At 35.6% G+C, this 72,089-nt stretch overlaps 3 protein-coding genes across 3 annotated transcripts; 1 reads left to right on the top strand and 2 right to left on the bottom strand.

Moving 5' to 3' along the window:
• Window positions 1-23,398: 23,398 nt before the first annotated feature.
• LOC112691269 (neurogenic differentiation factor 4) lies at window positions 23,399-26,158 on the bottom strand. The gene is made up of 3 exons (XM_025565430.1): window positions 25,952-26,158; window positions 25,494-25,784; window positions 23,399-24,279 (listed from the first exon to the last, which is right to left on the bottom strand). The coding sequence occupies exons 1-3, from the start codon at window positions 26,156-26,158 to the stop codon at window positions 23,785-23,787; spliced, it is 993 nt and encodes a 330-aa protein (XP_025421215.1). The 3' UTR covers window positions 23,399-23,784.
• Window positions 26,159-33,734: 7,576 nt separating this feature from the next.
• LOC112691267 lies at window positions 33,735-50,601 on the bottom strand. Its single transcript, XM_025565428.1, has 3 exons — window positions 50,537-50,601; window positions 49,128-49,489; window positions 33,735-33,889 (listed from the first exon to the last, which is right to left on the bottom strand). The coding sequence occupies exons 1-3, from the start codon at window positions 50,599-50,601 to the stop codon at window positions 33,735-33,737; spliced, it is 582 nt and encodes a 193-aa protein (XP_025421213.1).
• A 4,940-nt stretch (window positions 50,602-55,541) lies between these two features.
• Window positions 55,542-70,967, top strand: LOC112691268 (cadherin-23). The gene is made up of 21 exons (XM_025565429.1): window positions 55,542-55,916; window positions 57,303-57,624; window positions 57,692-57,948; window positions 59,511-59,951; window positions 60,042-60,177; window positions 60,290-60,540; window positions 60,648-60,903; window positions 63,799-63,992; window positions 64,086-64,855; window positions 65,567-65,975; window positions 66,396-66,509; window positions 68,049-68,327; window positions 68,392-68,575; window positions 68,642-68,868; window positions 68,961-69,263; window positions 69,342-69,462; window positions 69,527-69,778; window positions 69,849-70,132; window positions 70,215-70,529; window positions 70,598-70,722; window positions 70,793-70,967. The coding sequence occupies exons 1-21, from the start codon at window positions 55,788-55,790 to the stop codon at window positions 70,809-70,811; spliced, it is 5,388 nt and encodes a 1,795-aa protein (XP_025421214.1). The 5' UTR covers window positions 55,542-55,787; the 3' UTR covers window positions 70,812-70,967.
• Window positions 70,968-72,089: the final 1,122 nt, after the last annotated feature.

Here is a 72,089-nt window from a genome sequence, read left to right as displayed (position 1 = left end):
TATTGTAACGTTTGCACTGGCACACGTAACACGCGCGTTTATCGATTCGCGTTGATGTATCGTTCGGGCGACCGCTGTCCAGACAAAATCAACCGTTCTCGCGTGCAGTAAATAACTCGCCGAGGTGAAACACAGCCCGTTTTGTAGTTGACGTGTTTATCCTCGGAGCAGTGTTTCGTTCCCTCCGGCTTGAAATCCACATCGGCGTCTTGAAAATGGATTTATAGCGTTGTGCGCGCCAGTAACATGTTCGCAGGTAAGTACACCGTTACGAATATTGTGTTATGAAAATGTAATACTTCTGAAGCGAACGGGCGGCGGACCGACCGTGGACAATACGAGTGGTATCGAAACGCTGCACATTAATATCGGATATCTTTTCTTCTTATTCGTTGAGTTTTTCTCTTTGGTATACGGAACAGCTGAAGCGGTAAACGTCGACCGCCGCTATCGAGACACGAGTCACATAAAAGGATTTTATGGTAAATCGTTTCGTGACGGTTAACGCAAACCGTTGATTTGGATTTAAATTAAATCGAATTCCATGGGATTATATTGATTATAGCTGACAACAGAGCCACACGTTTCTATAAAATCGTTGTTTCACGATGCAAATAAACAAAAACTTACGTCGTCCCGGTGGTTAGGTAAGTAAATGTACAATCTTTGCAAGTCTCCATCGAGGGTCAAAAAAAAAATGATAAACTGTGATTTATCGTAATAACGTTTGCTCTAGCATGGATATAATTTACCCCGAATTGCCGCGCTTGTCCGGGTTATATATTAACGTTGGAAAAAGTAGATCCCTTACTGCGCGACTATTATCTATACGGGGTATACGATCGTCAATTACTTTTCCTTTCGTACCCGTAATCGTTACGACATTTTTCATTAATATTATTATTATTATTATTATATATATTTTTTTCGCCAAGATAACCGAATGATATAAACGTAATATCAATGTAACGTATTCATTCTATTCGATCGACCGGGAATGTGAGAATTGATGTCGCGTGTTTTTTTACAACAGAAACATAACACGCGCGATCGCAATCGTTCGTGAGTATGATCTTTGTCATGCAGTAGCCCGGGCCGGAGATCTAAAGTCGGGTCCAAACTGCACCTTGCCGAATGGTTTCGTGTAAGACAATTGTCTCCGACCGGCCGAATCACGAGGTTACCACACGTAACCGAAGGAGTGACCGAGCGCCTACCGGAAAGTTGATTTTCGAACGTTCGAAAGTCTCTCCATGCCGGACAGATGTCTCGATTGAAACAGACTCTACGACAAAGCTGTACAATAGTTTGTAACCGAGATTCGACCTGCGGGCGAACAAAAAGACATCGGTGGGTAGTACACGACGCGGTGAAATGCCCGACACCGATGGCTTAGGTGCCGTTCGGCGGAGGACTTCACCATTTTGCGTACTTACGGGGATGCCTGGGGGTGCTAAGCAGTAGGGAGCTTGTGGGGGGCTTCAATCCCCATGGATCACCTTGGGGTGGATAATTGTAGCACTCAAAAGTTTCACACTGAATGTACGCCTACGGACGGGCGGGCGCGAGAGCACGAGGTCCGGCACGCGTTTTCCGCGGGTCGAGGACGCGCGAGCACTTGACGGACACACGCGGCTCGATGGCAGGGTCGCGAGGAAAACGGTAGGGAAAAAATGTAAAAAAAAAAGAAATTAAATTAAACGCTCAATCAGGAAACGGACGACCGGTGGCGTACAAAAAAAAAAAGAAAAAAAAAAGGCGTCTATTATACCGTTGTTACGGTATCGATATAAGGTTAAACGATTAAAGTCGGGACGAGCGATACGCGCGCCGCGTGCACGGTCGCCACTTGTTAACTTGTTTACGCGAACGGACGCACGTGACCGGCACGCGGCGCGCGCCACTTAATGTTGAATTAAAGGACCGTTCGCACGTGTCGACGGTTAAAAAACGCCTTGGGCACGGATCATCCGGTCGCGACGGCGTTTAGTACATTTTAATAATCTAATAACGGAACGGTGTCGGGGCTGTTACGTCGGTGGGCGCTGGGGGGGGGGAGGAATGAATAGAAAATAAAAAACCCGGACACCTCGCCCGAACACCGCAGTAGTATTATAGCGGCCGGCACGTGCGAGCAGCACTCGAGTCGGCCGAGTGTCACCCGCGGGGACGATAACATAATATGATGTTCGGTGCACCGGAGCGGATGTAAGGAACGCGAAACGTACGAGTCCACTTTGGTTTCTATTTTTTTTTTCCTCCCGCCCGATCTTCTTTTTGGTGTTCGCGTTTTTTAACATTCGTCCTCGCGCCTAATCCCCGACTCGGGCACTCGTAAGCATATTGCGCGCGCGTAGACACCTCGTCGCATCTGTTGTGGGAACCGCGAGTATCACGACCGAACGACCGTACGTCCATCGTCATAATAGAATATTAAAACGTGCGCGCGTTCGGGATAAGAAGGAAAAAAAAAACAGAACACCAATTTCAACGAACCTATTCAATACGTCGTTTATGGTGACATGTTTTTTTTCCCTCCATTTTTTTTTTTTCATGAAAATACCGTCCCTTCGTGTATCGATTTACAAAAGACCTAGTTACATATTATTCGGTGTCGTCCGTACACCCGAAGAATAAGAGACCGGAGCAGTTTAGTATTACGTGCGGACACCACCTATACTTTACTGTCTTTTTGTACGCGATTTTTTTTTTACCCTGCCCTATTCAATTTTTTTTTTATTTAACGTACGAAAAACATCCCCTTGTCAACGATCGGTACGGAAAATCGATCGGCGCGTGTGATTACGCGCGCGCAAACGCGTACACACAAGAATCGATGTACCGGAAGATTTTTACCGTTTTATGCATTTTTTTTTTTTATTTTTATTTTAGTAAAAAACTCATTGCGAGGGTGAACGGTATTTTTTTCACGTATTATTCCATTTTTTTTTTCTCGTGCATGACAGTATATAATAAAGGCGTTGAAACAGAAGAAATCGTTGAAAAACACATCTGGTGCTAGACCCATGAACACAATATCCGGCTACTACAACTAATTTATTTCCTATTACGCTACGTTATTACTTCCTTTAACTTTTGTAAACATCAATCGAATTCTTTCTTATTTTGGAAATATGCATTGTTTCGCTATATTTTAGACTTAGCGTTGTACGTGAACGCAGTTAGTGAACGACGGTATGATTATTCAGAGAACAAATGGGTTTTTGGACAATTTTTATATTCTAACCCATTGTTCAATATTTCTTTGATGCCATAAACATCGATTTCGAATGTAATAGTAATATGTCTAACACCTACTAGAGTCATTATAACCAAAAGACAAAACAGTATTTAGCGAGAATGAATAAACAATGCGTAAAAGGTTTTCGTTGTGTTCACTAACTAATTAACAAATATTATTGCAACATGTCTTAAAACATTTATTTTCTTACATTTTAATTAAATTTAAAAACGATTGGTTTATTCAAGTATAAATGTTGTTATACCTTGATTAAAATATTTTATTCAAAGTTTTCAATTTTACCACGGTCAAGTGTATTTAAATTAATAAGTCGATTAAGAGTTCAGTATTTTCATTTAGTCAAATATTGAAAATTGTTACAAAACTCAGTGCACCAAATAATGTGTAATGTGTACCTACTTTTTATTCCTAATATCCTTAACTCGTTCAAGCAAAAACACCGTAAAAATAAATTACTGATATTTAATTATTTTTCGAAATGTGTTTTTAGAAGAAAATTACGTTTTATGAAACTTCGTAATTCTTAAGTGGTACATAATCAAATGATTATTATAATAGTTTATTTTCGTTGACAACGTTTAAACATTCAATGGAATGACCTACAAGTTTTAACCATTAAATGGTTAAATAAACGCTAAATAAATAAAAAAAATTATAATTATAAATTTTATCGATTATAGTTTATTTAGTGACGTTTTTAACAAACATTTTTAATCGGTAACAATACACATTAAATAATATCCTCTTCAAACAAAAGGTTAATTTAATAAATCTACGGGTTATTGTTAATTAAACGAGGTACCGTATTCGGAACTTTAAAATGTTCTAAATTGTTTCTACGTTATGCGTTGCAAATGTTGTTACAGTAGTTATTTCGGTTGAAAGTTTCTCGTACTGCGTTGAACATGGCACCATTTTATTCGAATGATGCAGCACCACTGTGAGCTAATCGTGAACTTTACTAATACATTTATTGTTTTAATTAATTAAAGTAATCAAATGTATCGTTGAAAATATTGCTACCGATTAATATACGCTATGAAACATAGTACAACCGTACATTATGTCCATATAATTATAATATTTTTCGTTTATACTAAAAAACTGTTTCTCCAATACAAAAATGAAATCAATAAAACAAATATGAATAAGCAAATAAAATGTTTTACGCAGTCGACTGGACTTATTTTTCGATGTATAACTGACATTATTTTATTAGAAAACGAATTGTTCCGATAGTTCCGATTTATATGTCTATAATACCTCGAGGGTGATGCTTACGTTAATAAAAAATATCGACAGAAAAATAAATCATTGCCCTCGAAAAACGATTCTCAGCAGTTGACCTGCTAACAGCGCGGTCGTTGAAAATCGTGTTGTCCATCGCTCATTATTCGATCAGTAAATGTTCTCCAAAAAAAAAAAAAAAACCGTCGAGGATCGTGAAGTCCCGAGTAAATTATACGTTGTGTTGTCGATCAATTTCTACGGAAAAATCACTCGGACACTGCGTCTCGGCACTTAAAATGTCGTCGTACAAATCGTTATACCACGTTTAGTCGTGAACGTTTTGCACGCGTTGCGCTCCGAAGATGTAAACCGTAGGGTGGCGGAATTGATTCCCTTTTCGTGCGCATCGACAATTTAGAGGAAAAACGAAACCACGCCGCCGGCGTTATTATAATTACGGTCTACCATAGGATTTCTACGCCGTACCGCCCGAAAATGGAAATTAACCGGATTATCGCGGTCCGAGGGATTGGACGCGCACGCCAATCAAACGTCTAACTCGGGCGAGCGCGTGAAATGATCGACGGGGTCCTGCGCCCGGGTGCACCGAGGGCGCTAGTTATGGACAAGACGACGCGGGGCAGGAAAGCTGCGGACCGCGCGCGTTCGATGGTCCCCCAATATTATTAGGGATTACATTTGTCCTGCGGCCTTGTTTGACTGCTGTCCGGACTAGTAAACGCGCCGTTCACGGATCGGATTACCGTCGGTGTGCGCGCGGAGGGGGGGGGGAGGGGGGCGAGAAAGAAAGAAAAAAATAAATAGGCGAAAAAAGATAAATAAATATTGAAAAATATCGAATTATGCTTTGCGAACACGAAGGGCACGAGCTGTCCCGCGAATAAGTTGTTGTCGGAAAACGAAACACGAAAAAGTGTAGGATAGCAGTTTCATTATGTTGTACATCAATAATAGCGCCGGTTATTGTAACGTTGACCGAGTTTTACGGTCCGGATACGGCGTGTACCGCGGTGGACACGTGTAGAAAAGAAAACACTGTCGGATCCGAAATCGGTTCACACACCGATGAACTCGTTCGATCGTTGCCCGCGGAAATTGAGAAGAAAAAAAACCACGAAAATATCGAACTCGTCGTCTCGGATTTCCGTACGGTTGTCAATCAAACGGTAGACGCGCACACGTCAGCCGTACACGGTCGTGTTTCTGTTGTTATTGTTTATTATTACATCATACGGTCGGGTCGCGGGACAACTGTATAACGCACCACCGGACGGTGTTTCGGAACAGTCCGTATGTTTTCCGCGGACACGTTTAATCAGTGGCGTATACGGAAAATATTTCCGGGATGACCTACTATGGACAGTGTTAAATTACCACGGCTGTCTAAGAATTATTAACAAGCCACAGTGGGTACTTCATTTACAGAATGTCCCAAAACGATTTGACGTTGGACGCAAATTCTAAATAAGCATAAAGCGCCATTAAAATATAACAAACGTTTAAAATAATTTTTAATTTTTTAAAACATTTCGGGGTGGGGGGGCTGTAGCCCACTAGGCCTCCCCCCTATATACGCAACTGCGTTTAATATCCGACAAAATGTGTGCTGCTGTTTGTGCGCCGCGGTGGACCGTGTCTCAATTACCCGTGTTCGCCATTAACCGTGCTCACTCTTCCAAAATGATCGTCGTTTGACATTTTTCGGACGAACGTATTTTCATTTTACGTACGTAAACGACCTTTTATAAATCGACCCGATAAAAATATGGGCACACATATATCGCAGGTGGATAAGAATTATTCAAGATTAATAGAGAGACTTACTAGAGGTTCTTCAACAATCATATTTATCATGATCATCTTATAACATACGGTAAATTTTCAATTCTGTCGAATTTGTTCCATACTCACTACGAAGGTTATTGGCCTGTAAGGTTAACATTGTTGAAATTAAGAATAGTTTGGTTGCTTGGAGAGACTTAGAAATACTTATACATAATTATATACATGGGATAAGGAGTGACGTTTAAAAATTGTTTTATAATAAATAAGTTGATGGTATTAAAAAAATTGATGATTGCATCAGTGTTGGTCTTCCCAAACGCTTCTTTGATGTTGAAGGGGTGGTGTTTAAGATGTTTTATTCGTTGTAATGTTTGACACAGTGGAGTGTGAGATATTGAATTGTCAGTGGTGGCAGGTTGGTTGTACATCACTAGGGCTCGGATTTTAAAGCAAATACTTATTTTTATATATTTAAGATAGAAATCTAATTTTTATACATAAATACGTTTCATGTTAATCTGATTCGAAATAAACGAAGTTATTTTTGCTTTTTTTTGCTTTTTTTAGTATAAATGCTTTTTTTGCTTTTTTATTACTTTTTTCAGTTATTCTAGCTGTGGAATCTTTATTTGTTTGTTATGCTATTGTAATGAAAAAAATGTTTATATAATTTATAAAAAATGTGAAAACCCGCAATAATAATTATAAAATTAATATAAATATAGTTATTATATTTTACCCATCGCCGGACCATAACCGTACCATTAGTGTGGAACGATCTTAAACGTATAGATTATCGATCTACAAACACAGCTTAAAAGTCGATAGTTTATCGGCTATTGCATATAGCCTGTAGAAACTACTCTCAGTACTCACTAATCATATAACATGGATATCGAAGTATGCACCGATTACTTCGGTGGATATAGAGCGATCATTTTCTATGTATAAAAACATCCTATCAGACAATAGAGTCAGTTTAACTTCTGAAAATCTTGCCAAATACATGGTAGTAAATTCTTTTTTTAATTTAAATTAATTTTTCAATTTTTTTTACTCAGTTTTATAAAATTATAAATAATTTATGTTAACTTTTTGTGATGCTTTTTTTTTTGCATTTTTTAAAAATAAATATGCTTCATTTTTACTTTTTTTTTTAAACAATTTTGTGCTTTTTTTGATATTTATTATGCTTTAAAATCCGAGCCCTATTCATCACGATTGAAGAGGAAAGAATGGGTGAAATGTGTGTGGCCTATTCTAACTTTAGCGGTGACAATATTTACTATACTGTATTGATAAAGGTATCTGTCAGAGATAGAGTCCCATTGTGATTGCTGGATTGATATTTGGTTAATTATTCTTGATATATCTTTATTTCGTAATGATTTTATAGCAGTTGATTCAGCGGATGATATTGCTTGGTTTGCTAGTAGGTCGACTTCTTCGTCACCTTTGATCCCGGTATGTGAAGGTACTCTATAGTATTTTTTGAGTTAGATTATAATGTTAATTATTTGTTGAGAAATTTCATTTGATGGGTTGGGAAATAGTAATGAAGTTAAAGCACTGAAAGAGTCGCTTATGGTAAGAGCTTTTTTAATGTGGATAGCCTGCGCCACGACCGATAATCCCGTACATTGATTGATAATGAGATTGTGATAGACGAGTGACACGTCATATCAGTCCGACGCTGGCCGTGAGCTCACATCTATGAATATTTTCAGTTTTTAGCTTAATTTTGAATTCACAATGTAATCGATGCTTATCATGTAACACTGTAAAAGTTAGTGTAAAACAATTTATACAAAAAAATTAATATATCTACAGAAAATATGTCTTAACATATAAATCGATTTTCTATAATATGAAGTAACAATTAATTTGATGGCGTTAATTACCATTTTGGCAGAGTACATATTGTTGGACATGAAGCAAAAAATACATATAAAAATATATATAAAAAAAAAATAATATAATAATATATAAAAAAAAATAATATAATAATATACATATATATAAATACATATTGTGTAACTTTTAGTACTTGTTGGTGATGCAAACTACAATCGCCCCTCAAAGATCGCCATTCGAGTTATTGTTTTTGACAGATAAACATATTTATTAAACCGATATACCATTAGGAAAATGATTCGATTAATTCTAAGAGCAAGCGCGTGAAATCATAATGGAAAATGAGAATGAATAGACTTGATATTTTGTTATACTATAGTATTCTAATTCGAAGAATCGTACTGGCGTTATAATGAAGACACATAATTGTATTTTAAAATCGTTCCGATAGTATATAAGCAAACATAACACGCAATCGTATTGTAATAGTAGAGTGAAACCACCATTGTTTTGGTTATTATAGGGTAACATCGTACCTTTGTTAAGATCATCGAGGGCACCGATAATATCGTTGACAATAAAGTTATTTGTTTTTTTTTTTTTTTTTGTGCAGGGAAAAGTGATTTATCACATTGGTATTCTAAAGTCTTTTATAACGTAAATAATACTATTATGTTTAGTTATTCCAACAAAGAACTAAAAAGAACGTAAAGATTAATTCAACCGATTTCAACAAAAATTATAATGTTGAATTTTTACAAATTTTAATTCAGAATTTGTATTTAAAATATATTATGTGTTATGAAAAGCAAAGGTTACGTACATGAACGAGTAATAAAATATACGATGCGTGACGATACTATACAAAAATTTTTTCGATTTTGTTGTTATTCGATAATCATTCAATAGACTTGGCTACACACTATTATTTGTATAAGATTTTAGTTTTGATTTGAATACATTACTGATTTAAATTATTATTATTATTTTATATTTATGTTATTAAAATATTATTATTATTATGAAAAATATGCCGAACAAAAAGGCCTATTTTCAAAATTCCTTCTGCGTAACCATAATAATATTTTATTCAACGAATATCTATGTATTAAAAAGAAACAAACATGATTTATGTAGACTCAAACCTTTGTATTAAGTTTATGGAGATTTATCTTCCAATTATGATATAACATAAACTTACATATTATCGAAATATTACAGAAAAAACAAATTATACTATCAATGCAAATGATAAGTACTAACTTAAGAAAATCTGTTTTGAGCGAATTTTAGAGTGAAATAAGTGATCGACCAATGGTACGTGCTGAGCGTTTAGCTGACAGCAAACCGTGTCAGGTCGGTTATGTTTGTTATATGGTACATTATTTTAAAATAAGTTTATTTTTTTTAGATTTTCAAATACTTCAACCTTAACTTGTGGAAAGATGAATCCATACATGTAAATACTATGATATATCCGTGTTATTCACGCATACAATTGAAAATGGTTAAAAAAAAAACGTAGTCGATAATGATTGTAGACCAGCTGATTGAAAGAGAACTCTATACGCTATTTTCAAAGTTACGAGAACACGCGTCAACATATTTTGGTTGATTCGGAAAATCAATTAGAAGCTTCTTGCAAAAAATTACAATAGCTATAATACAATATAATTCTCATTATCAACGCAATAAAATAAAATGATAGTATTAATTCTGTGGACGAGCTTGATCGACGATCGAACATCGATTCCAGCCTTGGACATTTATGTAACTGATATTGTTAAACGCGAAAACTGGCGTAAAAAAAGAAAACTAATAGATTAATAGTCTAATAACATTCGTCGTAAACAGGAAATAAATTCCCGGACGTCACTCGGAAATTAAACGATTAGTTAAAACGAAAAGGATCTGTTTGGGCCGGGAGCTTATAATGTTAATACGCTCACCCGGTCACCGTTTTGCGTGTATAATATGGTGGTATAATAATAATGCGGCCTTTTATTAAAGTACGACCGATTAGCGGTGTATAATGAAATGTGATAGCTCAACCAGAATTGGTCGAGAACGCCGGGCAAGACTGGTGAGCTATGTAGTGCAGATGGTGTGTAATTGTGTATGTGTTAGTGTGTATGTACTTAAAACTAATAACAAATAGGTAATTCAATGATAAATAAAAATAGTTTAAAATAGTAATTATGTTGCTGTATTGTAAAATAATAAAATAAGAAATAAACAATAAATCACAGCAACATCAAGGTACAAAAAATATAGTGATAACACTATTACGGCCCTTTTGGCCCAATTATTAAAAATATATGTATGAATGCTCGACCCTTATGGCCAAACAGAAGGAAAGTATAAATGTATAATAATTTTATAGTAACAGCAATTGGAGCTGTAGCCGTATAGCTTTAATATTAATATAAAATGTGGCCCTTATGGCCATACAGAAGAAAAGTATAATATAAAAATACTGTGTGCAAAAAAAATGTGCGGCCCTTATGACCAAACAAATATAAATATAAACTAGTATGCGGTCCTTATGATTAGGTATAATAATAATAATAATACTATGCGGCCCTTCTGGCACAACAAAATGATAAATATACGGCTCTTTTGGTCTAAAAACTAAATAATTGTAAACAACGAAAAATTTAATATAACTCACGGCTTTGTCGGTGAACTGCTGGCCAGCCGCTACCTATGCCTATAATATACTATATAAAATGCACACAACAAATAAATTCACAAAGGTATAAATTAAAGCTAATATAAATAATATTGTAACAATAATATGGCGATTAGCGTCCACGCAATAAATATAAAAAGTGTAATTATCAATAACAAAAAAACAGCGATTCGTGCCTGTAGAATTTGTATAAAAAAGAAAAATTGTTCGCGACGACGCTATGTGCTATTTCACGATGACGTACGAAAAGTGACAAAAGTTGCGGCGGCCGTGTTAAAATGCCCGCACCGGCGAGCCGGCGACGGCAGATAACGATCCGATAACTGATTATCATATTATATAATTCACAAAACAATTATGGAACAGATATGGTGTTATGAGTATGTACGCTAATCGGTCGTTGACCGTAAGGATTTAAATTAAAAATATATTTCATACCACTTCGTTTTATGGCGTAAACAGGATCTTTCAGTACTAAGTTTAGAGTACCAAGTTGTGCTTGATGACACGTACTCGTTTTATAGCAATGTGAACTAAGACCCCGAGGAAGAAATACATATTAGTTCCTTAAAATAGCGTCCATTATCACGAACATTATCACATAAGTGCACGTGCACAAAAACTCGCACACGACGCACGCAAACCGTCAAACGCTCGAATTTGATCGTGTGCAATTTTTTTGAACGTTGAGCGAGCATATTATATTTTTCTAATATTTTATTTTTTTTTTCAAATCACCAAATATCTTTGGACTTGCGTAACCGGCTTCGGGTATTTTGATGCGAAACGTCCATTACTCCTTCAAACATGACCATCACAACGCGCATACGAATACCCGATGTTCAAAACAACTGAAAATCTATGCCAGGCGTTCCGTCCGGAAACGTCTGAAACCCTTCTGCGCATTCCGTAAAGATCGTCCCCGCCTATACCTACATTCGATAAAATTATGGTAATCGTAGACGCGTTAATTCGCGTAATCAATGTGAGTTCGCAGTGGTCGGGTTCAAGGACGACCACCTTCAGTATTTGATTTCATTCGACGAACGCAAATACTACGCTCAAGTCTACGATCGTAGATATACTGTTTCGCGTAACTCGTGTACACACATAAAATCGTGTTTTGAGTACAGATTACCGTGTAAAATCACAACGGCGAAAAATATCCTCTCGCAACCACCACAGACGAGAGTACTCCACCGATGGCTTTTGCTCATATTTTCGCCGTCGACCGTGTCTTCTTTGTTCAAACATTTCACGTGAAAGTTCAACTGAAAGCAATCTTACGAAAATATTTGCTGCTGTGAAATAATGCGGCACACGTTTTGCCTGAGATCAGAACATTTCAATGAGATGACGAAAAAAAAAAACAGATGTGTACTGCGTTACATTATCTTATATTCTGTTCAATTTTTGATGTGGGTCATACAGATTTCGCCGATAAAAAACTTAACTTTTTTTTGTAACCATCGTTTGGGTAAGCTTACACGTTATACATAATTTTTTCCGCCTTGATTACAAACTTGATTCAGATATTGAAAAACAATTAAGTATTAAGTACGTATTTAAGTATTTATTTTCATTGCAAAAAAGAATAATTCTTTACAATTATTGTAGTAAAATATAACAAAATTATAATTATTACTTGTATTTGTATTGCTTTAAACCTTAGTTTCTCAACCTTTTTCCGTCGCGACTTCCAAAACTGGTAAAAAATAAAATCCGTCAATTACCGGTGCAACTCGTTCGCGCACATTTGACATTTCTTACCTGAAAATTGATGACTCATTTGCGTACAACGAACCCCGTCGTTGAACTAAAAACGGCTAACTCGTTTGCACACAGCATAAACATAAATTTTGTATTTTTAAATTTGGATTTATCTATTTAAAAAAATTGGATTATTCAAACAAATTATCAATCTATATTCTACATCAGTATAAGTTTGTTTTATTTTACGATAAAAATATAACATTATCAGAAGATTACTACGTGTAAAAATTAATTTAATAAACAATAGAATCATAAACTTTTTTTTAAAAAAAAAAGAAAGAGATAATTAATTAGGAGGTACAATTAGAAAATATTTGGAATGAATATAAAAATAAATCAATTGATCCGATTGACATAAATGAAGAAATTTGGACTTAATGCCACAACTCAAAATTAATACAGTAAACATTTTTAATTTGTTTAACAATACCTATATAATATCAGAAGTACCAGACTACTATTAATACTATTATTAATAGGATAATATTACATAAATATACGGAACATACACAAAATACACATTTTTAATCACGTCTGTGCAAAACAGCTAGTCCTAAGTCTATAATAAAGTGAGAAGGGGAAAGTGTTGTTGCGCTCAAACAAAAGATTAAAAAGATACATGTGCGCAAATGAGTTGTATCTTTATCATTTAAACCTAAGATATTTGTGCGCCAACGAGTCGTAAAAAAGGTGTGCAAATAAGTCGTCTCTGTCGACTTCCAACCTATCTCCTTATAATAAAAACTCATTAAAATTTTTATCTGTTTTATCAATTACAAAATATATTACATCATTAAGCATTAACGAAACAAAAACAAGAGTTTTTGAATTGCGAGATTAATTGAAAGTAATTTTTTTAACGATCAAAACACCTTCTTTTCAGTAGTTTATTTTTCAATTTAAGGAATCGTTAATGCTCCAAGCTTACTTGAGTGATATATTTTCACGTTTAAATTATTTGAATATAAATTTGCAATGCTATAAAAAGAATATTCTACTAATAGCAGATAAATATGATGCTTTTATCAAAACACTAGGTATCTGAAACGAAATTTCAATGCATTCGATTTAACTTCAAATTACATTGATAAAAATGTAAACGTATTATGAACACCATGAAAATACTGACATATTTTGCAGAACAACGATAACTTCTCGAATAAATAGGTTTTTAATCTATTTGATGAAAACATCGTTCGTTTAATCATTAAACGAACGAATTAAAAAATAATCAATTTAGACGAAAAAATCACAATCATAAACTGTTGTCTACCTAAACAATATATAATATAAATATATTATATATATATTATATAAACAATATCTAAATTGTTTAAAATGTTTCCACATACTTGTAAACCATTGTAATTGGACCCGCCCGTATAATCAAAATAGATAAATTATAATTAATATTCAGAGATAGTTTTGATGAAATGAGAAAATATTGAATTTACAAACTATTTAATTACACACAGGGAAAATAATGTGTCATTCCATTATGGTCATCGGTAAGTAGTTAAGCACATAAAAATAAAATGTTTTATGAAAAGTTGCAATACTATTTTACAGATATTTTAAAAAATACATGCAAATTCATAAATTTAATAAAATCAATAAAAAATAATATAAATTAATAAATTTAATTTACGTAAACGTATGTAAAACAAAAAATCGTAAATTTTTGCAAGTTATTAGTTGTTAACATGGTTATTCTTATAAAAAAAAAAAACAATTAAATTCAGTAATAAGTCAACCGTTTCAGATCTTATTACAAACCGTTAGTATTATTATTATTATTTAAATATAGTAAATAGTGGTTCGTTGAATATTTATATTGGGTATCAGTTACACATACACATATATTCATTACACCTGACTTGGAAACAAACTAAACTCAATCAATATGAGCGTAATGATAATATACTACACACCTGTAAAAAAGGGGAGAAATCGATTTTTTTTTTTTTATATTTTTTTCCTTAAACGAATACTACTATTAACTTGTATCCGAGGTCGTTATTATAGCGTTATTGAGAATAGAATTACACGGAACCCAGCGTGAACGAAGTAATACGTGTGTGAATCGAGCTGAAAAAGAAAAAAATTGCCAATATTTTTCAACGGTGCTGTTGTCATGACAAAACAAACGTTAAAATATTACCTGCTGACCGGTGGAAGACGTAAATGCCAAAATGAGATAAGAAAAAAATAAAATAATCGTATCGTACGGAAACACCAAAATAATTTGTTTATTTATTTATTTTTTGTATACATTTCTTCCGTGCACAGGAGTATCTGATAGTTTAGTTGATTTAATATCCATCGCTCCTGAAGATCAAACAATTTTACAAAATGTACCGATTACTTTATAGAATAATACATTAATTATATTATATTTCGTTCTAAAGTATTGTTTAAAATTCCAAATAATTAGATTATACGGACTGCAAATGAAGCTGAATCACATCATAAACGATCAACTGGGTGCGGCTCAATGTTCCATTAATTTGGTGATCGACGTATAGTTAAAAAAATATTTATTTTTGAACTCTCGAAGACGTAATTGTAAAACGAAAAAAAATACCAGGATGGTGAAACGAGTCGTTTGGAGGATGCGAAAAAAATTGCGTTGAAAAAACTCAACAAATTTGATCGAATAATAACTCATTTGTTTTCATGTACGTCATTTTTTATCGGTTACCAACGGTTTTAAATATTTATTTATTTTTTTAATACTTTTAAAGAATATCGATTTCGGGGCAAACGATTTGTTATTTTTGCACCCTCGATGCTTTCGTCGTACGGACGTGACAGGCAAATATAATATCAGACGGTCGACGCCTGTGTCGTACAAAACGGTGGCGCGAACGATACGTTATTCTTGTACCTTCGTCTTGCACGTAGTACGCGCGTTCTCTCCGCTCGATCGATTCGACAACGTACCGAAGGGTATTGACGTCACCGTTGCGGTCCGACACTTACACGTGTTCACCCGGACCGATCAATTGGAAAACGACCGCGCGTCGCACCGACTTCGCCGTCGTACCGGGCCGCACGGGGTGAAATCGTTGTTGTTAACTCGTGTCGGACGTGTGCCTGGGGTTTGCGCTACGGTGTATCGTTAACATTATTATTATTGAACCGTTGTCGTGCGCGGCAACGGCACCGGATCGAAACGCGATAAAATTTAAAGGGCCGCGTCGCGTGCCGACTTCGATTCCACGACCGGCCGACTGCAACGCGAGCACAATGGGGTTATAATTACCGGGGCCGTGTCCTGCGGGTTGTCGCCCGACCGCTCTCGCCGCGCGTACGCGTATAGCGGACACCTGCTGTTGATAACGTTTCGCCAGGATTGGACTTTACGTCCTGCGCCCGCGCACCGCACCACGTCCGTCTAGTCGTTTCTATTTATGCGCGTATTACGCGTGTTACTGTTGTGCGCGCGTGCGTTTGGGCTGGTTTTAGAAAAACCGATTTTCGCCCTCCGGCCAAAACATCGGACGAGAGCTACCGCGCGCGATTATTGTTATTCAAACGCAGCGCCCCGGAACGGTTTCGTTTCAAGTGACGTGCCCCCGGACCGTGCGCTCTTTCCCTGCACCGCACCAGCAGCGCAAACACACAACGAATATAATGTACGCGCGCGCGTACACGTCCACCCGGAGGAAGACCACCCATTGTTAGCGTAGGAGTCCCCCAAGGCCCTCGATCACCAACTGTTGGCTAAAAGCCGATAGCTAACGGCAATTAACTAGTTCCACCCCTGTATTGACTGAACTACGGGGGAAAAAGAGAAAAGAATATCGTCTAAAAAAAAAATAATAATAATAAATATATGTATATAAATACGTAACGTGTTACGTTGTATACATATATATATATATATATATATATTCGCATCCGAAGGACGTCATCGTGTCTGCGAGAGGACTTGAAAAGTTTCGGGTCGGTGGTCAGCGCGCCAGGGGCTTTTCAGTACTGCAACGGACGATACTCGAATGTTGCGATGTCAGTTGTCGACGAAAAATCTAATGTTTCGCGTGTTTCAAGGATCTGTTCTCGCGTTGTGTACCGTCATCGTTCGAGTGCGCACGAGATAGTATGCGGTTTCCGTTTCGGCCGTAGCCTACGTGCGATATTGTACAACGGCGGACTCGGCGGACAACAATAATATCATATTATTCGCGTGCAATCCGCTAAATATGCGTTGTATGGTTAAATCTCGTATTCGGAGGGGGGGATTCCACCGCGCGCAAATTCGGGGAGACAGATGTTTTCCTAAATTTCCATTCCGTCCGCATTGTTTAGAAACTAGCCCTTGACTGCGGCTTGCGGTCTCGTCACCGAATAAATGATAAATGGAATCGGAGCAAAAACAAACGGTGCATTGCTTGCGCACCCCGCGAAAAAATATTAAACGACATAAGTGTTTTGATTTCAATTCGTTCTTTGCCGTGACACGGCAAATCAAATATTTATTCATACACTTCTCAATTTATTGTTGGTTGTTATTTTTTCCGATTACGATTCGTATATTTTGTGTTATTCCACGTCAATGTTTGTGTTTGCTAATATTTCGTCTATTTGTTCAGCTCTATTTCACCGAGTTCGCAACGCAATCCATTGAAATGCAGTAATTAATATGTACGCCTTACGAGAGTACTTTTACTATCAGATACAACATTTTTTTTTAAGTCATCGATATCCTTATATACCTGCATGATCGGTAATACGATATTATTCAACGTTGAACATACTATTGTAAGACACTGTACAACAATGTTAGACACTCACAAACCTTACTGGTTTGTATTCCACTAAGCGAAAATAGAAATTATCAATTGATACACCGGGTGAAATTATGAAAAAAGGGTTTTTTTTCCAATAACATTAGAATAGTTTTCGAAATTAAACAGGAATTTCAAACGACAGAATGCGTTTATGTCTACAGCGTATACCGGCATATATTATTTTCAAATACACATACTTTTCAAGCTTTGATTTTTAACAGTTTTAATCGACTTCCTGTCGTAACACTTGATAATATCAATTTAAAATTAATTTTCCAGTACTCTTGTAGTTTCCGGTAACCTGAACCTTATCCACTTCATAATTGCACGACATCAGGCATATTGCAACAATAAAAAGAGTTTTGTTTCCTCCGGGGATTCATAAAATGCATACGAGTATATACCTAACAACGGTTCCACAGATAATCCGACAAGTTCATAATCGATTGAACGTCTGCACTCGAACCCACATCGCACACGCACAATGGTAATTAACCATGCTCCGCGAGGCCGGGTCGGCAGACCGTGAAACCACCTTACCGTCTTGATCGTCCGAAAGGATACTTGTGTCTAACCCCCGACGAGAACTTTGATGCGAGTTTTCACAAGAGGAAACGCGTCGCGCACTTGTGATGGGTTGTTGCGCGGTCGGCGGATACGGTGACGTCGAGCGAGATCGCGGAAGAGCGCGGAAAGATCGCAAAAAACACGTACGCACAACAAACACTGACGAGGAGTCGGTATTATGTACCCTGCGCAGCCGTTCGAGGAGATCCGGCCCGCGGACCCAGGTAGACGCGCACGCACTTAAATACGCACAATGCGGCCGTCTAGTCGCCCCGCAAAACCGATACACATGTATAGGTGCACATTAAATAATAATAATACTGGTACAATAATGGTGCCGTACATCTGGCCCGGGAGCTGTATCCGAAAAACACACGAAAACACTTTAAATAATAATATTATATGCTTTTGGTTGGGTTATTATGCGTTGTTGCACCACGTACCCGGTTCCTCGCGGGTTCATGATTGTGCTGCGGTAAACGCACCGGAGCCGTGACAAACGGACCGTGACGTCGGTCGCGGATATACCGATTTTCGCCGAAGCGTAGTGGCACAATGCACGCGCGCATTGTTCGTAAACTGACAGTCCGTCTTCGGATCGCAAACATTTATACATCACGTTAATATTATTATTGTTGTTGTTGTTGTTGTTGTAGGTCCTTTGCCCGCGCGAGTTCCGTAAAGAGGACGACGACGACTGCTGCGCCGTGACAGCAGGTAAGAGTTACCGCGCGATCTCATGTACAACGGAGCCACGAACGATGTTAGGGTGCGACGGTAGTAGGTACGATCCGCGGTCGGGGTCGCGCGTACGTGTCGTCCGACCGGTGACGGGGACTCGTACGGGTGACGACGATATGTTTGTGTGCAAACACGCACTCGACTCCGCGCGCCCGACGACAATGGGACACGGCGGCGACATAATGCCTATCCGATGTTTGCTTTATTTATTTATTTTTTTTTTTTTCGCCCGCTTGCACAACAATGTCCTTCTCCTTCGTCTCCGACTGCTCGGTTTCCGATTTCGCGTCCCGGTCGCCACGACAAAAGATCGCGCGGAGTCGGGGATTATTTTAATGCGAAACGCGCGTTTTATACACGGGCAACGCGCGCGCGCACCACGCCGAGTGCACAGGTGCGACAGCCGGATCCGTCGCGCGAAACGCATCATCTCCCCAAACGTGAACGCGTACGCCGACGGCGACCGGCCGCGAACAATACGATAATGTGACCGTGCCACATGCCCCGTACGGAGCATTTACACCCGCCGGAGAACCGTTTCCGCGCGTGCGTTTCCTCGACGGCCGCACATTGTTGCCGTGCACGCGCCGGCGCTCGGTAAATATTTGCGCGACCGACGTACAGGACGTGCCTCTCGTGCACACTCCGGGACCAGAACGATTTCGCGTCGATTTATTTTATAATCGACCGAATACGCGGTTAAAAGTCCCTCCGCTCGTCCCTGCGCGTATTTTCTTTTCCCGCTAACGCAACGGTAACGACGTGGAACGTAACGCGTAGGAAGACCGGCCAGCGCCCCCGGGAAACTTGGAAAAAAACGCTTGTCGACCAATATTAAAATTTGATGTTACGATATTTTTTTTTAACCTTTAATTTTACTATTTTTTTTTTTTTTTTTGAATATTCAATTTCGGTGTTCATTTTAATCTTGGAAAATTTTTTTTTCTCGCTTTATGATTTTATTCCTTCGTAGGAAATTTTTTATTTAAACGCCCTTGTGCTGTTTTCATAATTTGATCATTGATTTCACGCGTACTTCAAAAAGTATAACGGAAAAATTTCGATTCGACTGTAAGATAAAAATACGACTTTTTCATACGAATTTTACGCCCCTTTGAAATTCGCGCTCCTGGCGCAGGCACAGTTCGCCATACCCTTGCGACGCCGCTGGGCGTAGGTAAGGAATATCAATCGGGGGAGGGCGTCGTTTAGATAATTCTAATTATATTTTTATTGACTATTTTTTTTACTAACCGAGATTTCGGCAACAACGGAGGGTTGACCTCTCATTCGCCTTTACTTACGAACGCGTGTGGAACCGGAGATCGCGTCTGGTCTGTGTTAACATTTTAAAATGTTCGACCCCGAGAACGGATTCCGGTCTAATGACAAGGCTTGTGTGCGGTGGATGTAGAGGTTATCGAAAGGAAGGCGAAACATCCCCGCGACGGTCGGGCCGTTTCTCCGATGCATCCCGATCCAATCACGATTTTTCCTCGAGAACAAATTAGTACCGTATGAAACGTGTGTCTCTCAGTGAACGTTGTGCCTATCCGAGTACAAGAATAATGTGCTGTTTACCGGTTTATGTAAACGAGTAACTTTGTACCGCCGCCGTTTCAACGCAATACCAAGTGTACAGCAGTCGGCGACCGCTTTAATCCGTTCCGCGCGCGTTCCAATAACGGTCGCCACTACCTATAATGCGTACAGTATGTTTTGCATCGTGCGTATGGTCCAAACATTAATCTAGGTAGATTTTTTTCTCGTACGTTCAAATGAAACGTTCATTTAAACGTTTATTTATTATTGTCGTTTGTTATTATTGTGCGCCATTCGAAAATTACTGCTAGTTCACAATGTTTTAGCTAAGCTCACAAACCGTATTACAGTTAGTCCGTAACAGAATAAATGATATCCACGGGTAACTCTATACAATGGATCGCGTATCTATCAGAATAATCGCATGCGTCACTGCAGTGTGTATGACCTGGACTACTTCGGGGTATTTTTTTTTCGCTAAGACTATAAAGAAATACTAGGACATGGGTTGATTTTATCATGTGTTCAGATTTATATACCATTGTTTATTTGACAAAAAAAATAAATAAATAAAATAATAAAAAGGAAATCGAAAGCAATTTTTATCAATTTTAAATGGAAAAATTTGTAATAAAAAAAGAAAACATTGATTTTATAATATTATTATTATTATTATAATATTTATATTCGATATCGCATAACAATTATTGTTAAATATCATAACAGCAGATTTATATTAGAATTAATATAATGCAACTTTAAAATATTAATTTCCTTTTTTTTATCTTATTCAATTGATGTAGGTCATTATCAAGTTACTGGACATTAATAAATACGATTATGCTACTGCTGTAAACGTTTTTTATTTGCTTTACTCATTTGTTGGTTTTTAAACCGTTTTACTCAAAATGCGTGAAAATATTTTCGAACGTGAGTATTAGCAGATTATTCTTACGTGTATATTTTATCCCGTAGACCTTGTTTTGTTTAAAAAAAAAAAAGAATTTAACTAGCGTATATAATAAATAATTTTCGAAAAATGATCGTAGATTTTGTTAGAAAAGAAAAAATATCACATATGGTACGTTTTACGGTCGCAGTAAAACGGAGCAAAACAGAGAAACCGTTGAAAACAACACCGAGCGAGACGAACCGTCTTCGATTTGAATCGTGCTCTATGAGATTTATTTGAAATTCGGTAATCGAGTGGTAACGTGTGATCGGGCTGTATTGGTGCACGGACGAAAACGTAAAAGACCCTGTGAAATCCCGTGCGTGGAAAACAAATAAATCCGAACGAACACGCCGACCATAGCCGTTTGCTGACCCGGCTCATGGAATAGGCGACATAGGCTTACGCGAAGGGTGGCATTTATTTTTTTTAAACTAAAGATGATTCTTAAAAAAAATATTACAATTCCTAGTAGCTAATCATATCAAATGATTTGTAGTAAAAAATTTGACTATAAATTGTTTTGTTTTATTAGTAGTGGTTTATTGGTCATTACAAATGTATTGAACTAATCGTAGTTGTCAATTTTACTTAAATAAAAAAAATTAATTCAGAATAAAGTCTGTTTCAGTGTTGCTTATACAAAACAAATATTTGACGCAGTGTTTACGTGTAAGGGGCGGCAAACTTAAGCTTGCCTAGGTGTGAGTAAACAATTGAGCCGGTCCTGGCCGTTTGTGGCGCGTCTCAATACAGTGGGCATGATTTCCGTGCCGTACATGCCGGAAGGATCGCGGTCGAACTGGGGATCCGATGGACGGTCACCGCAGCGATATTCGAATTATTCAAATTTCGACCACAGAATAATAGTACCTAATAATAATAATAATAATACGGTTTACTGTGCGTGCCTCTCACGACCACGTCCTGCGTCGACGGCTCTGGCGCGTCCTGCGTCCTGCGACGAGCGCACGTTGTCTGCGTCGTACAGTCTAACTGGAAGGCCATGCGCGATGGCAGGGTCGATCGCGTTAGGCCGAAACGAAATTCTTCACGGGGGGGAGCCGGTGACCGCCGCATAATCGGCTTATGGCGGATTACAAGTACTCCGAGGTGTTACACCGGAACGACACGGGCGCTTTTATGTATGTTATTATTATTATTCATTGTTGTCGTGTACGATAATGTACGCTAAGTATACGGCCTCACGGTTTTAGCCCCTACCGCAGTACACGAATCGTCTGCATGGGCATATTTTATTGCGGGGCGACGGAGCGGTCGCCCCCCTTAAATTCGTATTTAAGGAATTGATTTTTATGTGAGATACACATTTCAAATTTTTTTAATGTAGATCATTTTATAACGAAATCAAATTACGCGTAGCTGTGAATACTGAATTGGGCTTTTTTTCGGGTCCATACTTAGTGAAAAATCAAATAAAACACAAACGTAACTTTCAAAACACATACAGGTGTTAAAAAAGAACTACACAAAAGTCGATTTTAAGTGACGTAAGATTAAAAAAAAAATAAAATATGAAGAATTCACCTAATTTAAATATTACCAAAAATTTTACTTGTAAATTTTGAGCCCGAATTAAAGAAAAAAGTTGAGTCCCCCCACCCTAGAAGTAAGTCTAAATACGCCCCTGATCGTCCGTAACACCACGGGCTCGTTAATAACGGACCGCGACGGTCAGCGTGTACGAGTTTAGGCATACTTTTTTTATTTAATTTATTTATTTTTATTTTTATACAAATATACCGATAATTGAACAACGCGTTCGTGCGCGATTGTTTCTCCATCCCGTCGGAGTAGGATTTATTCCTCCTTCTCGGCGTGCTACTCGCAACCGTTATCGAAAGCAGTGAAAACATCGACTTGATATTCTAATCAAATTATAATAGCATACTACCAACACAATAGTCTTTATATTATTCCAATGAACGTTCGTCAGATTGTACGAAAAGAAATGAACCTCCTTAAGCTATAAAAAAAAAACACACACACCAAACTGCTTCAGGTAGCACGGTCATCTCCGCGTGGTCCATTATATTTCATCGGCTATGATTTATAACGGTATCGCGACCGGCCCAACAGTAATTATTATAAATTATCGTTACGATATTTCCGCTGAATTACCTTTGTCAAAATAACAAACAACTGGTGCAAATTATGTCTAGTATTACGTTTTTATTTTACACGTGTACAAAAATATTATTACAATATCAGAGTGTTCACAACAAGTGCATATTTTTCTAAGGAAAATAAAACCGATGGAAAAAGGTTAGATAATAATAATAATAATAATAATAATAATAATAATATAATATTACAAACATAATATTTAATAATACAGCCGAGTCGATTTCTGCGAACGTCGATAAGGCATGTGTGCCCGTATCACGGATACGATCGGTTGTGATGGATGACGCGAACACCGGACGAGGAAAAGGAGTAGGAATAGGCGGACGGGACCGTGTTATTATTTTTGTTTACGCATACCGATAGCGCAATTCCGGAAGAGTTGAGCGGAAGTTACCGGGATCGGTACGAGATTACGTCAGCAGTCTCAAGAGTAGAACATCATCGGTTCGTGGCACATCTGGTCCACGGACGAGGGGTAAGTCAGCGGCCCGTGGTTGTGCCAAGCGGTCGGCTGTGGCCAGTGATTGGTTAGCGGGTACGGGTCGCAGTACGAAGGGTCGGGCCACGTCCTATCGTTGGCCGGCTGGTGCTGGTGCTGGTGATGACCGTCCTCCTGTCTCTGGAACCACCTGGAGTCCGGTCGGTAACCACCGTGGTCGTGGCCTGCGTACTCGTCGACAGCGGCCACCGTCGTGGCATGATGACGGTGAAGGAATTGGTGATGGTGGTGGTCGACCCGTGGCTCTTCGAAGTAACCGGAGTCGTCCAAGCAGTGAACGGACGGCGATTTCTTCACGGGCGTCGAGGTTGCCAGAGCCGTCGGGGTCGGGGTCGACGGTGACGGTTCGGGCACGTCTGAAGCGCAACCACCGGGTTTCTTCTGTTGCGCGAGCGCGCACGTGCCCGTCGACGAAGTGATCTGGAAACGAGAGCAAACCGTCGTTATAGCAAAGGGTCAGCAACGGTTACAATGACATGCATCGAAATCGTCCGAAAAACGAGTGGCGCACGCAGAAAAGTTCGAAAATATTTAGTTTGTATTATTCCGAATGATGACTTCACGTAATGTTGCGTTGGGTACATACCGCGCATTTGTCGTTGAAATTTCAGGAAACCAACGGAAGTATTTGTTGCATACAATCATCAACAGCACTATGAAAACCGTGAAATGTTACTAATTTCTAAAATCTCTCCACTCATTGGGTCACGATATCTTGGAAGATTTTTTTTTTCACAAAAACGTTGAAAAAAATATCAATCTCAAGAAAAGAACTAAATAAAACATTATTTTTAAAATGTAACCCGTCGATAACATAATACCGGGGAATAACTGAAAAATATAACACGAAATACAATTGTGGAACACCTACTTCTGTTTCATATTACGGCTAACTAACGTTTATTCAGAATGCCGAATGCGTAAAACGTACGTTATTACTCAGGGGTTCGGATTTTATAGCATTTGCAATTTATTACAGATTAAAATAACAAAGAGAGATTTTATTTTATTTTGCTATTTTTCGCATATTTTCAAATTTTTGGTACTATTTTTCGCTTATACGCATAATAATATAATTTTTTATTAATAGTTTTTTATATATATTTTTTTTATATTGGATAAAAAATAGTATTAATTTGTGTATAATAAGAAAAATTTCCCAATTTTTGTTTTTTTTGTCAAAAGTTTTTAAATTATTAACAAAAGGTCATATTAGTATTTTTATAAATTTATTGATTCATCAAATTATATTATGGTATAATTGTAATAATTCAAAATATAAAATAAAATATTAGTAAGAGATAATAATTTGAATTTAATTTTGATTTACATTTCTTTAACTTTTTTGTTGCTGCTTCTTTATGTTTTTATGGAATATTTTATGGTTTTTTGGTCTTACCATATTTTAGTATTTTTTAATGTCATAAAATCCAAACCCTGTTTATTAGTCATTAAAATACTTCAGGTTTTGAATGATCCATTAAAGTAATTAGATGAAAACAAAAAAACGAATAATGATACATTCATGTGTCTTATTTAATATTAAATTAATTATTTATTTGAAAAAATCTCGTTGATTATTTTTTTACGTTTTAAATCGATTTATGTTAAAAATATAAGTTATAACCACTTACCTTATTGCCTTGTTGACCGATGCTAACCGTCACATCACCCATGGTTAACATAAGTGGTTGGTTTTGATCTAAAGGCGATTGTTCGGTGGACTCAACGACTTGTAGAGTGTGAGAAAGTGCCCAAATATAATTGTGTGCGAACCTCAGTGTTTCGATTTTCGTCAATTTTGCATCGTCGGGGTACGTAGGCAAAACGCATCGCAGTCTGTCCAGGGCTTCGTTCAACATGTGCATCCTGTTCCGTTCCCTGTCGTTGGCCTTCATGCGACGGTGTTTTCTAATTTTAATCAGCTGAATGAAAAAATCAAATAAAATCTTATAAATGTTTTGGTCTTTAAAATGAAAATTATATTTTAAAACATATTTTCAACCGTTATCTCCGTACTCGAAATGGCCGTCCCCAATTCATTTTAATCGCGGCACACTACAGTATTTCACGATTTTTTATGATAACTTACCTGTGTTGGACTACGTTCTCTTGTTCTTCTTTGACGGCGTTTTTTCGGCTTCACTTGCAGATCTTCGTCGGCTAAGCTCACCGATGACGCGAAACCCTCCGAGCCCATGGTGTCGTCTAACGAAAACGCGGCTTCGTTTTCCGAATCAAAACTCATCTCGAATCCTGAATCGGAACCGTCAAGACCGTACAAACACTTCGGATCCATGGTCACCAAGAGACTGGTTGTTACAGGCACACGCGGCTGGCCCGACCGTTGCACCCTCGTCGCTGCACCCGGCTGGGGGTGGGCGGACCCATCGTTTCGCTATTGGACAAGTGCAACACCCTCGTATCCGACTTCGTTGCGTGCATGGGGTGGGAGTTGTTGAAGCAGCAACCGTTTTCGGGTCGGCCGAGTGTGCGTGTGTGTTTATATTTAGTGATTGCGAATTTTACGCATTTTATTCATAAAATTCGTCTCGACACATAAACCGCTTTCCGCGGACACATCTGTACCCAACGCACTAACACTTTCGAGAAAACCAGAAAGGGTTAAGTCAGAAACATGTATATTTTTTTTTTTTTTTTTTTTTTTATTCCATGTACATACTCTTTTTTTATACCGTAGCAGTGTTATCGATAAATCAAATGTTAGTGATACAGGCTGTGTCGAAATGATTATCGTCGGCGCGCGCGCATTGTAGGTACGTACTATACATTCGTGATACAGTGCAGTGAGTGGAGTAGAATATTGTGAACGCTTCGCGCTATTCCGATATTACCTAAACTCTGTATGAAATCAAATTAAAGCCTTTACCATCATGTGTACCAGCGACGAGGTAATAAATTATAGATTTTTCATCACCAATATTATCGAAATGATCGGTGGGTGAGTTAAAGGGGCTGTTCTAAAGCTTCTTTAAGAAGGGTGAATAAAAACATTTACGAGTGATGTATAAAGTGCAACGGAGAATCGACTACAATTTCAGCAATTTGTTCAACAAACAAGGAAAAATGATAACCTTTTATTTAATTTAAAATAAAAAAATGCTTCAAGTGTTGGAAAATATTAATTATAATAATAATTTATATTTTTTTTTTTTCATTTGCAAATCAATTAATGATTCCTTCTATACTTACAATAATGTCTAAACATGTGTGCAATAATCGGTAGTTGATCCATCTTTCGTCTATTTTTGATATTAACCATGTTTTTAAACTACAAATTAAATATTTTTTTATCAAAAATATTAAATCAATCCGTGATGGATAAAGAAGTCCGAGGGGAGGGGAGATACCTCTCTGGTATGGTGTACAGCGATTGTATTACCCCGAATACAATGACATTCAATACGAAGGCATGTGCGCACGTATGTGTGTGACATAAATAAAGTCTGTACGATTATTTTAAAGACGACATAAAAGCAGTTGCTAATAAACACGTTCAAACGTATTGCGCGGAAACCCATGACGTTGCCCATCAGTGCATAAATTAAGTGACTAAATCAGCCTAGCATAGAGATGGTGATAATTACAACTAATGTACACACACACAGATTTTAAGCTCCACGGCCCATATTATGAAGCCCGTTATTAAAACGTTCCGGATGAAATTTTTTTCCGCACAAATGTATTGGTCCTAACCTAGCGGTGTCTGCGGACCAGAAAATATCCTAAACGTCATACGTATCGAGAGAAGCGCGAACACGGTTCAATTGTTGTAAATTATAATTTGTTTAATCACGTGGCGTAAATCCTCCGATCGGTGTACTGAAAACAAGTTTTTGGTTTCGACAAATATCTAGTAAAACAAAACAAAACGTGTGTAACGTTCAACCGTTTAGAAATATTTCGATAAACTCTTACTGTTTTTCGGTTGGTACTTTTCGTGAACGTATAGTTTCATCATCGATCATTAGCAATTATTAATGTTTGAAAATCGACCGAAAGCCAAGAAAAAACTCCTCCAAAAATAAGTTTACAACGAAAGTTCTTAATGGAGGACATTAGCGGTGGATTTAAAAACGTTCGAAATTGAAAAAAATAATTGTTTATAATTTTACATTATATAAGTTTTACTTGAGAAACTTACAAGCGTTCACTATAAATAATGTGTCCGCTTTGAAGAAGTTTCCATTAATTAAAGTGTATCCTTTAGCGTGTCGTGGTTAAATTATAGATTTATTCGAATTCTGATCTTTGGAAATTTATATAGACATATACTTAAAGACTATATTTTTCAAAATAACGATTTATTGTTCTTCTTTAACAGGCAGATACTACCGAATTCATAATACAGGATGTTCCGCTGGGATATACACAATTTTATGTTCGATTGTAATAACATTGTTAATTTTTTCATGAGACACTCTGTACGCGGTCAGTAAACTGTACACCGTTAACGTCCAATGCAATTAATACATACACACATCCTTCACGTGTCTGCAATATTATTTTGCTTACTTTATATGATAAATGACTTACGTGCGTACATATATTGTTCACGTAATGTAAGTCTTGCCGTGTTATTTTCAATGATGCGTGTTTGTACCATGCGAACATTTCGCCTCGAGTGGCATTGTTACAATTAAAAAAAAAAAAAAAACACTGATCCGTGTAAAACTACCGTTATATACATATAACGCTGTTATACTACGTTTCAGGATACGACTGTGTAAAGAAACTGTTTTAATAGAATATCTTTTCGGACAACGAATATTGTATGTAACCTATGGCAGCAAAAATATACACCTACCGATTAGCGTTTATTCTCAAGAACTCCGTTCTCGTGTTTATAGTTTACCGTTGAATTATACCGAGTGTGAATATTACGTTTAAAATAAAAAAAATTAATATATTATAACCGTACACGAATAAGGTATCATCATTCGTTATAACAAATCGAAAAATAACAATGATAAAAAAACCGTATATTGTGTCATTAATATCGTAAACTTAACGAAGGTCTACGGGGAAAAACGATGGTAGCCAGAAAAAGATAATAATCCGATAACTATACCGTGTCGTTTTTTTTGAAAAATAAATTTAATTTTTAATTTTTTTTTATTCGTTTTATCAATAATTAGTCTTTATTAGCCACAATTGAGTTTTTTGAATTATTTCATACCCTACCGCTTAGTTTTTTTAGTTTTGAAACTTTAAAACTGCAATAATAAACGGTTTAGGATTATGGACTGTTATCGTTACTCTCCGCACCCTTTCAAATGTTTCTAACGCGTTATAGAAATCGCTTTCTCTTAAATACACCTTTATGTGTTCATTTCGTTCTCAATATATTATCAATATATTTAATTCTATAGAATTAAAACGGAGTACGTTTTTCGAATTGGAAAACTGTTTCTGGAGACTGTTGATTTGTTGATATTTGTCTTTTGTAAACGGCTATTTTACCGATTATTTTGTATACATATATTAGCATCGGAGATTAGGCAATAGTGAACGTGATAGCGTTCGAGCTATTATATTCTACTTTCGGAAGTTCTAACAGAATTTCCGTTTTGCACCGTCGCGTCGAATCCCCGGAGACGGGTGCGGGCAGAAAAAAAAAATACTTTTTGCTCGTGTATTGTATTTTATGTATACGGGTTGTATACGTATATTCGTTTACGTGTATAGATTTTGGGGCTTCACAAACAACCGGAACAAAACGGGTTCCATTGAAAATAAAAGGGTTGGTAAATTATTAACTGGACCCTTTAGGGGTTTTTCATTTCAAAGATCACTCTCCCTATTTCAATGCGTAAGCGTTCTATTTTTATTTTTTTATTTTTATTTTTAGTTTTTGTTCTTTTCAAAACGTACACTCCGCGACAATGTATCCGTATACACATCTCGCATAAAGCAGTCCGCGCACCCGGCCCAACCATTAGCGCGTCAACAAGGCATTACAAGTCGGATTATCGTTTATTTACTTATCGGTCGAATCAAAAAAATATGACTGGACCGTAAAGGTTTTTTAGTTTTACCGTGTCATCGGTTTGTTCATTAAACGGTCGTTTATATCACCGCTCGTATTATTGTCTGCCACGCGACCGAGTACATTTGGTTAAACGGTTTCCGACCCTGTTCGCGTGTAATGTTTACGTTTTTCCGCAGAAGATCGCTGTACGAACGGCAGACCTGTTACACGTGAACACAAGTTACGCAATCGTATCGGGCAGCTCTTCGCTCTCGCAAGCAGTTTACTTTTTCAAGAGATCGTTGCGTTCGACCTACTGCCGGTCCACGCGACGTTGTCGTGTTGACAAATCCATTACCCGAAACGTCAATGGCGTTCATGAGACGAGACACACTTTTACTTTCAGCTCGCAACAATTAACAGCGTTCGTCTCCGTCAATGCGTCGGCAAAGAATTGCTAATTAACGTTGACGGCGACGGGTCGCGAAAACGTACATACACAGCAACACTGTACGAATAGGCACCAGAAGTGAACGCGTCCGACGCGACGCGTTTATTTCAATTCTCCGTTCGAATTCGGTGTGTTCGGTTTTGAAAATCGACGTAAACACAATTGATGGAATTGTATTTTTTAATTCACATACTTCTTATGCCGTGCGCAGTTGAAGCAGTGCTGCTTTGGATTACTACGTACAACAACGCGCAGTTAGATGAAGTTCAAGTTTAGCTGTGCAAAACGTTCGATATTTTTTTCCCAGCGCGCAAATCAACGGTTCGCTTGGATTAAAACGACTAGAAAATTAACTGCATTGAATGAGATTTGATCGTGACTATATTTTTTCATGGACACTATACGTGAAAAACGAGTTATTACGAACAATAATGATGAATACGAATTTGTCCGTGAGCAACAATTATTTTTATTTCAAACTGACACATTGATCGCAGCTCACTCTGCGGCATGTTTATTTTTCATTTCTATCGAGTCCCATTAGAAAAATATTCAAACCTAATCCGTCTCAAGTGTTATGGTTATAGTTGGTCGACAAATGGCATTTGCGACGTGAAACGTGCAATTATTGCTTTCAGATCACATTAGTGACGTCAAATTTTAACGTGACTAACCAGTTAAAAACTTGTTTTTTTTTCTTTGCACGTTCATCGTGAAAAACTAATTTGAAAGTTATAAATCGACGAAATGCGAAATCGACAGGTGACCGTTCTATATACATAACCGATGGAAAACGTTGAGCAAAAGTTTCAAATCAATACGTAAGTAAACATTATTGTTCGGCAGAATAAACCGATAGGTGGAGATTTTTTTTTTTTGTAAAAGATTCATTCGATGAACGCGTTCCTCAATTGCATCATTTATCGCTTCGATTGACTGTCCAAATCAATTGACATGCCACGCCACGACTGTGTGTTTAAAATGTGATTGAACCGTCGACGTTTCGATCGGGATGTGTGCGAAGTCTACAAGTTTTTGAAAATAAACCGTAGATGTGACGTTTAGGACCACTCATGATAAAATCACTGCCCGTATCACTGGCACTGATGTTTTAGCATTCCCAGGTCATAAACTCATCACTTTCAGCTCATTTGGAGCTAATAATATTACTCGAAGACGATTGTTTTTGCGCTTTTGAAAATTAACTTATTCCAGTTGGTACTGGTATTTACATGTTCACTTGTATTTATGTCACAATAAATCACAAATACGAGATGAGTAATGTCAAAAATGTATCGATTCGATTCACATTGTTAACACTATGGGGGACTCCCTTATCCGGTTTGTTGTGTTTTCTTTTTTTATAACAATACTTCGACGTTCGTTCGTGTTTTGACTTGTAATTTTGTTTTTTAATGAATGTGGGTCACTCGCTGTAGCTGTGGGGAAGGGCCACCTACGGATTAAATCGTTTTAACGTTCCCAAATTCTGGACTGAATGTGCGCCCATGGCTGGGACTTCGCGCACTCCTTCAACGTATTTGATACGAATCGCCACCGATTCGTTGAAGTGGTTTTTTTCGAGCAGAAGTCACGATCGCTATAGTCAACTGCAGATGACGTTTTCGGGTTGTTCAGCATAACGACACATTACCGTTACAGTTGTTTGTTTAATAGTATCATGATTCTCTCGGCTCGTTCGTGTCGAAACCGTGACTGCGCGACTCGTACGTGACCCGTACACACTACACAGTTTCACACCTGTTGATTGCGACTAGAACGTTGGTTTATCTGGCGAACCGAAACTGCGTATGTTTGACATTAAATCGAAATCATCACGACGGAACAACGGCAAAACGATGTTCGGAAAAATAAAAATCGATGCAACCAAATCACATCGAATCGGCGCAAAAGAAAAATCGCGTCGTGTATTCGACGCATTCCACTCCGGTGCTTCAATTCACGTAATCGCTGGGCATTAAACAATATTTTACCGCTGCAATTCGTTTGCGGACATTTAAATTTTTTTACCTGAAAATCGACGACTCGTTTGAGCACGACGAAATCAATCGTCTACTTGAAAATAGATAACTCGTTTGCGCAAATTCACAGACATGACACGTGTATACATATATCGTCACAGACTGCAGTACAAATTATCAAATATATTATCTTATAATCGACTGTGTAGACTGTAGATTATATAAATTTGGATTTTCCAGACAAATTTTAGTAAAGTTTCGGTAGGAATAGACTACGTATGTATATATATATAATATTGGTAGTACTTTTACGTGTTGGATCATGTAATAAAGATAAGCCGTGGTTAAACCTAATCGCTGTTAAGCTTTTTATATATTATATAAACTGTTATCATAGCATAGTGTGATGATGTATTTTATATACATACACAAGTTAAGGAAAAATATTAAATTTAAATTTTATTTCATATAGCATTTTGATTTTAATGTTAATTATTACTTATTATATTATAAAGGTATATCCCGGTATATTTCTTACTTTTCGCTATTAATGTTTTCACTGTTCAAATGTTTCGCGATTTTAATTGGTACCCATATCGGTACAGTGGTGACTAGTGTGTTGACGACGTAAACTTTAATATGACGTAGAAATTTCTAATATTTTTGAATTTCGGTGAGGAAAACGATGTTTTAATATTGATAATAATAAATTTAGTGAATATCGTGTTTTAATGAGTAGATGTTCAAATTTTAGATGCACTATTAAAAAATGTCTTGCGAGTGTTATTGTTAATAAATCAAACAAAATAATAAAAGTAACCAACTCTGATAATCATAAGGAGTATAATAAGCAAACGAGTTCTGACACTAGGGATTTTCGTCACAGGTAGCCAAAATATATGTGCGCAATCGAGTTGTGCATTTTTGCGCAAACGAGTTGTAGCCATATTTTACTAGAACTGCCACGGTTTTCCGTACGACGCGAAATATTGTGCGCGATCGTCTTTTAGATGATTTCGACAAACTCTTATGGGCTCCGTTAATAAACCGAAACGAATACTGCGCGGACCAGTGACATACTTTGCCGACGTTTTCCTTTTCAATCCATCGCGTTCGCCGGACAAGTCCACCGCCAATATTTTTCTTCGAGCTGCATTTGTGCTTGAAAACGTACATTTCTGACGAAACTACTCTACGACTCGGAATACTTCATACCAAACTCTATAATTTAAACAACAATATATTACACGCCGCCGTGGGCAATCACTCGAACGTCTCCGATCGTGACTGATAGGAGTCTCTTTAAACGTGTAATTCTTTGGACATAACATAACAGTGCCGTTCGGTGAACTTTGATACAGCATTATGCTTGTGTGTTCTTACGTATGCGTGCGTACGTATGGCTACGAGAATCGCCCGTAATAATTATTGTGGCTGTGCGTGTAAATGCCTAGGTGGTCATGAATGGACACGGAAGGTTCAAACAATAAGAGTCAAGTCGATCTTGGCTTTTTGGATTTGAATCTCCGTTCGCTTTATTTTTTACTTTAGTCTCAATAAACTCGATGAATAACATGAGAATGTTTTTAATTAAATTCCAATCAACTGTTGAATTTATATGTACTTTTTAATTACTTTTTTATGTGCCACGCTTTTGAAATATTTTTTAATCTAAGAATATTAGGTACAATGAAAGCTTTAAATAAGTTATGACAATCGAATTAAGTAGGTTATCGTTACAATTATTCTTGTTTACTAAAGCAATACGAAAAGGCAATACGAAAAGTATTATTTTTCAATTTTTTCAATTTTGATGCCTTCCAACAAAGTACATTTTTCTATAACTTCATTTCCACTCTAATAATAATTAAATTAAGTATCAAATTAATAAATTATGTTATTTTTTTTTTTTTAATTTTGATTAACTCTCAACTTGAAAAAATATAAAAATACCGATTTATCTCATTTACATTTTTTTCCATACCAAATTAAATCAGTTGAAATAAAATAGTGCGTTCGTTGATTATACGTAGTTCAGGTTTATTGCATTTTTTTTTTTTTTTTACATCATCCGTTTTTGTAGATTAATTGTTATTTCAGCGACTCCGGACTATTGTTACTAATAATCTATTTGTTTTTCCAAAAGCCAACAATTTACGAACAATAGCAATTTTTTTATTCGTGGATTTTTTTTATCATTTAATCTTAAATAAATATCAAATTCAAATACTATTCATTCACTGACTGATCGTTACATCTCAAAAACTTTTAACACATTAAATTGAAACCGTAGCAGTGAGTCATCTAATTCTTTAGATGTACAATAAGAAAGGATTTTTCGAAAGTCACATTTGTCGAAACAGTATTGGGATAGATATATAAAGTTTTTCCCTTTTTGGTTAATCAAGGAAACACTTTATTTTTTTCAAAATTTGGATTTTACAAATTTTATAGACTGCGATATAAATGTTAATTAATAAAGTATATATAAAAACAAATATGATTTTAATATATGACGACTGCGCACTTTTCTAAAAATGTTAGGTTTAGGATTAGTATTCACTCTAGTCTGAAATAGTAAAATATCTTTCGGGTGATTCACCTAGTCATATATAAAAACTGGTCGTGATATTATGCGGGTCGTTTGCGGAATGATGGATTCGGAAGCAAACAAAGCGTAAAACTACCAACCGAAGCTTTTATCACGTTTTCGACTTGAATGTATGAGCGTACGTTACGCGCATGTGTATGTGTGCAGTGTTGAACACATAAAAAAGAAAAATGGAAAAAGGGCGTTCCAGACCGTTGAACCTAACAGCACCTGTCAAATACTACCCCCGCGACACAACTCTGATTTTTAGTCCGAACAATAATATACGGTAATAGCTCCGACACCGTCGCCCTCGAAAAGCCATTCGGCTGTGACTTCAAACCCATTGCACCGGATATGAATTATATAGTGATTTATATTATTATTAATTTCTAACATGATACCATGGTTTCTTGGAAAAACAAAAGGATCTATTGTTTATCGCTGGAGTTCTTCGCGCCAGAGATACGCGAATTGCCGCAGACATTTGGACTGCAGTCGACCGACTGAGATCATAACAATACTTCGTGTTTCGAAGTATATCTAGTCCGTAAACGCATGGTACCTATGTGGAAAAACTCAATGGCGAAGAGAAAACGTTTGTGTTGCATACAGCACATAAGTACTTACTTTTAGCTGAAAATCGGTAAAACTTACGTTTCAAATGCGATACATACGTTTGCATGTCATATTTCAACACCATCGGACGGCGACCAACGGTGGTTTTGTTATCGCAATATTAACGATAGATATCTTATGAATTAAGTTTCCATTGAAATAATATTATACCTCCAATCATTTTTTATGAACTGTTGTGGTATACCTACGTGGTCAGCACCGCTTCACGCAAAACCGCAGCAAGTGTGCATATTATTAAGTCAGTTCATATGAACACATTCAAATAGAATCAGATACGCAATGTTTAAATAGCTGTTCGTTATATATATATATGTAGTATCAGACGCTTTTATTATTATATTAATAAAATCGCTTGATCCAAGGTTGTTCAGAGGGCTCTTGAACAACTATCCTGGACGACATTAAATATATACGTGAACATTACGATTTATTCTAACGATATGCAACGTGTAGTTTACTAATAAAATTTTGTTGAACACTCACATGCTTTTTAAAATATCACTCATCTTTAGAACTGCATCCATCGGCTGAACAAAACTATTGGAGGGCTCGTCATCCTTAAACCTCATTTCATAAGTATTCATACAACAGTGTTAACATTCCTCGCAAAGTAAATATCGAAAACTGTTTAGATAATGTAAGAATTGAACGATGCTGGGATGAAATCATATAACTTTTATCACACTTTATGTGTTTCTCAGTCATCATCTGCAGGTGTTCTTTTGTAGTTTATATCTAAGACGGTTAAATTACTTTTGTATGATTCTGGTCACTGGAGTTTGTTTATAGGGCTGTTATTCACATTTATATTGATTTTCTGTACTTTTTGTATATGAAATGTTCTATTTCCAAATATTATAATCAGGCTGTTGTTCTATTTGAATATAAATAGATTTAATTAAATGTTATCCAAAAAAGATATTATCTCTGTAGTTGAATATTATGTATCTAAGCTATATGTTTATTAAATGCATCCGTTTTTATTTGTGTGTGTAAACTATTTATACGTTATAACGCTAAAAACATGATATAATGCATATTATCGATATTTTTTAGAATTTCTTAACGGCATTATACAAGTACTGAAACATTATATGAATATTTTTTCATTTATTTATCTAAGCCATAACAAATATGTATGTTTATATCAGTGTATACTAACTAATTTTTGTTAAATTAAAAAACGTCTTCAAATTAAATTCGTTTTTTTTCATCCGAAATTTGTTAAAATGTATCTTAAATTTTACACTCATACTAAGGACATCATAATGATACCTATATTTACTCATGTGAAAATAACCGTGAATTTATTGTAACCAATATGTACAAAGTTACTGATGCATAATAATGATAAAAATGCATTGATAATTTTTCTAGAAATATCATCATCTAAAGGAGTATGTGTGACCTCGACCGGATATTCGTAATTTAAAAATATATAGAGTTCAAAAAAATGTAATTATTTAAGACGTATTTAGGTGTACACTTAAAAAATAATGCGACACTGCAAAGCTACGAGTATATTCAATGTAGTCTATAGATTAATTGTATTTTGTGTCAAATTAATGTTTTTGATCATCATTAAAGTCTAACAATTACAATGGAACTGTAAACGTGAAATACACTTTATTTTAATTTTAATCCTATAACGGCAATTATAATTTTAAAACAAAATGTATGTGCGATTGATATTTTTTTTTTAGCTTTTTTACCAAAATAAAACAATAAGTAACATATTTTTAAAATTTAATCAATTTCCAATAATTAGAACATTTTTCAGAAACCTAGTTCCTACAGTATAAATCAACCCAAATAAGTGAGCAGACCTGCAGAGCGTAACAGAAATCTAGACGATCGCCAGGCAAAGTATAATTTGGTCATCTCAAGTGTCGGATATATACAATGGTGTATTTTATTAATATCAAACTAATCATTCCATTCGTCAACCGATTGCCAATAATATTATTGACCGTAATATATTTTTGTTTCTTTATGTATAAACATTTGAAACGTGAGTATTTGAAAAAAATATAAGGTTTCATCGTGTCGAAGAAATAATCGACATAATAATAACTTTTATTTTATTTTATTAGCTTTCGAACAATAATTTTAATATCGAACATTCAAACAGCCATTTTCCCTCCAATGAGTATTTTTTTTTTAAAAAATTACTTTTTAAAATATGATTTGATGAAGAATTTATTTGACGTTTGTGTAGATTCGATTCATGTCGAATAAATATAATACCAGAAATATGTTCGATATTGATTTAACAAAATCGGAAATTATTCATATACCTAACTCGTCAAACGAATTCCAATTATATCAACACATGTTTTACATACACTTGATTTATTGTAATGGTTCAGCGACGGCGGAAACCCAGGTAACATTTTTCTGAAGCCCTCCAAATATTTCTTATAGTATTTAAAAAAATTAATTTTATATCTCTAATTATAAACATAAAATATTTAATTTTATTCGATGTTTATTTAAAGACAAATAAACAATGGAACTTAGAATATGTTTGATATTGTTGAATGTAGGTATTACATGTTTATTGGAGTTAGATATTTGAACGCTAAAATTGTACTTTTAATAATGTTGGTTTCGAATAAAATTTTAATTTAACGCTGCCTTCGATGAGAAACTTAAAAATAATATGACCCGGTTAGGCGAAAAAGTTACATATCCCTTGACTTGAGATTAAAAAAAATATACTCGGGTTCAACAAAAAAAAAAAAAAACTTGTCCCTTCAACGTTCTTTTTTTCTTTACGGTTTGTTCTTATAGCCTTAGTTTTTGCTCATATTTCATGAATACCATTTATCGACGAACGCGTTAGCTGATTTCCATGTGAAATTTTAATGCATATTCTCGTAAAAACAACTGCAACACTACATAAAATTTTATATTGCTCCGGCACTGACGATCCGTTCGCGCATCAACATCACAAAACAAAAAACGATAATAATATTAATTATAATCGTGATAATACGATAATACAAATGTTAGCGTTGAACATGGTAACAGCACTAAAACGAACCGTAGGGGCGAAAGCAAAAAACATTTTTGAGGGGAGGGGGGGTTTGAAAAATGTAAAATATTCATAAATATTGTATAATTATATGGTATACAGAGCCTTTTCTTATTTGGCCCTTGCTATATTTTAAAATTATATCATACAATTTTAAAGTTTATTGTCTATACCAGTGCTTCCCAAACTTTTTCGACTCACGACGCCCTTTTTGATTTAAGGTTTTTTCAGGGCGCCCCTCTCTAAGTCATAGCATGACTAATCATAAGGAAAATGTTAGATCCGATAGTATTTCATGACGGCGCGGCGCCTTTATACAGACATCGCGACGCACCGGAGCACCGCGGCGCACACTTTGGGAACCTATGGTCTATACTTTAACTTATCGATATAATAATTGTTATCTATTATTAAACATCGTTAAATGTCTAAATATTATATTTATTTAAACGCATAGCTTTCAACCATAGCTGTTTATGCCACACTATTTAACTATATTAGTTTCTTCATATCATTCGTGTCGTGCTGTTGCGTGTGTTGAATTTATTATTTTCATATATATAAATGCTAATTAAAATTCATATTTTAATTGACCTTTCTTTTATTTTTTTCTACGCTCTAGCCCACTAGATTTTAATCTTCTAAAAATTGGCCCTCTAATAACTTTGAGTTGCCCATCCCTGGTATACATCAATGTATAAGCCACGGGAAACTTTTAAATAACTAATAATTTTTTAAATTTTTTTATTAGTAATACATTTGTAGGTTAGATAATTTATTTTTGTTCCTAATAGTACGGGGGGGGAGGTCAACCCTCAAATCCCCACCCCTGCGTTCGATCCCTGACAAACCGTGTCCGTGGCCGGGGACGAACGCGGCACGGATAAGTCGTGACTCGGGCTGTCACCAAATAAAAACTAAAAAAACGAACAAAAGTTCGCAAGTGGTCGAAAGGTGGAAAAAACGTCTCGTTTTTGACCGTTACGTAAAGAGTTGGGAATCGACGTTCGGATTTCAGCTGATGACACGGGCGACGGCCGGTCTCCGCGAAAAAGGGACTGAGAAAAGTCGAAAAAAGTCTTACGCCTGAAATATTTGCGTTTTCAAATTTGAAAATAAAATTTATAATATTTATATATTAAATTAACAAAAATTAAAATTATTGTTAAAATTGTTCAATGACCTGTTGTACTTGCATTGTGTTCCGTTGCATAAGCTCTCGTTTTATATTGTTTCTTCGATACTTTCCAACAACATGCGATGTTTAACTTTTACTCACTCTTATACAAGTAAAATAGGTGCCCATGTAATATATTTATATTATAAACCAAGTGTACTACGCATATAACACAATATATGTGTGGTCAAACTATTGGGTAGAAAATCTACATCGCATATGGATATTATGAATAAATATATATCACTTCGTAACATCATAAGTTAAACATATACATAAATATATATATATATATATGTATGTGTACTTTTAATTAACTTATGTTAAACATAAGTGGTTCTTCGAAGAGGAGATCTTCTTATTTTCTCCGTAGCGCTCTAATTTCAATAACTAAAAAGAGTACTTGAAAATAACGTTAAATTTCACCAAGAAAGCATTTATAATTCATTAAAGTGAACGAGATAATTGTGTTTCACATTTAATGAGTCCTAAACTATCCTCAAGACTTGGAAATTATTTTATCGATCAATGAAAATTCAAAACACACGATCCGGTCAATAGTGTATTTCGCATAGGTTAAAATTTTGAATCATGGCAGATCTGAGTACGCGACTACTAATGGCATTATTCATAAAATGTTTGCGATCAACTTTTCGCGTAAAGAATGTTCACCATTAATTCGTCATCGTTGTAGAACGGTTTTTCGAATGAAGTACGACGTGTAAAACATAATACGTATACATGGCACACGATACAATGAACAACACCCGGAACCAGCATCAAGTTAAGCGGTCGGTAATATTGTTTTCATTATTACGTTACGTGCATTCGCTGACCTCAAAACACGCGACTGCGGGCCTCCCGTTTGTTTTCGTCGCTAATGGGTAAAACATTAGGCGGAGTTGGGACGACAGAGATGAAAGAGAGAGTGAAATAGAGAGAAAAAGAGACAGAGAAAGAGCGTAAGAGATGCATAAAAAAACAAAAAAACCTTTTTTCCACGTCACACTCGGCTTTTGTGAAGAGCTCGGCCGCGCACGCAAATGCGCCAATAATGCGATTTAAAAACCGAAAATCGGAGCAGCTGCGCGTGCCGCGGCCACCCCGACGCTAATCAAAACTGGCAACCGTGACTCACTGCTTTTCCCGTGTTACAATAATATGTGTACGCGGCGGCGATATATTATCATCGTATACAATACCTATCGCGGGACACGGCTCTTGACTACAATGCGTGTACGGTTGACGGAGAGCTGTCGTCGTGCAATACGATATAATTACACGGGCATAGAGCGTTGAGTCAACATCGGAATCCGCTTGTTCGTGTCGTAAAACTATGTACTTATTGCAAGTGTTGCGTGTACAAACGGACCTCTGTTTAGTGTACTCGACGGTTGTTTGAAAAAAAAAATTCGTTAAATTTGAATTTCGTTAAAAATAAATACAATTTTTCTTTCTCGAACGTTTTATTGTACATAAAATGTACGCAGATAATATTATGTTATAATCTGTACACACATTCATGAATCGAACACCTCTCACTCACTCACTGGTTAGCAAAAACTATCACGCTGATTCATTTGTTGTGTCCGGACAAATGTACATGTTATTATGTACAGATGTAATGAGTAAGGATTTTTCGAGGATCGAAACTATTCTGGGCACTAGGATGAATGTGTAAATTTGTAAATTTTTTATTTTCACCAAAGAAACATTCGATTAAATTCAATACGTTGATTTTACATTATTTTACTATAAGTTAATACCAGGCATATGGAGATTAATATACGAGTGGCGTAATGAAACAAATAGTATTATAAATGATTCTATGCTTCCCGATTCCAGTTCCCAAAAAAACAACCCAATTCGTAAGCGTAGAACAATTATATGAATGCCGCACACGAATAAATAACATTTGATATAGAATTTTAGTATTATACACATTATGACGTGTGCAAGTGCCATATGCTTGTTATATATATACTTTTACTTTAGATTAATATTAGTGTTCACTTTGTAAATTACAATAGTTTAAAATTTACTTACTATGTACGAAAAGTCTTTATTGAAAATATCATGGTTTTATAAAAAAAATTGTTCGTGTACAGTTTCACTAAACTGTGGTTGAACTTAATACACATGTATACATTTGTTCGTGTCCCGTAACTTAATAGTGCGCATAAAACACGTTATTTTTTGGACTGTCTACCATCGCGTTTCGCAGCTCAGCGGGTGTGACGAGTCAAACCGTCGATGACGGTTAACTATATCGTATTATTTGTACGACATGATTTGTAAAATATAAATGGAAACTGTAATTAATTAGCGTTCGAAAAGGAAACAATTATTACATTATTATACGGATACATTATTGCGACCTATGAGTTTCAGTGTACTACATAGTTTATATGTGGTACGGCTCGCTGGTAAAAAAAAAAAAACATTTTTTGGTTTTCGTAGTATAATATTATCGCGTTTAATGGTCATTTAACTAATCACTATAATATTTAAATGAGTTCGAACCATATGATGCATAAGAAACTTACGGTAAATACAACGTAAATAGTTTTCCAGTAGTTCCTGTTTGAAAAAATGAATCGATTCGTTTCCTTTTTATGGTATCCATTAGATTACAACTATAATCATTTTTTTTTACATTTTTTTTTTTTTTTTTATTATTTTGAATTAACATGTTTCTGTGAGAATAATTTGAAAAAAATATGCGTGGGAATCAAGTTCCTAGGTCACCTACGCTAAGAAATGTTTGCAATCCACTTAGTACAACAATATCATAATTTATTATTCACTGGTCGCGTAGTGAATTTAAACCATGTACATAGTAGTTCATGTACACTCTGTCAAACCAGAAGCATTCTGCATTAAATTTTGATATAATTAAGAATTGTAATGATATTTTATCATTCGAGAACGTCACGTGTTAAAAATCAATAAATAATGGCTCTTTCGGTACACGCACAGAAAACACAATTCAAACACTAAGGGCTCAACTTAACGATACGTCATTGTCATCTAAAACCGACCCTCAACGAGACCGTCTTTGTTCAAATGACCATCCCGTTATGATCTCTTCTAGAACAAGTGCATGAAACCCTTTATGAAGCTCTTCATTGCAAGTTGGGACTGTCCATGTCAAATGTACCGAATGTCAACTACGCCGATTTTATTGCATAAAATAAAAAAATAAAGAATAAGTATGTGCACTTCGACTTAGTCGATTTCATTACTCAAGTTCAACGCAATCACAATATCTAAATAAAAATGCTACGCGAGATTCGAAGATTGTTCAATTTCAGTTCATTGAATCCCGTGAATGTTTCGTTCGACCTTACGCTATTCTTGTAATTTTCATAATTATCGGACTATTATATCGGATATTATAACATTAAAATATACACTTACAGATTGAATATATTTATAATTAATTTATTGTTTACGTAATATCCTGCCGTAGCAGTAGGTTGTAAATGTTGTAACCTTGGCTTTTCCAATACGATTTATCGAATGAACGTTTTAATGTCCGCATAAAGCACGTTTGCTAATAACATTGCGCTGTCGAACGAGAAAAACACTGAAATGTATTAAAGACGGAATACCGAAAGCGCAAACGGGTGAACAAAAAGCCGAGTATAATAATTTATTACGCGGATTCGATGGAGCTATTAATGTTTAACAATTTTATTGGAACGAATAATAATTATGAAGTTATGCAAACGTTTGGGTTAATATAATTTCGTTCGACTCATTATAACCCGTAGCTCTGCTGAAATGATGATTTTTGTGTAATAAATACGAATTTGTAACAATAGAAACGTTAACTTCGTCGTCGTGAACTCACACCGCTGACGCGTAGCAACTCTCGCGCAAATCTGACCGCGTTCGTCGCACACGATTTACATATAACGTCCGTTGAATAACCCGTATCCGTTTGAAAGCCGTACGATGTTCCGCTTCGCGCCGTTTCGGCATAGGCATATGTTGGCAATGTTGTCCAACGAAGATTTTCGATCATCATAAACCCGTCGACGTTACTCCATCGGTAACATTAGACGTGGCTAATCTCGTTCTGATCCGTGGAATATGAAATATCTAGTGGAATCGATTTGGCGCGGTATAATATCGATGACGAGAAATGCCGACAGAAGTATTGTATTCGAACCGAATTCGCGTTTGTTCGATTTTTATATAAAATCTAAACGTTGTAGTCGGTGTGGCACGATTTCAGTTAGTTTCTTGAGTAGGGCACAGTCGGATCGGATGTGCTCTTATCACACTGCTCACGGGACAGCTCGTTTCACCAACGTGCCGATTAACCTGGGCCGTAACAATCAAATATTACGCCCGGGGTGAAACTTCAAAATACGCCCTTAAGTATTTGAATTTATAAAAACAAACTCACAAAAAAACTGAATATTTTTTATAAACCTAATATAAATAATGATCTTTCCTTATTATTATGTAAGCGTTATTTAATTTTATTTAAATCAATAACTTATTAAAATATAAATATGCATAATAATTATGAGTAGATTCATAGGTACAACATAATAATATAAATACTAGTAAGTAATTACATAAATACATAATATTGCTTTTATTTATAAGTAACAATTGAATTGCAATTTTTTCATTTTTGCGCTCTTCCGGGAATTTCGCCCAGGGCGTAGGCACCTCTAGATTTCCCCCCCCCCTTCCCCCCGTTGATGCGGCCCTGCGATTAACACGGGGGGAGGGAGGAAGGTGACGTCAAACCAGTCCCGAAATCACTTATCGTTTCAGTATGTCCCAAGCACATTCGCAATACTATCGCTGACAATATACCACGTTGGTACTTATTATAAGCTTATCGTTCGTGTGTAAAACTGCACCGTACACTACGACGAAACGAAAGTGTATAGGAAAATACACGACGGTTTTATTACATCTGTCGAATCTTGATTTTAAACGATGACAACCAACGTGTTTTAGTGTGACAATGAAAACCCGATGGATATGAGCAGTAGTAGAGAACGAACAACGAATGCGTGCAAGAGTTTCCATTCGCAATTTAAATTGTGTTTTTATAAACCTTGTCCGGACATTAATTCATTTTGGCTACCATATACTCGTATAATCTATCTATAATACAATATTTCCTTTTACTAAAATGCAGAGAAAAATTAAGTTTAGAAGCATTTATGTATAAAACTTAATATTGAACTTGGGGCCATTTGATTAATCTATATTTTTAAAGAAATTTACAACAGAGAATAAAAAAATCATTTAAAATATTACACAGAAAAATAAAATAGTTTCGATTGCAATCGATACGAGAAAAAAAACAGCGAATCGATAAAGTATTTTTAATATCGTTGAAAAAAACAATACGAAAGTTTAATTTAAACTTTTAGAGTTTTTCTATACGATTTTCAAATGCCCGGGGCTTATTAAAACGCATAATAATAAAATATGTCGTTAAAATTCAATCGCAACGGAATAATAATTCTGTCTATCCGCTCAACGACGTACGTTATGGTATTGAAAATAATGCCAAATGCCATATTGTAAATGCTTTGGACAACATATTATATTAATAAAATCGATGATATACAGTTAACGTCAAACCCTTTTGACGAGTACAAATAAAAACCATTGACGTCCTATGACGATATTATGTTTGCGGATCTCGTGTCTAATTCTTGTTAAGATAATTGCGTACAATAATTAAACATTCCGAATCCGTTCATTTTCAGTTTTTTACAGTGAAGTGGTAGGTACACGGACCATTATTTATTTTACTATTCGGGGAAAGTCCTTTAACGAAAAGTGTATTTCATTTTTGAAATAGTATCGTGACAGTGTTGTCTGCAAAGTGGAAAACCTTGTTCGATAATCACGTATGTGGCCAGAAAGGTACGTTGACCGAGTGAAAATTGAATAAAAACATATTTTTTAGGGATACTTACGTATTTCTTTAAATCATGACATTCGTAATATTGATGCGAAATCGCATGAAACACATTTACACGTAATTGATGACCAATAGTTATATAACTACTTTATAGATATGCTATAGAAATGCATAAAATATCTAATATAGTTCTGATATTAAAATAAGATTTAATGTATTTTCGCATATCAAATGAAATTATAAAATCTAAATGTTTTTTATAATTTAATTTTAATTTTTATTTTTAACCTAAAAATGAATACATTTTATTCTCGGGTGTTCAATATTTATTACCAATTATTACTACTCAAGCATGACTCCAAAATGACATATTATCATCGGTTATCACTTTTTAATTTTATATAATATAAACATATCTATATTATATATATTGCGTTTGCATTTTTTTTTTTTTTTTTAAGAGTATTAAAATTTTAAGTGAAAAATAAATAAAATTCGATGTGAATTCTGCAGAAAAATTTCAAAAGTAAAAACTGTACTATACGGGTAAAGATGTTGTACGTGATTATTTACTACTTGTTTGTCCGCTAGTTGAGTGGTTATCAGTGAAGTCCAAGAATACAGTGGCTAGAGTATCTTTGCATTATATACTCTACCGTTCCCTGATTAATAGTCATAGATCATATGCGAAGAACTCCAAGAGCTTGATTTCGTGAAAAAATTACCAAACGAGCTACACAATGATGTTTGAACACGTTAAGGACAAACGATAATACACTAGACAGTTGGACCCAAATATTGACTAATGGTAGTGCGATTACCTGTCAATGTGTGTGATGAGGTACTTGGACCTACACGGTATTAAGTTCTTAAGGTGATAATGTAATATGAGTGTAAATATGTGAATTGATGTTATGCGGGTGTAATGGATTAGCTGTTGATATCGCAAGATTGCTCTCCCTTAGTGGTACGATGTTTAAGAAAGGGTCCGAGTTCAAAAAAAAAAAAAAACCAACATTTTTTTCGGCATTGTAATGCAACTTAACGTGGTATGTTGACACAAACACTTTGTATATTCACCGGGCGATATCGCTCGTATCAGTTAAAGTTAATGTCATGATCACTGCCGTCTGCCATCGCTGTAAGACAAATAAAGTCACATCAAAATATCTCTCGTCAGATTGGAATTGTATTATTAAAAATACTCGTGAAGTCAAAAAGTCTAAATAAGTCTTATAAATTAACGAAATAAAGTTCAACATCAGTATAATTTTTTTTTTTTTTTTTTTTTTTTATCAGCATTATTTCATATTTGTTTGGATATAAAAGTTGAAATAGAGTCACTTAAATTCAAAATTTTAAAATGTAATAATCACAGATATTTATTTCAGTTACCAATTATTGTAATTCCAAGAATTCATATTTTAGTAGATATGCATGATAAAAACAATAACTCATTACACATATGGTTAATTCACTACTCAAATATTTTACAATATCTAATGAATAGATATGAGAATGAAAATAGAAGTCTAGTCCATGTGAAGGTACCTATTATTAGAAAAATTACAACGACTTATAATGTAAAATTCATAAGTATTTTTAATCACGTTTAAATATAATTTATGACATACATATATAGTTTAAAGTATTTATTTTTTTTCCTACATTATTTTGTTTAGTTTTACCAAAATAATCGTTTAATGTGTTATTTTTCTTAATGATATTTTACAATTACCGTTCACTAGGGCATAAAATATATCCAATTTCAGGGTACACACTTTTTTATTACTCATGATTCATGACAAAATAAAATCTATTTGTTTTTGTCATCGGATTTTTATCGTATAATGATTTCACGTTCTATGATTTTACCATAGAATATAATAATATAATAGGCAGTTGTATTAGCTGTGCTATTAATATATATGAATAGTTTTATTTCTCTATGAGATATTCCATGACTATTATCAATATTAATTGAGATAGCTGATAAGTGATAGGGAAAACATGGGTATTTTATATTACAGTTATTATGTTTAATATTTCATTGTTATTTCATCAATAATTTCTTATTCTAGTCACTAGTGTAAAAACTTGGTACATACATTTGTCATTCAGACTGCACACTTTAATTTTTAGAATACACACTATGTGTCAGGGTACACACTATTTTAGGCCCTGGCGTTCATCCTTTTTTCGTTATCATTTTATTTTCTTATTTTTACATACATTTCGTATTAAAAACATTTTCGAGCTTTGATTTGAGCCAATCGGCCCGAGTCGAATAAAAGTAAGAGTAAACCCGAGTATAAAGTAACCGTACGATTATGTTGATTATTTTAATTTAAAATCAATTCTGCTTGGAAAATACACAGTATAATAATGTATTAATAGTGATATGACGAATCATAATACCATTGATCATTTATTTCGGTATTTTATTTCAAGTATTAACAATTAATGATAATACGAATGGTAAGGAGTAGGTCTACGTCGACCGGTACAAAACCCTAATGTACACCTGTTGTACGCAAATAACAGTCGGTAAATAGAACGTTATGGAGGTGCGACCTCGGTAGACCGCTATGAAATAATTACGCGATGACATAAGCGACCAACCCGATCGACCACTAACGCAATCAGAACGTCTAATTCTGTTCGTTCCGGTGCGATGATGCGTTCTAACGGAATCTTCACAGGTCGTTTAGTCACCGATACGCAACTACTCGGCGACGGTTCTCGATCCGAAGAAAATGTTGTCCGATCTTCGTACGGATGTATGTCAATTATGTATAACGAATTGGTACTTACTTAATTCTCGGAGCACTCAGTGTTTTCGAAACAGTTACTTATCCCCACGCGTCAAACAACATACGGTTATCATTTCGTCCACGTTCTTACGACGGATTTGTTTTCGTTATGTTTTCATCGATATTCAACTGTGAGATAACGGAGGACATCCCCAGAGCCCCTCAGTCGGACCACATACACAACGACGGACTGACGTGCATGTTGCTGAAGACGTGGCTTAGTCGGACCGATGAGATATGATAAGGAGATGAGCTCAACTAACGAGTAATTCAAAAATAACTTAATTTCTAATGGTTCGCCCGACTCCGTTATTGAAATTCAAAGTCGGTGCCAAACGATTCGACACGATTCCCATAAGTATTTACACGTCTTATTTTGAAATTTTCGATATGGCCCCAAACTTCATAACTAGAGACCGGAATTATATGCACTAAAAATGTGGCAAATATGATGCAAATATGCAAAGCAAAATGGTCAAAATATGCATTAATATGCACAAATAAATGAAAAATATGCTCAAATATGCATTATAAATGTATATTACTTTATCAACTACAAACTTGATAAATTTATAACATAACAAATATAACAAAATTAGGAGTGTTGGACCTTTCAACATCAAATTAAATCAACAAAATATTTAAATATAAAAAAACTATTATTTTTTGTTTTCATAACAGTTAATTACAATATACATTTCCATATTTTGTGGGGTCATGTTGGTTCTTTTTTCAGTTAATATCATTTTGTAAGTACTAAACGACCATTCAACGTCCACAGATGTTATAGGTGCATATTTCATACAAGTACTCATCGTGGGTGTAAAATTTGGGGGTAAAAAACTTTCTTTTTTCCCGGATAAAACATCTGATATCTGCTTCAATATTTCAAAACCACCATTTTTGTGTATTAAATCAAAAACTTTCTCTTTAATAATTTTTCCATTATTACCGGACACCATTTCCATGTTTAAAATAGTTTCATTAACAATTTTTGTCGCATCAAACAAAGGTAAATTAGATGACTCTAATTTTTTAATACTTTAAACAAGTATAAAAAAATTAGTTTTAATATGTGTATGATCAGTTTTAACAGACTCTAACTTAAGCATATCTTCACATTTTTTTCTTTCAATTTTTCAATGATAATTATTTTTAGCTGTTCAAAATTATCAGCACAAAAGGTGGCTGCTTCAATCCAAGTACCCCACCTGGTGAGTATAGGTTCTGGTGGTAAGGCTACATTTGGCAAAACATCTTTGTAGACTTCTACACGATGAGGAGCTTTTAAGAACACTTTTTTTAAATTATTTACCAGTGTATTAACATTTGGAAATAATTTTCTCACTTTTTCAGCAATTCTTTGAAGCATATGCGCTAGGCATGTAACATGTATCATGTTGGGGAAAAATACATTTAATGTTTTACCTGCCTTTATCATATATGATATATATATATATCATAGATATATATATCTACATCTGATAATAACAGCAAAACTTTTTCGTCATTACCACCACTTGGCCACAAAATCCTTAAGCCATCATTGACAAAACGTGCAATAGTTGAATGATTTGTTTTTTCTAGTTTTTTACTAGCAATTAAAAAGGGATTGAAAGAGTTTTCACTAATTAACGGACCTATTAAAAGATTAGCTATGTAGGTACCATTAATATCTGTTGTTTCATCTACAATTAAAAAATATACGAATCCCCTACTTTTTCTCTTATGTTTTTTATTATTCTATTATAATATGGCTCGAGATAAGATTTTCGAAGTAAACTCTCGTCTGGTATATGTTGATTCGTGTATTTTTGCAAGAAATCTCTAAATTGTGGAACTTGAAGTTTAAACCATGGTATGTTGGCAGCTACTAAGCTCAAACAGAGATTTTCATTAAAATTATTGATATTAGATTTGTAAACATTTCCCAATAGCATTTGTTTTTTATTATTTAAACTTCGTTTCAAGGAATCAGTATGAAAAGATGTATGAACATGTGTAATTTGAAATTTTTTATTACACGGTACTTGGCGATTGCATACCTGACAATAGACTACGTTTTCATCAGTTGTAAATTCAATAGTGTCTCTATTATATGATTCAATCCACTGGTTTATCAAACACTTAATATTTTTTCGTATTTTAGACATTTTTTCAAATTGTTTTTTAATTTACGCAAAATAAGAATAAAAACTTCACTAAACCGTAAATGAAACGTGATAATATGTACACCACTACTAGTTACTACACATGACAAAATTGTCAATATTGTCATGCTACTACACTAATACATGAAACGGTAAAACATGGTGAATTTAAATCAGTATATCACTTTTCAAATTTGCAGTGTAACCAATAAATAAATACTAAATTTTTACGCAACTTTAAGAAGTAACCTTAAAATTTATTTGTCAGATAATAGTTTATCAACACGGTATTAAACTCGAAAAAATAAAATTCTATACCGTTTTAATAGTAATTGAAAATTTCAATTTCCAAAATATAAACATGAAATAATTTGATTATTTACTATGATTTTAAAAAATATATACATTATTTGTACTTCTGCAAATATATGCCCCAATCCTTCAAATATGCCATTATATGCAAAATTAAATTTGATCTATGGAATCAGTTGGTTCGGAATCGCCCACATTTCGAATCCTTGTATAAGTGCATACACTCGGTATGAACATGCAAATGCATAAAATTCCGGTCTCTATTCATAACTTTAAACATTTGGGTACTCGATAAAACATGTAACCTAGTACTACTTTTAATTAGATATGTAGTGTGTTTCAAAATGATTCATCCGATTTGAGTAGTCTATAAATATTTTTCCTGTAATTTGAGGTAAACGACGCACCAACCATCTGAAAGGTGGGTTTATCTAGTTTTTATCGATTGCCGATAAGTTGCGATAATGTGCAGCTTAATTGTGTGGCAAAACTTAATTAGTTGTTATCGAAATGTCAACCAAGCAACAAAAGGCGTTTTGTGCGCTAATGACGCTACATTTTGTCCATCACCGGATCTTAAAATCTGTGATTTATTTCTCTGAAGTTACATAAAAAGCATTGGTTATATACCTCCCCTTCTAAAAGATCTTGACGAATTGAAAAATCGAATAACAGACGCCATAAACTTGGTTACAGTCGATATACTTCAACAGGTTTATGAAGAATTTGAATATCGCCTAGATGTGTGTCGTGTAAGTAAGAAGGCACTTTGAACATTTATAAGCATTGTACCTAAAACTTAAAATACTCCTTTAAAAAGTAAAATTTATTCTAACCTGATTAATACAGTTTTTCAATGAATATGATTTTTTGAAACAGAATGAATCATTTTGGAACACTCTTTATAATAAGAAAATAAAAGCAAACCATTTTTAAAGTCAAACTAGACATTCGAAAAATGATTTGTGAACAGTTAAAGCCCTCAAAGAATGAACCAAAAGAAATGACCTTTGCGTTGCTTACAATATACATGATACTTAGTGTAAGTTGTAAAAATTGTAATATAAGTAAATTAATTTTTCTTACCATAGGACAGAATTTAAAAATTGAGGATTGTTACTGTTATCTCCCATCTACCTTGAAGGAGTAATTATGTAGGCCAGTAAATGGTTCAAGTTAAAATTTAATTATAATTATGTCTTTGACAGTGCTTATTAGTATCAATGTATCAAAGCTGTTAAACAATAGTAGTAATAGTACATGACACACAACGAGCAGTGGGAGTACATTTCGTACTTCCAACGTACCGATCGATCAATTGATTAAGGATATTCAAAACTGATTTTAATTTTCATAGATTTTACATTCCATCGACTTTATTAAATTTTTAAAATGTTATACTTAACACGCCAAAAATTATTTTTTTCGAATTTTATATTAAAAATTTGTTGAATTCTATTTTACTAAACTTTCGGAGACCAAATAGAATACAGCAGGAAAATCTTCCTTAAATAGACAAATTAATTATCTGTTTCAAAAGTCCTTAATACATCTGATCGGTACGTTAGAGTAAAAAACTTCCGAGTTTGTGATAGACGAGTAACAGAAAACCCTATCGTTAAGCAATCCTCTTGAAGGGTTAAAATGAAATACCAATAGTTATGCCCGACAGCAACTCGATTCCGCTACAAACGTATCGATGAAATCGCTCACCAACGGTCACCCTGCGATTACGACGACAACGACGAGATAATACGCGTCCACGCTCTACGGCCTTGTGCGTCTTACGTTTCCGCCGTGCGCCACATTTGATACGGGCGCGCGTTCTTCACATCACTCAGGACCATTCATTACGTGGTCCGGTACGCAATAACAATATTACGGCCGTTCTGTGTCCGTGGCGATGGCCTTACGGACAAAATACTGTTATAAATAGTATTATTCGACTATCGTTTGACTATTTTAGGCGCTGGAGTCGATTTGTGCCGGACAAGACTTCACGGTTCGTGATTTGCTTAATGGATCGTTTTGCGTGTGTGTGTACTTTCACGTCCGAACGTCCAAAAGTCGTCAGAGGTCGAAAACAAATTTTAAATCTGATTTACATTATTATTGTGATCGTGGTATCGTACTGTATACACATTCTCCTCGCCCGCGTGTTTCGTTTCGATAGTAAAATATAGTATTATCATCAACGTGCGTATTGGATTTTCTCTTCTGGCCGTGGTCAAAACATTTTCACCGTAATCGCGATATAAACACAGCATATTGCACGGATTGAAGATTTCTTTTATTTTATTTTTATTTAAAACGTTCGTTCTCGCGGTCAATTATTACGTGTGTTCGTCAGAGTTTACGTAATTTAACTGCGAACAACTTACAGGCAAACCTCATGTTTTCACTTATTTCCAATAGCTAACCATTTTTCATTCGTTCGCATTTCCAAACAAATATTTTGCTATTGAAAAAATAAACGTTGCAAAAACATGTGATTTTTTTTTTTAGTAAAAATGTTGGGTACATCTGATAAATTAACTACAAATTATCAACACGATACACATTTACCGGACAAACAAGCGCGTTATTATAACGCCAGAAATCATCCTGATGTTGACGGATGTTTTTTTTTTAAATCATTATCTACGGTTCTCGTTCGACCTGCACGTTGTTTTTTCAACCGATTTTCTCTCAAAACCCGTGTACTACCATTATACTCGCACCAAGCGAACATGTCTTTGGCCGAGTGATCACAATAGACCGTTAATTTTTAATAAAATAAACACCGTAAACGTTTGTTTTGGTATTGTTTCGTGATAAGTATTGTTGTTGACAGATGATTTATTCTTTCATCGAACGCAATAAAATTCCATGCATTTCGCTATCGAGTTTATTGTTTATTGGTTGTTACCAAAATATTTACAATTATAAATTATGATATAATTTCTATGATTGTTATTTAAAATCGATGCAGTCGTCGTATGGAATGGAATTTAATACATGTACGTGATGGTTTACGTGCGTTGTTCGGTTGGTGTTACAATTTATTTTATATTTTAGCGTATTCCGAGACGGTGTAGGTTTTTAATTTATCGAATCGAAAAATGCCTTTTATTGAAAAGTCGTAGAACATGATTTTTCGTTGTTCTGCATCGATCGCCATTTATTTGTTTATTCGATGGCTCTTTTTAAACGAAACTTTCTTGCGTGTGATGCCCAATGGTTGAGTATTTATTTGTCATTTTATCAATTACTTCTGCACTCGCGTTCGTCAAAAAGTATTCCGTACGTCGGTTCACCGAAATGTAATCGGCAAGGCGATTATGTTGATTTCGATGAGAAATTAATTCTCGTAATCACCGTAGTCCACGATTAAACACTTGGTAATCAAACGGCAGGTGAGCGACGCGTAGACGTAATGATCGTGCTTACGATAACGTAACGATACATGCGAGGTGCTGGTCCGTGCCGGCCACGACTCGTACGAATCTTGCGCGCGGACGGAACGCGCCGCGGGACACCCCTGACCGCGGTAACGTCGAACGGTGACCAAGAAACCGCTGCGGCGTAACCGTCGCTTTCGAGTCGTGACGAAGACTGATTAGGTTTTTCGCGTTTAACCGTTGTTGGTCATCGGACAATCGGGTCACGCAGCATTGTCGCGCGTACAATATTTAATACGACCTTCTCGAACGTCCACGACGGGGGCGCGATAGACCTACGCGCGAAGACTCTAAACTGGTACTTATTGATTTCTATCATTTGTCTGTTATTTTTTTATATTTTTTTGGAGAAAACCGGTTTTACGGTCGTTCAACAATTGATAACAAACGCGTGGGGACGTATGCGGTGACCATTTGGAACGTGTAGAACAATGTATTCTTCCGGACACGGCGGACGGCCGTGAGGAATTACAAAACGTCCACTACAACGAAACATATTATTAAGCGTCGTATTTTATGTGAACAAAATGAGATCGGTCGCATTTATTATAAATGTTTAAAGCGATAATTATTGTACATTCGGGTTGTAGTTGTTACGCACAATATCTTTTACATTTATGTACGGTTAATAATATTGGGTTTTTTTTTTCCGAGTTTCGCTGGATTTATTCTGTGTGTTCCGTGCAACAATGTACGCTGCGACGGATAATGCGATTGTCGTAAATGTTCAACGAAGGTTTTCAAGCTGTTCGCTGTTTTTCACGCGTCGGATTATGGTTTTTGTACGAAACGTTGTCGTATCATGTCTGTCGATCGGAGGCGGTTCGCATGATCTTACGACCGCGGTTTATCTTTCGTAGTCCACGTCCGGTGAAGCCATCGAAAACGCGAGTCCGTACAGAACGCGCGAAACGGACGACGAGACGACAACGATCGGAGCTCAGGGACGCCGACGGCTTAACATCCGGGCGTGAGTACGCGGACGCGATCGGCGACCGGCAAGACCGTGCGAATCGGCGGCGGCGGCGGCGGTTACAGGTATTACGTAGCGATTGATGGTGTTCTACCTGCTGCATCCGTACGCGACCGAAGCCGCGGTCGGTCGGGCTCGGCTCGGGGACTCGCGCGTTCGGTATGCACAACCGTTGCGCGGCCCCGCCGTAGTACCGAATCGATCCGCTCAGTGGCGCGCGACCGGTTCTCGTCGTGTCCCCCCTCCCGCCCCTGTTCCACTTCTACACGGTAACCCCGCGCCGGTGTCCGCCCGGTTACCGGTCGCCCACCATGATCCGTCCGTCCGGCGAGCAACCGTCTCCGTGACCCCCTCAGTGGTTCGGTTTACCTGGGTTCTTCAGGTCGTCCGTGATGCGACGCTCCGTCAGCGTCCGTACGTGAGAAGTCGTCTCGTCGCCGGTGTTTGTGCTCGCGCCGCCGCGTATGTGCGTTTACTGTGCGCGTGTGTCATGTTATTGTCGCGTCACGCTCCGCGGGGAACTGGTTTCGCGCCGAAATCGCCGGCCAACGGGGCCCGTAGACACGAAACGTAACGCGCACATCCCGCGCCCGGTAAGCACGCCGCGCGTCCACGTCCTACGGGGTCGGGTTAGTCCCGTCGCGCAGGTATGCGCGCCGCTGTAACGCTATTGTTGTACCGTACCACGGGGTCGAGTGTACTTCGGGCGGCGACGTCCGTCCAACGTTAGGTTAACCCGCCGAGATGTCGGATCGCGAACGTCCACCGATATACACTTCTATTTTCGTCCGGGGAACGACGATCACGGTTATCCGTGCGGTTACGATCGGCGGGCCGACGGTTCTGATTCGATTTTTGAGACGACCCCGACGATTTATTTATGTCGATGTTCGCTATCACTTGTTAGGAATCGATTTCGCGACGAGACACGCGTGTGCGGTGTCCACGTCTTTTGGAAGGGGCAACGGGATGATCGGGCTGCGGCACACAATAGGTCCAGGTATATCGGTCGTCTCACCGCGACACGTATCACTACCGGCCAACATTGCACAATCTTGTAAAGTAAAATAAACGTATAGTTACTATCGACGTAATGCTATCGACGCCGTTTGGCCACCTCTGGCATGTGTATACGTTTCGCCGCGAGCCACGGGTTCCCAGGTGCGCATGCACACGCAACCGTCTTAAACTATTTGCCCTGCAGCCACCCGTTAGCTCGACTCGCGGCGTCTGACTTCGATCGCCCGAGCGTTTCCTTCCCCCTGCGCCGAGGCCCAAGACTTTCGCATCGGGGTAGGTACTTTGCGAGCGCACTAACCTTCGTAGCCGTGACGTATTTTGTAGTTGTAGATGCGCCTGTACGGTACAGGATATATAACATGCGTAACATGTATTTGATTTACAGGAAAAAAATATTTTAGAATTGTATTCGTTATTATTGCTCCGGCTTTAAATTTTTTTTCGAGTCGGCAAAGATGGTATTTGAAGTCGAAAAAATTGGTATGACACCCTCCCCCCCGTCAGATTTTTTTTGCACCGGCCCTGTCTGTACCTTTTTGAACATCGACGTAAATATACCGTCGAGATTATATGTATACCTATATAAATTTCAGTAATTTGTATAATTCGATTCTACGATAATTGCGTTTGTATGAGCTTCTGTTTTTACGACCCCGATGAACGTATTGAGTGCTTTCACATACTACACAAATTGTGTCTTTGTGCACACAATGTTAGGTTTTTTCCCGTAGGAGAGGGGATATTATGCGGTACAGTCGCGTATGTAGTGGTAATTGTGTGTCGGCGCGGTTGTGTTTCATAAACAGCTGTGCGCCGCTCACCCGGTTTCGGTTTGGTTCTGGAACCGGATTTTTGTGACCATGTGCTGGGTGCGATTGCGCGCACGGACCGACAGTTCGGCGCAACGGTTATAACGGCCGATGTGACCGTATTCTGAACGCGCCGTGTCTGTTTTTCAGATGGCGTACGGCCGCTGGCTGTTGCTAATCATATCGTTCCTGGTCTTCTCGGGACCGCCGTCGGGATGGGCGCTGTCCTCCAACAATCGGCCGCCGCAGTTTCTGCCTGGAGGCGACATGGCTCGGTTTTCCGTGTCCGAAGACACGCCGGTCGGCAAGTCGGTGTACAAGCTGTTGGCGATCGACCCGGATGGCTCCCGGGTGTCGTACACCATTAGCGGCCAATATTTCAGTGTCGACCGGTCGACCGGCGTGGTCACACTGGTCAAGGGCTTGGACCGGGAAACATTGGACTCGCTGGAGGTGGTCATCAGCGTGACCGGTAAGCACGTGTGACTAATGGCGCGTTGCAGTGGTGCAGTGATAACATCCCGAGTGATTGTTCGCAGATGAACCAATCGGGGATTCCGACACGAACACGGTGTCGCTGAGAAGAGAGATAGCTGTCATCGACGTCAACGACAACCCGCCGGAGTTCTTAGGGAGACCTTATTCGTTTAGCGTTTCGGAAGACACGCCAGTCGGCACAATCATCTACAGAAATATAACCGTCGTGGACAAAGACGTCGGACTCAACGGTGAGATCGTTATGACGTGCATCCAAAATAACGAACCCTGCGTCACATTCAACCTGCTGACCGAAAAAGTGAGTAGCGCTAGAACAGTACGAGTTTTCTATAAACATAGTGGATTTGCAAAGGTCACTAATGACCTTTTTGAAACAAATTATATTTGACAAATTCCCGGTAGAACTTCTACATGATTATAGGAATTTGTTTCGACGGAGGCAAAAAGAAAAATTGTTTAAACCAATGAAATTCTATTGTAATTTATTGACTTCTGTGTTAGCTTTTAACTGAATGAATTGGTATTGTTATCGAGTCGCTAATAATCAATATACCCGATTTTGATAACCAATCGTTTAACAGTTCACCACACAAGATTCTTATTGTATAAATATACTCGTCTGAAAAATATTATAATACCATGTTCGATTTGTAATTCGTTTAACGGCTGCATCCGAATTGGATCCCGAATTATTTTAGGTACTACTCTAGTTGGGTCCTGGATTTTTATAGGTACTACACTTCATCACGCGAGAAAAAATATTCTACCAAACATTCCACAAAGTTATGACGAAGTTCACAAAGTATTGGATGAATTAAATACAAAAACCAACAAGAAAATTTTTATTAGTTATTGATAATCAATATAATATAATTATTTTTTATACAGTTGAAAATTTAAATTTTTTATGTAACAACACATTTTACGTAAATGGTACATTTTCTTTTATTTTTATTTTTTAAAGAATATTTACGATCTGTATATGTTATTAATACAATAAGTAAATTTTTATAAATGTGGGTAATGACGTGTATGTTTGAAAGAAGGGAGTGTCCAATGACACCACTTCAAATCTCATGACTTAAGTTAGTTTTTAAATAAATCTTTAGGCCATTGACGTTTCAAACGACGTAATGAATTGATTGGGTTTGATATGGATTGGAGGTTGGAAATAAGTGGGTTTGGGTGGTTAGTTGTGGCTGAGTGTACTTTTTTGTAGCATTGAGAGGCTAATTCGGGAAGAGTTTGAATTTTTAGGTCGTTATGTAGGGACTGATTGCTGACAAACCATGGGGCGCCAGTTATAATTCATAAGTTTAAAGATGGTACAGTTGAACACAAAATTGATTTTTAAAAAATATTTAATTTTTATATATATTATATAATGATTTTAACATTTTTAATATTTATTTATATACCTATATGGCTATAATTATATAATATAATATGTATTTTTATACTTTATTTTTAACTTTTTTAATATTTTTACTAACAAAATTCTAATAATTTATATTTTAATGGAAAAAAAAACTATAAAAACCCAAATAGTGTAGTAGCTATAAAAATCCAGGACCCAACTTATTCACTACCTACGATTAGACCCTAGTACTTGGGACCCAATTTGGATGCTCCGCGTTTAACTTCTTTATTGTCCACTTTCGTGGTATAAACATTTAAATACTAAGACTTAAGGCAATTAATTGACACAATGGATCGCCTTTAACCAGTTTACAAACGGTAGTCATGTGTCAAAGCCAAGCCAATCTCCCTTTTTTTCTACCTGTCCACCAGTATCCACGGTCGGCATTATCGTTGGTCCGCGTTACTATGAGTTGAGTCTGAAAACCCTTCTGTTCTCAGGTGTCTTCCGGCACGTACGTGGGATCGATCCGGTTGGCGCGACCGCTGGATTTCGACACAGTGTCGTCGTACAAACTGACAGTGCGGGCGTCAGATGGTGGGGTTGGAACGGTAAAGAACGCGCTTTCGTCGACGGCCAACGTGTCCGTGGTGGTCAGGGACGTGCAGGACGAACGACCGGTGTTCACGAACTCGCCGTACTCTATCGTCATCGACGAGAACACGCCGGCAGGGGTGCGAGTACTAAAGGTTACGGCGGAGGACGGAGATGCAGGATCTAAAAGGCCGGTCGTGTTGAGCGTGGATGACGATTTACTCGGGTATTTCACCATCAAGAATGAATCTAATGGCACTGCGTACGTGTTTACCAGCGAAAATCCGATCGACCGCGAGGACCGGGTGGTTGCCGACGCAGGCGGAATCTATACGTTTCGACTGAAGGTGACTAAACACGTTTAAAATATAACAATTTCAGTCACGTCGAAAAAATTCTTTTCGTATTTCCACGGACTAATGTTCTTCGTTTTTCAGGCCACCGAACTCATTAACAACGAGGTGCCCGGCGATGTTAGCTACGAGATTGTTACTGTGGTCATTCAGGATGTAGACGACGAGAAACCCGAATTCAACCAGAACAGTTTCACTACGTCCGTGTCCGAGGACATAAGTAAGACTCGAGTGCCGTATTATATCATTTTTTCTACCCATAACGCCTTTACCAACTATTTAGAATGTGTTGTTTGACAGAGTTTTAATTTTATCTTGCTTATTTCCTCCAGGCATCGGAACTCCTCTGCCAGGCTTGAACATCATAGTTAATGATAAGGATTTGGGAGACAATGGCCGGTACGTTTTAGCCATGAGAGCTTTTGACTCTAGGGTGTCTAATTGGTTTAAAATAATTCCCGAAACAGCCTTGGGAAGGACAAACGTCCTGATTCGTCTGGTTGAAAACGAAGGGTTCGATTACGATGCAGGGATTACTGACATCGAATTCGATATCGTAGCTATGTATCAAGACACAATCAGCGTAAGTATACATTTTATTTTGCTGACTTGTTTACTATATCGTATATAAAGTGTATAGATTAGTAAAATGTATATTATTCATTCATTTTTTAATTTTTATCTTTATAGGGAGGTTTCAAAGAAGCTTCTGCAGCTCATGTCAAAATAAATGTAATAGATGCTAATGACAATTTACCGAAATTTGATCAATCGACTTATGCGTACTCCATACCTGAAAATTTAATACCTGGATCAAAAATCGCAAATCTCACGGCTACTGACATTGATAGTGGTATAAATTCTAAAATCACCTACAGTTTACAAGGTTTCGGAATGGACAAATTTAATAGTGATCCTGAATTGGGTGGCATTTATTTAACAAGCAGTAAGTTCATTTATTTATTTAAAACTAAAATTAGTAATAAATATGTCATCGAAAATTACTTACGTGTTTAAGTTTAAAAAAAAAATATCGAAATTTTAGCTAAGTGATAAAATTACTAATTACCTATATTTGAAAGTTAATAGTTCAAAAATCTTTCCAAATCATTTTTCGGAAATGTGTTTGCTTGAACGCAATTCTTTTAAAAAAAATGATAAAAAGTTTGTAATCTTGTTTTGAAAAATTAGAAAAAGAATTAGTGACATACTTGTATAATACATAAGTAAATCCGATATCAATAAAATAATTTATGTAATGACTTATTGTTTTTCGGGAAATAATAGTTTTAGAAACTTCAGATCTAAATCATGTCTTTTATTAATTTTAGAATGGTAAATAATTTATAAATAATTGTAATCCAAATTTATAATTTTACTTTTTTATAATAATTGTAACAATTAATTTATAAAACACTCAAATACCTCGGTTATGTTTTCATAATACTAATAATTTAACTTCATTATAGCATTTTAAGGTATATTTTTCTATTTAAATAAAAAAATATTTTTTGAGATGCAAGTATTGATTCTACCACGAGAAATATGAATAGAATAACGTCCATGATCATAATAGTTAATAATTTATAAATCACTGATTTTAATAGTTTCATAACCTATTACGTAAGTTTACGTAAGTAGTTTGGCATATTTTGAGCATCTTATATCATACATTTTATTTTATGTTTTGTTTTTTGATTTCATCTCTATCAACCATCATCAAAGGCTCTGATGTAACTTTACCCTAACAACTTATTTAACTTATTTATTTATAAATGTACTTTAAATGTGCATTCTAATAGAAATGTACGAGTAAAACTTAGTCGGGGAAAAAAGTTTGTTTTTGATATGCTTTTAAAAATTAATATAACATGTGTGTACATTTTTTTTTTAAAATAATTCAATAAATATCTCTACACAAACTTCTATAGTATATGAAAAAATATAAAGTTTTAATCAACTTTTAATAATAGATACTATAATAGATATTGTAATTTACCTGAATCCAAAATGTTTACTGCAATCATAAGTCAGTATAATGTTTCTTGTAGATTAGCAAACGTTTAATTAGATGTTGATTATTACTGATTTTAAGTTTATTAAAATACGATTAAAAATATAAAGCGATGTGCAAACACAGTTGATGTTCTTAACCAGGGAGTCAAAGTAGGTTGACTTTTCACGAGTTAAAACCTGGTTTTATTTTTTCTCGAGTTTCGGTTAACGAGTTGAAACCAGGTTTTATAATTTCTCGGAATTCTGCTAACGGCTTTAATTTTTTCTTATTCTCGTGATAAGAAACACCTTAATGTTGTTAAGCAGTAATAATTTCAAGGAGTTTTCTCTGAAAACTAAGAAACTATTTCATTTGCAGAAAATACTAGCATTAACATTTGTTTTTAATTAATTTCATTTAATTATATAAGTATCACTTATTAAACCATTTTTAATATTAATTTCCTAGTCATAGACCCTTTTATGATTATAATATTATAATACTATTTATTAAATGATTAAATAATTATTAATTTTCAACTTTGTTTTAAATCTCTAACTATATAAAGCTCTATAAAAAAAGAATAATATAATTAATATAGATTATATTTTGTTATAGGGGTGACATTAACAGATAAAATATTTTATGAGTATTAAATTAAGTAATTGTATTAGTAAATACTCTATACAATACCACTAGGAAGTTTCATTTATGCAAAGAAAAAAATAATATAATTTCAATAAGAAGTATTCATAATGATGTATGATGTATTATCATTAACCAAACTGTATTGCTTAGACTAGAATATTGCCTAAAATTATATTTCATATAGTTAATTATTGAAAAATACCTAAAATAACTAAAATTATTCATACGTGGTATGCACACTACTAGGTCCATTGTTTTAATATATTTTGGTGAGTGGAATTATGTTTGCAGTAGCCAAATAATAATAGGAATTTTAAGCACTGGAAAACACACACAAGTAAAATATAAATAATAAGAACGTTATAAAATATAATACACCTAAGAAGATTTAAGTTAAAACAGTGTAATATTAAAAATTGTATTTATGTATTACATTTTATTTATTGTCGAAAAAAGATTTCTGGGTAGAATATTTAATAATTATTGGATAATTTACCATTTTCTAAGTATCACTGCCTACCGGCTTCGTCAGCATCAACGGACAAAAATAAAAATACACGTTTCATTTCTAATTTCCATTCTCCAAAAATAAGTTAAAGATAAACACTTTGTTTTATCATTTATTTGTATCAGATTAGTACTGGTTTAACATTTTAAATTGTATTTCGATAATAATTTGAATCTCAGTTTTTGAGTTGAAACGGAGTTTAATTTTTCTCTGGGTTTGGGCTTCGTATAAAAACCAGATTCACATCAGAGACGTATTTTTTTTTTAGAGTTTTGACGCCCCAGGTAAAAATCTATTACTACCTACTAAACTGCAATATACGTTTTATATGATTTTTTAAGAAAGATTATATTTATTGTCTATGGATTTTGCGCGGTCAACTTTTGATGATATTATCATAAAGATAAAAATCACAATGTAGTCTATGCAAAATGTTAAAATATTAAAACGTTTTGAATGAAAATGAATGATAGATTATGGTTACAAAAAAATTCTGCTACCCCTTAATCCCAAAAAATATGCCGTCGAGACGATGATACCCCCTCGTCCCCCATAAATACGTCCATGGTTCACATATTTGTTCGCACCCGATTTATAATTATTCCCTGTTACCCATGTTTTCAAAACAGGGTTTTAATCCGTTTCGACTCCCTAGTCTTAATCGATTTGTAAATACATGTTTTTTTTAGAGGTTGACTACGAGCAGCAAAGTTCATACTCTCTAACAATGGAAGCTAAAGACGGTGGTAATCGTTCGACCCATGTAGTGATTTTGGTCGAAATAGTTGATGTGAACGATAATGCTCCGGTGTTCAATTTCCCGGAGTACAAGAGGACCATAAGGGAAGGAGGTACCGAGTTCCAGCCGAAATTCTTCGTTCAGGTAAGATATTTGTCACCTCGTGTGATAGTTGGGTAACGAGAAGTTGCAAATAATAATAATAAAAAAAAAAATTACTTCTTCGTTGTTTTATAGGCGACCGACGTGGATAGCGGGCTCAACTCAATGATTCGCTACTCGGTAGTCAGTTCGAACTACCGTGACGTCGTGCTAGTGAATCCGAACAGCGGCGAGTTAACGTTGGCGTCCCCCGTGAGTTCGAGTCACACATCCAGAGGCCAGTACGAGGTGGTAATAAGAGCGACGGACTTGGGAACGCCGTCGCTCCATTCGGACGTCAACGTCTTCGTAAGGGTTGGCGTGTCCGGGAACCAAAGACCGGTATTCAAAAACCTCACGTATTCGGTGACCATACCGGAGAACGCACCAAGGGCCTCGGAAATCCTGAGAGTCCGGGCCACCGATCCGGACGGGCCCGACAACCTGATCGAATACAGTATGGTCAACAGCAACGACAACTTTCACATCAACAAGAAGACCGGCGCCATATCCGTGTCGGAGCGTGCAATCCTGGACCTGGATTCCGCGGCTGCGACATCTCGCTATCATTTGGTTGCTATCGCGATGGACAGTGGGCTGCCCATCAGGGAGTTAGCACACGCCGACGTGTATATCAACGTGACGGACGTGAACGACAAACCGCCGAAGTTCGACGACAATGCGAGTTACATTGTGTACGTGCCCGAGATGACGGATGTAGGTACGGTCGTGTTCAAAGTTAACGCCGTTGATCCAGATCAAAATGCCTCCGTGAAGTACGCGATCGTTGAACCGATCAGAGCCAGCGACAAGACGGGATTGCAGTTGAAAAATACCAGCTCGTACAATTTCAAAGAAGTATTTAGGTAATTACGTTGTATGCACTGTAATTAAAAATATTGAATTGGTCACATTTTTATTCAAAGATTCGTTAATATGATGTTATACTGTATATAGTAATCCGTGTTTGTTTTGAAATGAGTTTGAATAGTGTTGCCGTTATTGATATTGTGTAAAAATATATTTTCACATCAAATTAACTTCTTCGCATCATCCTACACATCTATTTAATGTATTTATGTATATTGTTTACAAAAATGTAACGATGTGCACACAGAGAAAGTCTTTATTATTTATGAATACCATGTAAAATTATGTTTTCTTCTTTTATCGAATTATTTTAAAATTGATTAAAAAAAAAAATATATTCACATTTTGTATGCATGCACCTATAAACATTTATGTGTTCTGTAACAACTGTAAAGAACCGTTCGATTCAAAATAAATATGAAAAGTTGTGTTTATACAGTTATATCCCAAAAATTATGATGAATCGACATGACTGGACGGTAATGAGCAAACAGATATTTATTTCAATAATTCATAAAATATATATGATAATTATTTATTCTATTAGGTACGAACATTTGAGTAATAGTTGCATTCTTACTATCCGAGCCCACGAACAATTTATTTATAGCTTGTCCGTAAACGTCGATAAAAATAATTTTTTGAGAACTGTCCGTATATCATCATCATTGGTCACCCTTTGACATTGTCTGTTCGGTGTTTTATAGCATAAATAAGCATACGGGTGAGATCAAAGTCAATTCATCGCTCAATCATCAAATGGCTTCGGTGATTGTGCTGACGATCAGAGCCGTGGACATGAACGCCGTAGAAAATGTTCAAGATCAATTCGACCAAGTCGAAATCACGTTCTTCGTAAAACCGTTCAAAAATAAGAATCCGTTGTTCACCAACGGCGGATGGTCGTCCGAAGACTCGTCCACCCTAGTGCTAAAAGTTGACGAAGAGTCTCCAATCGGCTCGGAGCTAGTGCAACTCAGAGCAATCGACGTGCTCACTAACGGGTCACTGTACGACTTCAAGGCGGTTACGGCCGTACCACGACAAATCGCCATGGACTACGCCGGCAAAGTTATCTTGACAGAACGATTGGATTACGAAACACTAGAGAATAAAGTACGTGATTTAAAGTTTTTAACGAGCGGAATAAAATAATCAAATCATTTCTGTTAAATCCGTTTCGACTATTTGCGTTTACCTAGTGTTTGTAAAAACACACCCATGCACACACTCGCACACACACATACACGTACACACACGACCACCACCACCACCACCACCACCACGAGAATCACGATCCGTTAAGCAACTCTTGAACCATATTCGCTTGTCATCTGAATAATACATATCATCGCACTACTGCGAATTTCTCTTGTCATCGACGAGCAAGATGAGTCGGTAACTTTTGAATTTTTGTAATTTTTTATAGTTCGATGATTAGATATAATATTATAATACACCTTAAGAGATTAGGTTTTTTTTTTAGAATTCTACACCAACGCACATAAGTAATAAATTACACCTTTATCGTTTCAGACGTTAACGTTCCAAGTGAAAGTCACTACGGAAGACGGTGAACGGTCTACAAGTAAAACGATTGTAATCGAAGTTCAAGACGTCAACGATAATAGCCCAGAGTTTGAATATCCGGTAAGTTTGAAAACTTATTTTAGTTTTTTATTCCCTGTGGTACATTGTATTACTAAACATTTTTAAAGCATTGAAAATGTCATGTTCATATAAGTTTAAAAATGCATGAAATGTTTCAAGTATTTTTTTACATGATTAATATCGTGGATAATCGTCGTGTTCTAAAAAACTAAACTTCCCACGCACAACGTGTATTCGTTAATTTTTTCAAAAAGATCATTCTACAACTCATAGTATAGACGTTGTGTTATTCATGTACGTTTTGTACGGGGGAAAGGAGAATAGGTTAAAACGTAAGACAGTATTTTCATTTTGCCATCGTTATTGTTTGTAAGACATGGAATTAATTATTCTGACATAGATCGTGGTGAGATGTTTACTTGTTATAGTTGTTTTAAATTTAAGTTCCTTAATATAATATATGTAGTAGATGATAAAAACAAATTATACTCATTAAATTGAATTATGTCTTATAATTTTCAAATAAAAAACATTTTAAGTACAATTTTATTATTAGTTACCAAATCCAATTCACAATATTATGATAGTTTATGTTTTCATGTTTATTTTCACAATGTTATATTAAATATTGTAAATACAATTATATATATATTTATAATAAAAATTAAAAATAAAAATAAAATAAAATTAAAATAAAATTTTATTGTAAATACAACTAAAACAACTTTAGTACGTATGAGACTTAAATAAAATATTATTATTAAAAATAAGTATGTTATTTATAATTATAATCTTTTAATGTCAAAATATTTTAAATAATTTATGTGCTTGTGTTTTTGGAGATGAATTTCATCGGTATTTTTTAAAATAATGCAGTAAAATAATTAAATTATTTCTTATAACTTTTTTAGAAATGTTTACAAAATGAATTAAAAAATATATTTATTGTTAAAAAAAAGTAAACCATATTTAGTTTCGAACTGTTCTATCATTCAATTTTAGTATAAAATTATAACTCATTATAAGCAACAGATTATTATTATAAGTTAAATATCCATTTTTTCGTGAATAATCTTTTTAAATCTTCTCCATGTTTGATTTTTACGTTTATTTACATTTTATAAAATTATATTTATATAATTTAATATTTTCTATTCAAATATTTATTCACTTAAAAATAGCTCGTTTGCAATTCAAATGATAGTCATTGTATTTTGCAAACTGTAATTACTAAAACATATTAATTATTAGAATCAAAGATAACTGTGGAACTCTAAGAAACTTAATTTGAGATTTACTAATTATAAAATGTTCTTATACTGAAATTCTTAAACCTTTGTCTACTCGAGTTGACGTGCATGTTAAATATAGCTATTAGTTGATTGACAGAAATATGACATTGATGTATTCATCTAACTAAATTGTTTATTCGTTTTTTTCAAATAAAAGTAAAATATAAATTAAAACTTATAGAAAAATATAAAGTCACAAAAAGTTTTCACGACTTTCATTTATAGAAAATGTATATGCCATTCCTTGTGCAGTATATTTTGTTATTATACTCCAATATCATTTCAGATATATCGAACGTCCCTTGTTGAGTCAAGCCTAAAAGGAACTGTTGTTCTATCAGCTAGAGCAAATGACAAAGACTTACCAACATCTCAAAATGGTATGATTAGATATCATCTTGGAGGCGAGAATTCAAATTTGTTCACAGTTGATCCTATAAGTGGTGAGATCAAAGTTTCGGGTAACGGTGCAATTGATCGTGAAAAAACTCCGTTTTTGAAACTAACCTTATTTGCATCGGACACACCGCAAGGTGGTCCTCAACAAAAGATTTCTTCAGTGCCAGTAATATATTAATAGCTGTACAAACCTTTGCGTCGAAAATGTAATGGTATAATTTTGTTATTAGGTACAGATTGATGTGAAAGATATAAACGATAATGCACCAGAATTCGATTCTTCGATTTATATTGCAGTAGTGCTAGAGAACGTAATCCCCGAAACAAGTGTGCTGAACGTATCGGCTCACGATCCAGACGAAGGATCTGCTGGTCTAGTGCATTATAAGCTCATTGACGAACAACAACTAAAAGGTATTTATTATAATTCGGTATAGTTAAACAACACATTTAAACATATATAATTTATCAATCATAAAGGATTCCTGTACATAAGTTCGACAAACGGAGAAATAAGGACGTCTAAAAGGCTAACGGGTAAAGGTCGTTCTGACCCTTATGAAATGAAAATAAGAGCTGAAGACAACGGAGAACCCGGAATGTTTACAGATGTTAAGCTCAGTCTCTATATTAGTAATATAATTGAAAATGACGGAGTACCAATGTTCGTACATCCCACTTCTGACGAAATTGCTTATATCTCTGAGGTAAACAAAAAGATTCATATTGTATTTTTATTCTATTTCTAATATTATGTTTTTGTAAGTCATGTTTTTCAACGATATCGTGTTATTTTTAGAATGCTTCTATGGGGTCATTAGTGTTCAGAGCGTTGGCTACCGATCCAGATGATCCCAATACTTTGGAAGGAACGATTCATTATAGCTTTTTAGAAGATACAAAAGACTCATCTGTTTTTTCGATTGATTCAGAAACTGGATTAATAACTACCAAGGCAATTTTAGATCGCGAATCACAAGAAAAGTATAGTCTTGTCTTGGTAGCAAAAGACTTGGGTGATATACCGCAACAATCGACTAAAATGTTCAACGTTATCGTAACCGATGTCGATGACAATAAACCAGTGTTCAATAGATCAGTGGTTAGTACTAATGAGGTTAATTTGTTTTTCCAACAACACTTACGGATTTGTTTGATATAAAACTGTATTGAAAATTAGGAAGAAAAACCTTTAATGATGGAAGTCGAAGAAGAGTCACCTCGTGATACATTAGTTGGTTACCTTACAGCATACGATCCAGACATCGGAGAAAATGCTTTAATCGATTACATTATTACAGGTATGGTGATTTGATAATATCGAATAATATAACTTATTTCCTATAACTCGTGCATTGTTTTCAGACGGCAACGAAGGTAATGTTTTTTATCTCAACGTTTCGGACAATATAGCTGAGATTCGAATCAACGGGAACATTGACAGAGAATCTGTATCGGAATACATATTGACAATAAAATGTTTTAAACACAAAACGAAAGCTTATAGTTTACAGAAAACATATAACAAACAGGATCCCAGCGAAAGACAAGTGGTGATCAAAGTGCTTGACATCGACGATAACCTACCGAAATTCGTCGACGAAAACATGACATTGGGTGAGCGGATCGATTTTGGTGTTGTTTATCGGCTATCAGTTTTCATTGAACTAATGTTGTTAATGTTTAGGCGTCAGGGTGAGCGTTCCACTTGACACGCTTGTAGCTACAATTCAAGCGACCGATGTCGACAGTTCAGCGGAACAAATCACGTATCATATTACAAACCTTACATTTGCTCATATCTCGGACAGCCAGGAGGAGATAAAAAGTTGGCCGTTCTTTTTGGATCAGTTGACTGGTCAGATTAGAACTACATCGTCTATGGTATCCTATTCAGAAGGTCACTTTAATATCATGGTCGCCGCTGTTAACAGTGACATACCCGGTCGACATTCTAATACCACAATCAAGGTAGGTGAAATACTGAACATTGTGAATGTTAACGGCATAACTTTTTTTTTTCCATACTATATATTTTATTAAATTTTCTTAGATTTTCATCGTCAAAGATCGTGGACTGTTAAAATTCGTTTTCACAAGGCCGCCTAACATAGTCGGTCATTATATTAAAATGTTCAAAGAAGACGTTGAAAAGTCATTGGGAATATCTCAAGCCAGCCTCAATTTATACGATACACAGTTTTACTCGAAAAATGACGGAAGTTTGGACTTTAGCAGCACAGGTTCGTGTTTTCAACTAGTCGGTCCGAATAATTACAATCCAAAAGATACCATATCATTGCTCGAGGACCCTAGTAATCATGAGTTGAAAAATGTGTACAAAAAATATGAAGTTAAAAATATCGAAGTAAGGGTTGAAAAAAATGTGCATTCTTAATAAAAAAAAATAACATAAAATATAATTATTTTGATTAGCGGTGTTCCCCGAGACAAATGAAATCAGCTGTTACGTGGGTACAGATATCGATGTTAGGTATTGCGATATTCATTGGAATCGTATCGTTCTTTGCTATTTGCCTTTTGTGTTGCTCTTATAAAAAGTAAGTGTTGAGTGTCTGTATTTGAAGTAAATGTATACTGATGGGTTCATTGAGATTTTTTTTTTTTTAGATGGAAAAGACTACGATGAAAACGTGATGATTGTCCCTTAGACGTGAGCTCAATTTATGAGTTGCCATGTAATAGTGCTGTGATTCAAATACTAAACAATCAAAATATATTTATTTTTTTTTTTTACTTTATCAAATTATGATTATAAACGTGTACATATAGTAATTACATTATTTTATTTTATATGAAGTATGCAATTTTTTTATTTGACACTCATTCCACTCTTAGCCATTAAAATTTGCCCAAATGATGAATATTACACAATGCATCCACCATAAATGATTACAAATTAATTTTTGTACGCTTCATAGAATAGTCTATAGAAGTATAAACAATAATAATTACCCCCACTAACCAATATATCAATAATAATATTCTTATCAAACTTAATTTTCGTATTTGTACATAATATTTCATTAAAATTATTTCAAATTGTAAACAAAAAATGTTTCAAAATGCAGTTATTATGTTTTTGTATTTGTTCGAAAACACTATCGAATTAGCTTTATATTGAAATAGTAGCGAATAGCTAAATTGCGAATAAAATGACAAAGTGCACATTTTATCATAAATTAATAATCATTTTGTTGTATAAATATATATATATATATGTTACGGCTAAAATCCGAAACATGGCTCAAGTGCACATTATTTGGATATTGTGCACTCTGGAGTGCTAGGTTGGATGAAGTAAACAATAAACATTTAAAATCATAGTTTTGTACAAATTATCCGGCTAAAGTAACTTTAGCCATTGTGTTATGGATAATGTAAAATATTATTAATAAATTCATAATTATATTTTATTTCAATAAAATAAATGAATATAAATTAACAATTAAAAAATAATAAACTACATGATTTTCCTTATATTAACCTGGTATTTTGAACATTAGCCACTGATTGATGGTATAAAAAATGGACAAAACCTGGTATTATTTTATTATTATATTTTCAACGGTACTCTAAATGTAAGATATAAAATTATCTATGGTGCTATTTTCATAATGTGAAGGCCATAAAAAGGTAAGGTGGTACTATTTATCACTATAATTTATCTCGCGGTGATTTATCGTAATCGTTTGATGTTACCTAAATGAGTTTAAATCAATTGACATTTAGTTGTGTTTGAAGTAAAACGTCAACGTCTGAAATATAATGAGTTTAAAAGACAATTTTAACGTGTGTTTTAGTAAATTAATCGCGGAAAAAAAAACAGAATTTGATTTATTTATCTCCAAAGAAATATTCTGAAATAATAATTGAAATAAAAAACGTAAAATCAAACCAAAAAAAA

Source organism: Sipha flava, unplaced genomic scaffold (assembly GCF_003268045.1).
Source record: "Sipha flava isolate LNK unplaced genomic scaffold, YSA_version1 588_pilon_pilon, whole genome shotgun sequence".
NCBI lineage: Eukaryota > Metazoa > Arthropoda > Insecta > Hemiptera > Aphididae > Sipha > Sipha flava.
This window is presented reverse-complemented; position numbering and strand designations above follow the sequence as displayed.

Bases quoted from the DNA above. Each gene is read 5' to 3' on its own strand.
- LOC112691269 (XM_025565430.1), bottom strand. From the start codon at position 26,158: ATGGATCCGAAGTGTTTGTACGGTCTTGACGGTTCCGATTCAGGATTC. The intron at 25,785-25,951 runs GTAAGTTATCAT...TTTTTCATTCAG, and splicing joins GAGAACGTAGTCCAACACAG to CTGATTAAAATTAGAAAACA. The intron at 24,280-25,493 runs GTAAGTGGTTAT...TCTCGTTTCCAG, and splicing joins TCGGTCAACAAGGCAATAAG to ATCACTTCGTCGACGGGCAC.
- LOC112691268 (XM_025565429.1), top strand. From the start codon at position 55,788: ATGTGCGTTTACTGTGCGCGTGTGTCATGTTATTGTCGCGTCACGCTC. The intron at 68,328-68,391 runs GTAATATATTAA...TTTTGTTATTAG, and splicing joins AAAAGATTTCTTCAGTGCCA to GTACAGATTGATGTGAAAGA. The intron at 68,576-68,641 runs GTATTTATTATA...TCAATCATAAAG, and splicing joins TGACGAACAACAACTAAAAG to GATTCCTGTACATAAGTTCG.
- LOC112691267 (XM_025565428.1), bottom strand. From the start codon at position 50,601: ATGTCTAAAATACGAAAAAATATTAAGTGTTTGATAAACCAGTGGATT. The intron at 49,490-50,536 runs CACTATTGAATT...ACTTGTTTAAAG, and splicing joins ATTGAATCATATAATAGAGA to TATTAAAAAATTAGAGTCAT. The intron at 33,890-49,127 runs GTTATGAAAACA...TAAATTCAACAG, and splicing joins AATGTATATTGTAATTAACT to TTGATTGGAATTTAATTAAA.